The 70,871-nt window shown below is 41.7% G+C and overlaps 2 protein-coding genes across 3 annotated transcripts; both read left to right on the top strand.

Moving 5' to 3' along the window:
- Positions 1-599: 599 nt before the first annotated feature.
- On the top strand, positions 600-32,526 carry LOC307049657 (uncharacterized protein). The gene is made up of 10 exons (XM_079699186.1): positions 600-1,071; positions 3,039-3,241; positions 5,070-5,671; positions 10,044-10,125; positions 10,335-10,391; positions 10,873-11,151; positions 11,233-11,413; positions 29,355-29,909; positions 30,775-30,977; positions 31,754-32,526. The coding sequence occupies exons 1-10, from the start codon at positions 615-617 to the stop codon at positions 32,342-32,344; spliced, it is 3,210 nt and encodes a 1,069-aa protein (XP_079555312.1). The 5' UTR covers positions 600-614; the 3' UTR covers positions 32,345-32,526.
- A 12,394-nt stretch (positions 32,527-44,920) lies between these two features.
- On the top strand, positions 44,921-49,980 carry ACOT6 (acyl-CoA thioesterase 6; the record flags this gene model as incomplete). 2 transcript variants are annotated; one of them, XR_013810815.1, is made up of 3 exons in its annotated part: positions 44,921-45,377; positions 47,462-47,546; positions 49,375-49,412. XR_013810815.1 is itself a non-coding variant. In XM_079701229.1 (3 exons), the coding sequence occupies 3 exons, from the start codon at positions 44,921-44,923 to the stop codon at positions 49,978-49,980; spliced, it is 1,266 nt and encodes a 421-aa protein (XP_079557355.1). The 2 variants fall into 2 exon arrangements, 1 of the variants encoding a protein (XP_079557355.1); XM_079701229.1 differs by having other exon boundaries at positions 47,344-47,546; positions 49,375-49,980.
- Positions 49,981-70,871: the final 20,891 nt, after the last annotated feature.

Raw genomic sequence — 70,871 nt, forward strand, 5'->3', positions numbered from 1 at the left:
GGGGGCGGGGGCAGAGACCGGGGTCGCCACGGTCGGCCCGGGGCCCGCGTCGGAGCCAATCGGGCGGCTGGCTGCTGGAGGCGGCGGCGGCCGCACGCTCCTACATCATGGAGGCCCCGGCGTCCGGCCGGCGCGCCCTGCCCTATTACATTAATTTTGGAGACTGGACACTTTGTTAAGTGCCAGGCTCCTTCAGGGGCAGCCCGGTCCAGCCCACGCTGCACGAGCCAAAGAGCTTCTGAGAGGCAACACTAGGAAAATTCTTCCCAGCATAAAGTTCCTGTGTGTCTGCTTTCGCTCTTGCCTTTAAAGCTCGGACACTGATTGGCAGGACTTCGCGGCCCTCCAAAGAGTTATAGCAGGATGCTCGGCCCCATTAGGCCTTAGGCTGCAGATAGGCAGCCTGTCGCTAGAGGGACTCTAACTAGTTTCTAACTTTCTTCACAGTCCTCTTCAGTTGACCCGAGATCTGAAAAAGGCGAGAAATGGTGGTCTCATTTCCGGCTCTCCTGCGACCCTTCCGACTCTGTCGATGGGACCCGACACCCTGGGCGCGGTTGGCAGGGCCTACAAAGCTGAGGACCGGTGACCCAAACTCTTGGGCCCCTGCCAGGATGGCGGTGACAGTGACGCTGGAGCCCGCGGGCCGCTGCCGCTGGGACGAGCCGGTGCGCATCGCCGTGCGCGGCCTGGCCCCGGAGCAGCCGGTCACGCTGCGCGCGTCCCTACGCGACGAGAAGGACGCGCTCTTCCGAGCCCATGCGCGCTACTGCGCCGACGCCCACGGCCAGCTGGACCTCGAGCGCGCGCCCGCGCTGGGCGGCAGCTTCACGGGCCTCGAGCCCATGGGGCTCCTCTGGGCTCTGGAGCCCGAGAAGCCCTTGCTGCGGCTGGTGAAGCGGGACGTGCAGACGCCCTTCGCCGTGGAGCTGGAGGTGCTCGATGGCCACGACCCGGAGACCCGAGGGCTCCTGGGCCGGGCGGTGCACGAGCGCGACTTCCTGGCGCCGGGGGTGCGACGCGAGCCCGTGCGCGTGGGCCGGGTGCGCGCCACGCTCTTCCTGCCGCCAGGTGAGCAGCCCACTTCCCAGGCTGTTGTGGAAAGCCAGGTAGAGTCCTGAGACCCTGGGCGGCCCCTTGCCTGGCTAGGGAACCCCGTGGTTGTGGAACTTCCCTAAATTCGTCCCCAAGCTCCAAAGTCTATCATGAATTCTGGGTGGAAGTTTCTCCTCTAAATTTCAGGGCACTTCCTGGAGGTACTGCCATTCCCTTAGGTATATGCTAAAAGTTCGTTCAGAGTACTCAGAAAGTGTATTTATGCTGCTATGTGCCAGCCATGCAGCTGTGTGTCAGATACTAATATTAGGCAGTGACTTCTGCTGGTGTGCAGGAGTGATTTTGGCCTTCTTTCACATCAAACTTCAAAGGAAACTAAAACCCAGAGATAGAGGCAGTGTCCCATAATACTAAAAAACAAACAAAAAACTCCCTGAAGGTCCCCTTCCCCCCTAATAAACAGTCTGTCAGTGCTTCTCAACCTGGGATGATTCTCTCCCACTCCAGGGTCATTTGGTAATATCTGGAGACATTTTTGATTGTCACAACTGGAGAGGGTGCTATTGGCATCTAGTGGGTAGGTGCTAAACATCCACAATCCACGGGACAGCCCCACAACAAAGAAATATCTTACTCAAAATGTCTATAGTGCTAAGGTTGAGAAACCATAGTCTAAGTAAAAAGAACGTGCTTGGTAGGTAAAAGTGGCCTGTAAACAAGACAACTGACCCACCCCTTCCAACCAAATTCCTGACTGAAACCCCTGCTATATAGAAATGCTGGAGTTGCCACTGCTCACAGAATTCCTAAACTGAATTCTGTGATTATTCTCCAAAAGAGGAGGCCCTGCTTTATTCTTACAGCTCTTCAGCAATTCACAGCCTTAACTAGCACTGCCCGCTCAACTGTGAACTCCTGGGTCTGGAATTGGGACTTATACACCTCCATATCTCTGTATGCCTAGAGGCTTACACAGGGATATAATAAGAGCTCAATAAATCATACTGACTGATTCAATAAGAATCTCCTAAAGACTAATTTTTTAAAAAATCTTTCAAAAAAAAAAAACATCTTTCACTGCCCAGTTGCGATATTTCAATCAAGTCAGTTGTTAACTATTTTAGTATCTACTCTGTGGCCCATTTAAAATTTATTGTTTTCTGACTCAAAGGCTTTTTGTAAATAATGCAGAAAAGTTCAATTATTTAACAAATATGTGTTAAATCAAGGACTATGCTACAAACAGTAGCTAGCAAATTCAGACATGGGCCTCACTGTACCTACCGCCTAATAGAGGATACCCGCAACTATACTTGGATCTGTAAGTGTGGTAAATACTTTGATAGGGGAGGTACAGGCCCAGGGTGCTGGTGGGAACATATAAAAAGCTATGTAATTCAACTCAGCCTTGGAGGGCATCTGGGAAGTCTTCCAGGAAGGGAGATCTAAACTTAGATTTGAAAACTGATGAGTCAACCAGTTCAGAAGTGGTGGAGAGGGGAGGAGAATAGTGTACACCATTTCCAGGGCCAAAGAGAGCATAGCACATTTAGGAATGGCGTTCTTTAAGGCTGGAGCAGGGGGTGTAAAGGAGGTGGGGAGTATATTCTAATAATCCCCTGTATATGTAGAGCGCTTTACAGCTGTCAAAGCATTCTCAGTTTTTTGGGGGTTTCTTTGAGGAAAATTTGGTGGAAAATGTACATTTCATCTTATGTTATTTCTAATTTGGTTTATATTATCATCGTTTTTTGCAAATATATGAAAAATTATGGAGAAAATAAGGCATTTTGTTCCCCCTCCCTTCTCCCCAAAGTTTATTAAACACAAAAAAAGACAAAGTAAAAAGGGTCCTTTTCCACCAAACTCCCACCCACAACCTTCCTTGCTTTAAAAACTTCTCTTTGCTGACTGCCAAAATCTGAAACCCAAGAATGTCTTTTGAGTGTCTGAAACTCCTTATGATTTGTGGTGCTCTCCAGGCACAGGACCATTCCCTGGAATCCTCGATCTTTTTGGAAGTGGTGGTGGCCTTTGTGAATACAGGGCCAGCCTCCTGGCTGGACATGGTTTTGCTGTGCTTGCTCTGGCTTATTTCAGATTTGAAGACCTCCCTGAATATTTGAATAACGTGTGCCTGGAGTACTTTGAAGAAGCTGTGGACTTCATGCTGCAGCATCCAAAGGTGGGTTCCGGTGCTCACCTGAATGCAGAGGAGAGCGGGTAGAGCAGACACAGGGCTGGATCCAAAAGCTCTACCAGGACACCCAGGGCTGGAAATATGCCATGAGACACAAAGGCTCCTTCAAAAGTTGTTAGGATTATTATTTTCATTTCTGCCCATCTCTCTCCAATCCCTTAAGACTCAACTGTTTAGTTCCCTTTAGTTCTTGACCAGAATTCAAAGAGCCACACTAAAAAGTTACTATCCTTAAGTTCTGGTTCTGTGTCTACCACCAAGTGGCATTATAATCCTGAATCAGGCAGTTTCCCTCTCTGGAATTCAGTTTTTCTCATTTGTAAGAGTAAGGTAGGGACTTCCCCGGTAGTCCAGTGGTTAAGACTCCGTGCTTCCGCTGCAGGGGATGGGGGTTTGGTCGCTGGCTGGGGAACTAAGATCCCATAAGCTGTGCAGCACGACCCCCCCAAAAAACAAAAAGATTAATATAAATGTATAGAGAAAAAAGTTTGACTGTAAAGAGATTTTTGAGACAATTGGTGACATTTGAATAGGGGTTGTGTATTCGATGATATTAAGGAACCATTAATTTTGTTAAGTGTGTTAATGGTATTGTGGTTTTGTAGAGAAAGTGATTATATGAGACTGGAAAAATTAATTAAAACATTTTGGTATGATTATCAATGGAATACATAGTCTTTGCTACTATCTAGACTTAAAGAAACCCAAACATTCTAATGTTAAGGAGTAAGATGTACTGCAAGGTCTAACTCTGTTAGAATTCAGGGACTGGTCTCAATAGAGCTGCTAAAACCTAGATGATCATGAACTGTGATGAGTGGTTTATTGATGGGATATAAGCCCCCAGGAACAAGAAGAGACCAATATATACTATCAGTTCTGCCCTTAGACCTAGGCAAGAGGGGCTTCTGCTCTGGACCTTTTGTTTTAGATGACCACTCTCTGGCCTTCCTTTGGCTGCATCCCTGACCACAGGGTGCGGAGTTTGAGCGACCAAGGGAATGTGTCTAGCTGGAACCCATGTGCCCCTCACACCATGCCCTTTGGATCTGGAACCCCAGAATTATCTGCCAACCAGCTCTGATCCTGCTTCCAGGCCCTATGCCTCTTCTCTGGGTCCATTAATGTGAATACACCTAGGCCTTAAACTTATAGGCTGGAGTGTCCAAACGCATGTGTGAGAGGGCCCTTATGGTACATGATGGTGCCAGGCGGGGATGGGAAGAGAAAGAGAGTTGGCCAAGGACCAGGGACTAGGGCCAGGGGCTGGCGCTCACCCCATGCCATGTTCTAGTACAGAACTCCAGGAAGTTCCAAGATATAAAATTTGAACCTGACCTTATAAGTTGTTATGGAGGTATATTTATCAAGTTAGCAGAAAAGAATATATTTTATTTAATTTTCAAATATTTATAACTTTTAAGTATTTAGGTATAGGGTATATGGGCCTCTGTGTGTACTCTTGACCTAGTCGCCATAAATGTTAATGGAGGGTCTGTGTACCAGGAAATTAATTGATTTGTTTGGGACTTCCATGTCAGTCCAGTGGTTAAGATTCCGTGCTCCCAATGGAGGGGACACGGGTTCAATCCCTGGTCAGGGAACTAAGATCCCGCATTCCGTGCCAGCGCAGCCAAAAAAAAATTGATTTGCTTATTAGAAGATACATTTGAACTTTGTGGATTGTTGCATAAGAAAGGAAAGCAAATGACATTTGAGAAAGCTGCCTAGACAATGTAAAATCACAGTTTAAGTTCTCCATTTATGAATTCTTGACTTGATCTCTCTCTCTTTCTTTCTGTCTTTTCATCAGGTGAAAGGCCCTAGTGTTGGGCTTCTTGGCTTCTCCAAAGGAGGTGACCTGTGTCTCTCAATGGCCTCTTTCTTGAAGGGCATCACAGCTACTGTAGTTATTAATGCCTGTGTGGCCAACACAATAGTTCCTCTGCATTACAAGGATATGATTATTCCTAATCTCAGCAGTGACCCAGGAAAATATAAAATCACTGAGTCAGGCGTTTTGAATTTGGTGGATATTTGGAACGACCCATTGGAGAAACCCAACCACCAAAGTCTTATTCCATTGGAAAAGGCCCAGGGACCCTTCCTATTTATCGTTGGCATGGATGATCATAACTGGAAGAGTGAATTCTATGCTCAGATAGCCTCTGAACGGTTACAAGCCCATGGGAAAGACAGACCCCAGATAATCTACTACCCAGGAACTGGCCATTGTATTGATCCGCCTTATTTTCCTCTTTGTAGCGCCTCTGTGCATGCAGTTTTTGACCAACCAATATTCTATGGAGGTGAGCCAAAGGCTCACGCAAGGGCACAGGCAGATGCCTGGCAACAAATCCAAACTTTCTTCCATAAACACCTCAATGGTAAAAAATCTGTCAAGCCCAGCAAATTGTAACATTGTAATCATAGACCATATACTGTTAATAAAAATCCTAGTCATACAACATGTATTAGGTTTTCCAGAGAACCTAGGAACCTTTTTGTAACAAAGCAACCATCTCAGCTTCCTTGTCAGGTCCTACTGGATTCTGAGCCTTAGCAACACTACTTTCTTCACGGCTGGGTCCATCCCTTTCTCCCCTGAACTTTTCTCAGTGTATAGGCTTAACTCTGATCTTATCTGTAGGACCAATCTTAACCTTAAGCAGGAAAAATGTAAGAAGTGCCTGCCCAAGTCTCAACTGCTGGCCTAGATTTGGCCTTGTGTTCTGGTTCTGAGGACTGAGGTTTTGTACTGCTAAGAGTCTCATATGCTCTTTGGGTCCTAACCGACCATGTCTGAACCTTGGGAACCTGCGCGCTTGAGCTCCTTAAGGACTGGACTCTGCTTCATTCTTGTTTCTGAACCCCACTCTGAAGATTGGGGGCATTGACATACTTAGTATCCTAAGCTTTGCTTTTATTTTATGAATGAGGCCCTAGACTTCGATTTCTTCCTTACTGATAAAGTATCCTTTACAAATTTTGAATTTAAAATTCAAAGGATACTTTACAAAGTAAAATTGAATCCTTTACAAAAAAAATTGCTGTAAGCAAAACAGTTTATTGATATATACTGTTGATAATACTTCCTCTGTATTTAACGTCTGAATTCTCAATCTCGGTACTTGGCTACCTAGAGGAATGCCTTGAGGCCAATAGATTTTCAGGACTTAATCTTTGGATGTCAGGTTATACCTGACAAATTAGACTTCCTCCTGGCACCATCGGTTCCTATTACCTTCCTACTGGGAAGACTGGGATCAGTCTATCTCAATCCATTGCCTTGTACTGGGCACTATCTAGAGTTATGAGACCAGAGCAGAGGGTCTTCCCTGAGTGCAGGAATATTCTTCTGAGACACATCACTTGGCTTGCTGGGCACATACTGTCTTTCACCAATTTGAGTCTATTCAAGCAAATGCCCATTAGATTTTTTTTTTCACTTTTTTTTTTTTTTTGCAGTACGCAGGCCTCGCACTGTCGCGGCCTCCCCCGCTGCGGAGCACAGGCTCCGGACGCGCAGGCTCAGCGGCCATGGCTCACGGGCCCAGCCGCTCCGCAGCATGCGGGACTCTCCCGGACCGGGGCACGAACCCGCGTCACGCGCATCGGCAGGCGGACTCCCAACCACTGCGCCACCAGGGAAGCCCACCCATTAGATTTTAATCTAATGAGGAGAAGGGTTCCTTAGAGGTAACTTAATTTTGACCAGTTGTTAAAAATACGTGTTGAGTGTATTTATTCACTATGAGTATAATTTTCTGTGATTTGAATCCTTAGAGCCTGTGCTTTAACTCACTCGGAGGTGGTCCTGCTACTCTAGAGATGCCTTTGGGATCTGGTATCATAGGAAGAAGTTATAAGGAAAATGGCTGGGAGGGTAACAGAAGTGAGGGGCGGAAAGGTAACACCAGAAGCTTAAACATGAGGGTGATGACTAAACATATCTGTGTACTAAAGCACTAGGTGTAGGGATGGCCCTACATCCTAATTTCTTCCTTACTAATAAAGTAGCCTTGGAATGCCCTATACTGACTAAGATATTTGGTCACTTTCCCCTCAGAGTTGATTATATATGGCCCCCTGTCTCTAAGATTTCAAAAAGAATTTCAGGTTGTTACAAAGCTACCTAAAATATGGTAAATGTGAATTAAAAGGGAGAAAGAGGGCTTCCCTGGTGGCGCAGTGGTTGAGAGTCCGCCTGCCGATGCAGGGGACACGGGTTCGTGCCCCAGTCCGGGCAGATCCCACATAGCGTGGAGCGGCTGGGCCCGTGAGCCATGGACGCTGAGCCTGCGCGTCCGGAGCCTGTGCTCCGCAACGGGAGAGGCCACAACAGTGAGAGGCCCGCGTACCGCAAAAAAAAAAAAAAAAAAAAAAGGAGAAAGGGAAAAGGTATCCATAAAATGGAGCCAGAAATGAGGCCAATACAATAGTGCTTATTATGAGGCCTATATACGTCCCTTGATTGGGCCACTCGTTCAGTCATTTGTTTTCTAGTGGTTTATGCAGAGAAGGAAAACTAATCCGTTACACAAAATTTATAGCCTTCATAAAATAAAATCAAAGCTTAGAAATCAGTTTCTCCCAAAGGCTGTCTTACTAAGAAACATTAAATGATGTAAAGGGTAGTACCCTCAAGGTTGCCTCTACAGTAGATATAAATCCCAGGCTCCATCGCTTACTGTGTGACCTTGGGTAAGTTATTAACCTCTCTAAGCCTCGATTTCCTCATCTATAAAGTGGGGATAATTATAGTGATAATAATAGAAACTACTTCATTGGGCCGTTGTGATTAAATGAGGTCATCCAAGTAAAGCACATAACATATTTAAACTCTCAAATATTAGCTCTTATTATTTCAGATGAGGAAATTGAGACCCAGGAGGGTTAAGAAATTTATCTGGTTGATGAGAGAACTGGGCCAGTCCAACTCCAAAGTCCATGGCCTTCATTGACCATTTGGCTCTACAGCCTTCCAACCTGAGGAGATAAGCTCAAATAGTGCAGAGCTGACTGGTGAGGATTACTTAGCTGGAAAGTCAAGAGTAAGTTAGGGTCCCATAATGGAGGCTCCACAAGCCAAATTGGAGAGTTCAGATTTATGTATTTATTTTAGAAACCACCATTTTATTGAGCTCTCCTCACCTGTAGAGACCTATTCCAGCAGAGTCTTTTTGCCACAGGCATCACAGACATAGGGGTGTGACCAGCGCTCCCCTCACTGCCCACTATTTGACCCACCCATGAGAGGGAGATGGAGAGTTCAGACTTAAAACAATAAGAAATAAGGGGGCTTCCCTGGTGGCACAGTGGTTGGGGGTCCGCCTGCCGATGCGGGGGACGCGGGTTCGTGCCCTGGTCCGGGAGGATCCCACATGCCGTGGAGCAACTAGGCCCGTGCACCACAACTAGTGAGCCTGCATGTCTGGAGCTTGTGCTCCGCAACAAGAGAGGCCGCGACAGTGAGAGGCCCGCGCAGCGCGATGAAGAATGGCCCCCGATCGCCGCAAGTAGAGGAAGCCCACGCACAGAAACGAAGACCCAACACAGCCAAAAATAAATAAATAAATAAATTTAAAAAAAATAGATCATATATTTTTTAAAAAATCAGAAAATATAACCGAAATTCTGCCCATTGTTCTGCTTTTGTTTGTACGCCTAATGCCCTCGAATGTACTTCCATGAGGATGAGAAAGGCCAATGAACCATTTTGAAAGCAAATATTGATACATGGTTTTGTCAACCACTGATCCTTTAAGAAATATTTGTATAAACCTGTAACAAATTTCAGCAAACTGAAAACCACAAACACTTCTTAATTCTTTCAGAGTATCATGGTTAAGCTATTGTGTACATTCATTTTAAATGGTCCTTGCACACTGGGAAGAAGATAAAAGCTTGTAGAAAGCATTCTGTTTTTTCAGGTGGTACATGCAGAGGATGCACAACATCCAATATTCATGGCCCCTATAATGATGGATGTGGGCAGCAGAAGTCAAAATTATTTGAGTTAGGGACTTCCCTGGTGGCGCAGTGGTTAAGAATCCGCCTGCCAGTGCAGGAGACACGGGTTCAAGCCCTGGTCCGGGAAGATCCCACATGCCGCGGAGCAACTAAGCCCGTGAGCCACAACTACTGAGCCCACGTGCTGGAACTACTGAAGCCCGCATGCCTAGAGCCTGTGCTCCGCAACAAGAGAAGCCACCTCGATGAAAAGCCCACACACAGCAGCAAAGAGTAGCCCGGGCTCACCGCAACTAGAGAAAGTGCTCGTGAAGCAACGAAGACCCAAGTCAGCCATAAATAAACAAATAAATAAATAAATTTTAAAAAATTACTTGAGTTGTTTTCTAAAACTAGGAGTCAGCCATGTATTCTCCAAAGACAGAGAGACTTTAAACAAGTACTTTTCTAAAAGACAGGGTTTTTGGTCCAGTAACCATGTGCTTTCAGTAGCAAATATTTTCCATCCATAAATCAGAATACACGATAATTACAATCTTATTTATGGGGTAAGAAGGATAAGATATATATCTGAAAATGAGATTGTTCCAAAGGAAATTCGGGATTACATATCCACACATCTTACTTGACACAGCAGTTTAATAGAATGGTTTTACCTGGGTTAATTAATCTCATTTTACATGTACATTTTAAGATAGAATTCTACACTGGAAAACAAATTTTAAATTACATATATAAGTACATTCTTCACTGTAAAAGATTCAAGTAATACAGATAAAATTTAAAAACCTCTTAACTCATTACTCAATCGCAGTCTTCTCCCAGAGGTATTTCCTGTTACCAACTTGAAGTGTAGCCTTCCAGAACCATTTGGTATACATGGACGGTTTTATTTTGTAAGTTCTACGCCTTTTTCTTTAAACAAACAAACCATAAATGACATATAATGTAAGTTTTTTTCCCTGCATGTAAAAATATACATTTTTAATAATTATGCCAGGCCACAGGACAATATAGATTATTTCCACAGTGTATACATCTGTACTCTGCCTCATCTGAAACGTTTAAACTTTAATCTCGACAGTTCTTTTTTCTTTTTTAACAGTTTACTAATCCAGGCAAAAATAACCTCAAGCAAGAAAAGGAATGTGGCGGGAGCCTAGTACATGTAGCCTCCAACTAAGTTTAGGGAACAGTGTCCCCTGATGGCCAGAGAGGGATTTTAGAGAAGGCGACCGGACGCATTTTGTGTCAGAAATCATTAATTTCTCATTAATTTCTCATTCTCGACACATCGAAGGGTAGGCTAGGGATAAGCTCCTGCCTCTTCCGGACGGTCCCACTTCGGAATCTCCAAAAGCACAACCGACCCCGGGCCCTCCGAAGTCGCCCCATTTTGTAGCTCTTTACTGAGTGACGGCCAGGAACCAGCCCAGGTCCTCTTGAGCCCCGGCCAGCTTTCTCCCCGCCGGGCTCCGCCCCGCCGGGCCCCGCACCTCCCGCTGCACTACGGCCGGCCCCGCCCCTGCTCCTCCCGGCCCCGCCCCGCCTACTAAGCCCGGTTCCCCTTGCGGCCAAGCCACGTCTGTGTGACTGCGCTCAAAGCCGCGAAGATTCCCCGCACCCAGTGACTGGCGGCCCAGGCCGTGCTCCGAACTCCCGGGACTCCCGTCCAGCTTCGGAAGTCTGTGTCCACATCATCCCTTTCCTCCCAAAAGGCCGCGACTCTGGCCGTCAAGCCCAAGACTGGACTAACCAACAAGCTCCTGGGTATTAAAGTGGAAGGCTTAGGCCCCAGGGAGCGGGGCCCTTTGGGGTTCAGTGATCGAGGCCGCCTCTTCCTCTCGCCTGCCGACAATGAGGCGGACGGCAGTGGGGCGGGAGGTGTTGGACCCGGCCAGGGACCGATCTTCGAGCTCTGGGCGGCGACTTCAGGGGCGTGGAGCCCATGCGGCTCCTGTGGAGCCTAACGCCGGCCGGCTCGGAGGATGCCTCCTCCGCAGGATGCCGAGGGGAGTGATGAAACCCCCCTCAAAGTGGAGGTGACCGTCCACCATGCGGCGTGTCGGCTGCCGGTGCAGCTGAGCCCGGCGCCCGCCGCCGCCCAGGTGCAGCACATTTCTCTCCGCGCCGAGCTCTGCAGCGAGCTGGCCGGCTGCGCGGCTTCCTGCTGCCCCCTGCTGCGTGAGGCCTTTTATGCAGAGAGCCTTGCAGTGGATTTAGGGACTGGACTTAAGAAACTGGCTTGCTTTGCTAGTTAATTTGTCGTCTGAGAATAACGCGAGTCTCTCTCTCTTTTTTCTTTTTAACACATGATATCGTTTATTCTGGAAGCATTTCCCCTAAAAAGACACAGTATTTTAAAGAAAGTTAGCTTTTCATAGGCACTTGTATTTCAATAATCTGGTGAAGTTTTGCATGGTTTTCTATCACATGAGAGTTACTTCTCTGAAGTGCCAGTTATGTTATTCAACAAGATACTATTTTTTGAATTTTATTTATTTTTCTATACAGCAAGTTCTTATTAGTTATCCATTTTATACATATTACTATATATATGTCAATCCCAATCTCCCAATTCATCACACCACCCCCCACGCCCACCCCATGCCTCTTTCCCCCTTTGGTGTCCATATGTTTGTTCTCCACATCTGTGTCTCAGTTTCTGCCCTGCAAACCGGTTCATCTGTACCATTTTTCTAGGTTCCACATATATGTGTTAATAAACGATATTTGTTTTTCTCTTTCTGACTTACTTCACTCTGTATGACAGTCTCTAGATTCATCCACGTCTCTACAAATGACCCAATTTCATTCCTTTTTATGGCTGAGTAATATTCCATTGTATATATGTACCACTTCTTCTTTAGCCGTTCATCTGTCGATGGGCATTTAGGTTGCTTCCATAATCTGGCTATTGTAAATAGTGCTGCAATGAACATTGGGGTGCATGTGTCTTTTTGAATTATGGTTTTCTCTAGCTATATGCCCAGTAGTGGGATTGCCAGGTCATAAGGTAATTCTATTTTTAGTTTTTTAAGGAACCTCCATACTGTTCTCCATAGTGGCTGTATCAATTTACATTCCCACCAACAGTGCAAGAGGGTTCCCTTTTCTCCACACCCTCTCCAGCATTTGTTGTTTGTAGATTTTCTGATGATGCCCATTCTAACTGGTGTGAGGTGATGCCTCATTATAGTTTTGATTTGCATTTCTCTAATAGTTATCGTGATGTTGAGCAGCTTTTCATGTGCTTCTTGGCCATCTGTATGTCTTCTTTGGAGAAATGTCTATTTAGGTCTTCTGCCCATTTTTGGATTGGGTTGTTTTTTTTTTAATATTGAGCTGCATGAGCTGTTTATATATTTTGGAGATTAATCCTTTGTCCATTGATTCGTTTGGAAATATTTTCTCCCATTCTGAGTGTTGTCTTTTTGTCTTGTCTGTAGTTTCCTTTGCTTTGCAAAAGCTTTTAAGTTTCATTAGGTCCCATTTGTTTTCCATTACTCTAGGAGGTGGATCAAAAAAGATCTTACTGTGATATATGTCAAAGAGTTCTTCCTATGTTTTCCTATAAGAGTTTTATAGTGTCCGGTCTTACATTTAGGTCTCTAATCCATTTTGAGTTTATTTTTGTGTATGGTGTTAGGGAGTGTTCTAATTTCATTCTTTTACATGTACTGTCCAGTTTTCCCAGCACCACTTATTGAAGAGACTGTCTTTTCTCCCTTGTATGTCCTTGCCTCCTTTGTCATAGATTAGTTGACCATAGGTGCATGGGTGTGTCTCTGGGCTTTCTATCCTGTTCCATTGATCTATATTTCTGTTTTTGTGCCAGTACCATATTGTCTTGATTACTGTAGCTTTGTAGTATATTCTGAAGTCAGGGACTCTGATTCCTCCAGCTCCATTATTTTCCCTCAAGACTGCTTTGGCTATTCAGGATCTTTTGTGTCTCCATGCAAATTTTAAGATTTTTTGATTCTAGTTCTGTAAAAAATGCCATTGGGGGCTTCCCTGGTGGTGCAGTGGTTGAGAGTCCGCCTGCCGATGCAGGGGACACGGGTTCGTGCCCCGGTCCGGGAAGATCTCATGTGCCACCTAGTGGCTAGGCCCGTGAGCCATGGCCGCTGAGCCTGCGCATCCGGAGCCTGTGCTCCGCAACGGAAGAGGCCACAACAGTGAGAGGCCCGTGTACCGCAAAAAACAAAACAAAACAAAACAAAACAAAAAAAACATGAACGAAGATGCAGGAAGCCCCAGTTATTCCACCAGTCATCATGTGACACTGTGATTGTCAGAGCAGACAGAAGGAAATCGTTCTTGGTGTCATCACTGAGCTATCAGATCAATCAAATATGAAGCCAGACCTATTCCTGATTTTCTATCAAATAAATTTCCTTATATTTTTAAAGGCTTTAATTTTTTTAGCATGTTTAGGTTCACACTAAATTGAGGACAGAAATTTCCCATAGACCCCCTTCCCCCACATATGCACAACCTCCATCAACATCCCACACCAGAACGCTACATTTATTACAACTGATGATGCTACATTGACCCATTATTATTACCCAAAGTCCCTAGTTTACATTAGGGTTACCTCTTGGTGGTGTACATTCTATGGCTTTGGACAAATGTATCGTAACATGAATCTACCCTTATCGTACCATACAAAATTGTTTCACTGCCCTAAAAATCCTCTGTGCTTCACCTATTCAACCCTCCCTCCCTCCAACCTCTGGCAACCACTGATCTTTTTACTGTCTCCATGTTTTACCTTTTCCAGAATGTCACACAGTTGGAATCATACAGAATGCAGCCCTTTTAGATTGGTGTCTTTCACTTAGTAATATGCAGTTAAGGCTCCTCCATGTCTTTTCATAGCTTGATAGCTCATTTTCTTTTGATTGCTGAATACTATTCCACTGTCTGGAAGTACCAAAGCTTGTTCATCCATTCACCTACTGAAGGACATCTTGGTTGCACCCAAGTTTTGTCATTCTCCTCACATTTTGAAGCAAGTTAGGCACCAGTCTTCACTAGCTCTTATTTAAGCCTTGACTTATGGATCCAGGCTTTTTTCTATGACGTAGCTTTGCCAACTGGAACATCTGCAGTGGCTTCCAAAATTAGCATGGAAAGGAAAGAATATAGGGAATCATGTTTTATGACCAGCCCAGGGGGTATCATTTTTGCCCTCACCCCGCTGGTAGAACTCAGTCATCTAAACCTACAGAACTACAGAGGAGCCTGGGAAATATTATCCTGTTTTCCAGGAATGAGAAATAAACTGGTAGTGTTAATTAATTTAAAAGTGTATTCAGGATGGTTGTGGCATTGGGAACCAGTCAGACTCTTCCGCAAACACATCCTATCTGAGCTACAGGCCCCTGGGACACTTAGCCCCAGGTAATACTTGAGACCACACTCAATAAAATGTGAAGAATCTGGTTAGGGAAGCTTTCTACTGGTAAGTATATAAGCTTAAAATCTCCACAATAGACAGGGGATGGGGGTGGGGGAGGTGGACAGGAGAAAGGGCAGCTCTGACCAGGGAGGGGACTATACTAAATAAATATCTCCAGTTTAAGGAGAAAGGAATAAAGTCCTCCTTTTTTAATAGGACAGGGAGGTTGTCCCCAGTGAGTCAGCATGTTCAGTGACCTGAAGTTAAGCCTGATAGTGACATTCACACACCCCACACATTTATATAGAACCTACAGTCACTTCCCATTCAGGAGAAGGCTGCTGGGGCAAAAAACTTCTATAACTGCAGAAGAAACACGCAAGCTACATAAATCAGTGAGTCTAACCCTTCATTTGTGAATATAAATGGACCATGAGGAAAAACCAACAGCACGAACCATAAGCGCCACATTGAGCAAATAGAACCACTGACCCAAGAATAAACACAGATTATCCAGGGAACCATATACAACTTAGAAAAAAACTCTTACTGACATCCTCAAATATGATATTTGAGAATATTTTATCAGAAAACAAGAAAAAGTTGCAAGTTTTAAAAATCAGAGAAAAAGAATTTATTGGAAATTACAAATATGATTGCTGAGATACACAATTCAGTAGATGAGCTGAAAAACAAAATGGACACGACTAATAGCCAAATTAGGGATCTGGAAGGAAGACTTAAAATCTCTCACAATTTGCTGAAGCAGGAGGTGGGAAATGTGTGAGAAAAAATTAAGGCATAGAAGATTGTAACACATACTCTGCTCTACTAGCAGCAATGGTCTTGGTTTTGGATTACCAAATTTACCAAACAGAATAGGCTTCACCCAGCACCAAGTTTACTTAGATTTAAGAATTCAGAATGAGGGCTTCCCTGGTGGCGCAGTGGTTGAGAGTCCGCCTGCCGATGCAGGGGACACGGGTTCGTGCCCCGGTCCGGGAAGATCCCGCATGCCGCGGAGCGGCTGGGCCCGTGAGCCATGGCCGCTGAGCCTGCGTGTCCGGAGCCTGTTCTCTGCAAAGGGAGAGGCCACAAGAGTGAGAGGCCCGCGTACCGCAAAAAAACAAAAAAAAAGAAAAGTCCAATTGTGTATTGAAGAATTAACACTACCAAACAAGAGGGCTGGTCATTACCCTTGGCTACTAGAAGGTGATCTCTAGGCGTCTGGAATGCCTGAAAGCAGTATCTTTGCTCGGGGGCCTTGGGTCACACTGGATGATTTAGGGTGGGGGCTGCCCACACCTTATTAGGGTAGGGACTGGCCACACCAGAAAGACCAATAGTGTGATTTAGAGCGGGGGCTTTGGGTGTCAGTCCACCTGCAGACTGAAGACTGAGATCAACCATGTGGACAATCAATCAATCATGCCTACATAATGGAGCCCCAATACAACTGAACAGTGGGGTTCAGGTGAACCTCCTGGTTGTGCAAATTACTGCACATCAAGGCCAGGAGAGTAACACGTCTTGACCTCACAAGAGAAAACAACATAAGCTCCATGTTAGGAATGTGCCTGGACTCTGCCCTGTACACATCTTCCCTTGGCTGATTTTCAAATGTATCTTTTCTTGTAGTAAGTCATAACCAGGGATATGGTAGCTTTCATTGTGTTCTGTGAGTCCTTCTAGGAAAATTATTGAAACTGTGGGTAGTTTTGGGAACTCTTGCCTCACCCAAACTTACTATTGGTGTCAAAAGTGAGGGTGATCTTTTTAAAGAACTGTTCCGGGCCTTCCCTGGTGGTGCAGTGGTTGAGAATCTGCCTGCCAATGCAGGGGACACAGGTTCGAGCCCTGGTCTGGGAAGATCCCACATGCCGCGGAGCAACTGGGCCCGTGAGGCACAACTACTGAGCCTGCGCGTCTGGAGCCTGTGCTCCGCAACAAGAGAGGCCGCGATAGTGAGAGGCCCACGCGCTGCAATGAAGAATGGCCCCAGCTTGCCACAACTAGAGAAAGCCCTCACACAGAAACGAAGACCCAACACAGCTATAAATAAATAAATAAATAAATTTATAAAAATAAAGAACTGTTCCCTCTAACTTTGTAGTTCATCCCAAACTCCTTGCACCAATCATAATGAGGTGGATAATTTATCTTTTCTTTGGCTGCCTAGCATCTGATCCCCCTTTCTAAGTTAGTCCAGTTTCCTTATTCTTATGAGACTTGCTGGGATACAGAGCCCAACTATCACAACAGAATTTAGAAACAGCATTAAGGCTAGAGATGGTTGGTAGTGACAGAAAATCCCCCCAAAACAAGATAGAATTAATTTCTCCTTCACAAAAATTGCAGGTAAGGGGCACAGGGCAAGGATTATTTTCTACAGTGTCAGGCACCCAAGCTCTGCTGTCCTTACTAAGTAGCTTCCACATCATGGTATAAGGAAAGCTAGCTGCTCCAGCTCCAGCTATCGTGTATGATTCCAGCCAGCAGGAAGAAGAAAGGGGCAGGGGAAGGGCACACTATCTCCCTTGAGAATACTTTCCCAAACTTTCACATTCTACTTCTGCCTCTATGCTATTGGTCAGAACTTTGTCACATGACCACATCAAGCTGCAAGGGAGGTAGGGAAATATAGTCTTTATTCCTGGTAGTCACATACTCATAAAATATGCAATCCAGCAAGACGTCAGAATAGTCACAGACATTTATATACCTAACAATATAGTTTTAAATACATAAAGCAAACATTTTAGAAATACAATAAGAAACTTAAAGTTCTACAATAATCATATACGTATTTAAACTCTCAGAAACTGACAGATGTAAGGTAAGCAATAAGTAAATTTCTATATATAATATGAACTACATAAATAATAAATTTGATTAGATAAGATAGAGTAAGAAAGAGAGTAGGAAACTTTGCTCCCAACAGACAGATGATACATATTCTTTTCAAATACTATTGGAATATTTATAGAAGTTGACAATGTACAAAACATTAAAAAATTCAACAAAGTCTCAATAGTAGAAATGATGCAGACTTTATTCTCTAAATACTACACAAGGAAATCAGAAATAAACAAAAAGTTACAACTTTTCCACTTGGAGCATTAACACCTTTCTGGGAGAGATGAAAAGTGGAAGTTTAAACACTTGGGAAAACACAGTCGTTGCTAATACCTCTATCTTCTAAAGTCATAGATTTAATTGAAAGGTGATGAAACAAGAAATAAAGACTTAAATATATTATTTAAAATTATAAATGAAACCAAAAGAAGAGCCAAAAATACTAATATATTTATCAAAAACTGGGAGGAAGAAGAAAGAGTAAGTGGAATGTTCATGAGACAGTGAACAATTCTAAAATGCAAAAATTAAGAAATAGAGAAAGAGGGCTTCCTTGGTGGCACAGTGGTTAAGAACCCGCCTGCCAATGCAAGGAACACAGGTTTGAGCCCTGGTCCGGGAAGATCCCACATGCTGCAGAGCAACTAAGCCCGTGCGCCACAACTACTGGGCCTGCACTCTAGAGCCCACAAGCCACAACTAGTGAGCCCCCATGCCACAATACTGAAACCCGCGCACCTAGAGCCCATGCTCCACAACAAGAGAAGCCACCCAATGAGAAGCTTGCACACCGCAACGAAGAGTAGCCCCCGCTCTCCACAACCAGAGAAAGCCCGGGCACAGCAACAAAGACCCAATGCAACCATAAATAAATGAATGAATGAATGAATGAATGAAATAGAGAAAGAGGCATAATGTCTAATATAATGGAGGTAACCATAAAAAGAAGTGAAAACAGAAAATAGAGATAGTTAAAAGAGGTTGCTCAAAGAACATGAGACTTTGTGACAGAGAAGGGGAGGAAAAGAAGACTTCTGATTTGCATTTTAAGTTCTTTCCTATGCTTATACTTATTACAATGTGGAAATTACTTCAGAAAAAATTAAAAATTTCAATTTATACAACAGCTGTTTCTAAATAACTTGGATTAAAAAGGAGCTAGGGCTTCCCTGGTGGCGCAGTGGTTGAGAGTCCGCCTGCTGATGCAAGGGACACGGGTTCGTGCCCCAGCCCGGGAAGATCCCATATGCCGCGGAGCGGCTAGGCCTGTGAGCCATGGCAGCTGAGCCTGCGTGTCCTGAGCCTGTGCTCCGCAACGGGAGAGGCCACAACACTGAGAGGCCCGTGTACGCCAAAAAAAAAAAAAAAAAAAAAAAAGGAGCTAAAGGAAGCTAAAAACTATCTTTAAATTATGATGAAACAACAAATGAAAATACAGCTAACCCTTGAATATCAAGAGTTTGAACTGCATGGGTCCATTTATACATGGAATTTTTCAATAAACCCACTCTTGGTTGAATCTGTGGATGCAGAATCACAAAGATGGAAAGCCATAACGTTATACTCAGATTTTTGACTGCATGGGGGGGGTTGGTACCTCTAAACCCTGAGGTGTTCAAGGGTCAACAGTACTGCATATAAAACCATCACACATGTAGCCATATTGGTGTTCAGAAGAAAAGTATAGCCCTAAATAAACTTACTAGTATATAACAAAAACAAAACAGAAGAACTAATCATTCAACTCAATAAATTTTTAAAAATGTAACCTCATCAATGAAAGAAAGAAGGCACTGATAAAAAATAAAAGCAGACACTAAAGACATAGAAACAGGAAGCAACAATAATATGAAAAATGAAAAGGGTGATCAGAGTTAAAGTACAATCAGCCCTCCAAATACATGAGTTCTGCATCTGTGGATTCAATCAACTGCAGGTCAAAACTATTCAGGAAAAAAAATTCCAGAAAGTTCCCAAAAGCTAAACTTGAATTTGCCATGTGCAGGAAACTACTTACATAGCTTTCACATTGTATTTACAACTATTTGTATTATATTAAGTATTATAAATAATCTAGAGATGATTTAAACTATATGGGAGAATATTCATAGGTTATATGCAAATACTATTCCATTTTATATAAGGGCTTGAGCATCTGCAGATTTGGGTATCCTTGGGGGTCCTGAAACCAACTGGATACTGAGGGACAAGTGTATTCTATGGTCTTTGTCATATTTGAGAGAAAGATAAAGATAATAACTGTCCACTCTGTTAACATTTCAAGAGTAGTCATTAAAATAACAGTTACCTTTTCAAAAATTCAAAAGTAACTACTAAGAGAAAAGAATGTTTAATTTACAAATGAATAGAAGAGAACCCAATAAAAAAAAGAAAACCTCATCAAATCCAGAAGAGGGCAAGAAAGAAATACAAAAGAAGCATAGAGAAAGTACACAATAAAATGGTAGAAATATCTGAATATATCAGTAATCACAATAATTATCTATGGATCAAACTTCCCTGTTAACATAAGTGGATTGTGAGACAGGATTTTTTTAAAAACTAGCTGTGGCCATTACTTGGAGATACACCAACTACTTAAAAATATATTTTTACAAATTAAAAAGGGAAAACAGAAAAGGCACATCAGGCAAATACTAACAAAAAATAAACCTTGTGTTGCTGTATTAACATCAGTCCAAATGAGCTCAAAGCGAACAAGTATTATTATAGGTAAAGGAGACCATGATGATTTTTTAAAAGTTCAATTCACCAAAAAGATATAGCAACTCTAAACTTGTTGCACTTAATAAGATCACTTCAAAATATAAAGGATAAAAGTATTTGAAGAAAATACAGGAAATTTATCTTCTAAACCTGAGAGCATTTATGTTTGGGTTTTCTCAAAAGCAGATCCTAAAACTACAAAACATTGCTGAATAAAAATAATGAAGACCTAAGAAATGGAAAGACATCCCATTTCATGGATCAAAAGACTTAATATTAAGTCTGAGTTAACTTAGTCTATGTTAAGATGGCAGTACTCCCTATTATGGGCTGAATTGTGGCTCCCCAAAATTCATATGTTGAAGTTCAAATCCCTAGTACCACAGAATGTGACTGTATTTGAAAATAAGGCCTTTAAAGAGGTAATTAAGGTAAATGAGGTCATATGTGTGGGCCATAGTCCAATATGACTGGTGTCCTTATAATAAGAGGAGATGAGGATACAAATATGTATGTGAGAAGACACCATATGCAGATACAAGGAGAAGATGGTCATCCATTAGCCAAGGAGAGAGTCCTGGAACAGACTCTTCCCTCATGGAAAAAAGAAACTGCTGACACCTCGATCTTGATTTCTAGCCTCCAAAATTGTGAGAAAATAAATTTCTGTTGTTACAGCCACCCTATCTGTGGCTGGCAGACCTGGCAAACTAAAATGCTCTGCAAATTGATCTACAGATTCAATGCAATCTCCATCAAAATTCCAGGTGGCTTCTTTGCATAAACTGATAAGTTGCTCTTAAAATTCCTATGGCAACTCAAGAAACCCATAATCTTGACAAAAAGGAATAAAACTGGAAGACTCACAATTCTCAATTTTAAAACTTACTAGAAAGCAAATGTAATTAAAAGAATGTGATACATACATAAGGACAGACAAAAAGATCAATGGAATAGAAATGAGATTCCAGAAATAAATTCTTACATTTACAGTCAGTTGATTTTTGACAAGAAAATTCAAGGGAGAAAGAATGGTCTTTTCAACAAATTGTGTTGACACAACAGGATATCCATATGTAAAGAATGAATTTCAATCCTACCTCACAGCAAACACAAAAATTAACTCAAAATGGATCAAAGACATAAATGTAAGAGCTAAAACTACAGAATTCTTAGAAGAAAATATAGAAGTGAATCTCTGTAACCTTGGATTAGATGATGGTTTGACATCAAGGTATAAGCAACAAAAGAAAAAATAAATGAATTGGACATCAAAATTGAAAACCTTTATGCATCAAAGGATACCATTAAAAAATTGAAAAGACAGCTCACAGAATGGTAAGAAATATTTCCAAATCACATATATGTTAGTGACTTGTATCTAGAATATATAAAGAACTTTTAAAATTCAGTACTAAAAAGCAGCAAGGGAAAAGCAACTAGTAACGTACAAGAGAACTCCCATAAAAATGTCAGCTGACCTTTCAGCAGAAATATGCAGACCAGAAGGGAGCAGCATGATATATTTAAAATGATGAAAGGAAAAAACCTACAATCAAGAACACCCAGCAAGGCCATCACTCAGATTTGAAGGAGAAATAAAGAGTTTTTAAGACAAGAAAAAACTATAAAAGTTCAGGACCACTAAACTACTTTAGAAAATAATGTTAAAAAAAACTTCTCTAAGTAGAAAAGAATAGGCCACAACTAGAAATGTTAAAAGTATGAAAGAAAAAATGTCATTTGTAAAGGCACAGTAAAGGTACAAGTTCAACCACTAATAAAGCAAGGTTAAAAGACAAAGTAGTCAAATCACCTAATATATCCACGGTAAGTAGTTAAGATACACACAAAACAAAAGGATATAAAATATGATGTCACAAACAGTGAACAGTGGGGTGAGGTGGGGAGAGTAAAAATGCAGAGTGGTTAAAATGTGTCTGAAATTAAGAGATCAGAAACTTAAAATAATCACATATATACGTAGATTTCTATAAGTAAACCTCCTGGCCCACACAAACAAAATTCTATAAGAGATACACACACACACAAAAGAAAGGAATCTAAACATAACACTAAATATAGTCATCAAATCACAAGGAAAGAGAGAAAGAAGAAACAAAAAACAACTACAAAAACCAACCAGAATACAATTAACAAAATGGCAGTTAAGTACACACCTATCAATAATTACTTTAAAGGTAAATGGACTAAATGCTCCAATCAGAATACATAGAGTGGCTGAATGGGTAAAAAACAAGGATACAAAGGATTATACAAGATAACTACAATTATATGCCAATAAAATCCTAGGATTTTATTGGCATATAATCCTAGGAAATACAATCTCCCAAGGCTGAATCAGGAAGAAATAGAATATATAAACAGACTGATTACCAATAATGAAATAGAGTCAGTAATAAAAATTTTACCAAATAGTAAACAAAAGTTAACACCTATCATTCTCAAACTATTCCAAAAAATTGAAAAGTTCAAAGTAAAGGTTTCCAAACACATTCTACAGGCCAGTATCACCCTGTTAAAACCAGACAAAGACACCACCAAAAAAAAGAAAATGAAAGCCACTATGGCTGATGAACATAGATGTAAATATCCCAAACAAAATATTAGCAGGCTGAAGTCAATGATACATTAAAAAGATCATACACCACAATCAAGTGGGATTTATCCTAGGGACACAAGGACAGGTCAGTATCAACAAATCAATCAATGGGATATCCCACATTAATAAACTGAAATAAAAATGACATGATCATCTCAGTATATGCAGGAAAACCTTTTCTCTCAACATCCGTTTATGATAAAAACTCTCAACAATGTAGGTATAGAGGGAACATACCTCAGCATAACAAAAACCATATATGACAAGCTGCAGCTAATGCTGCATCATACTCATGTATGATGCAACATCATACTCATGTACAATGCAACATCATACTCATGTATAACGTAACATCATACTCAATGTTCAAAAGCCGAAAGCTTTTCTTCTAAGATCAGGATACAAGACAAGGATGCCCACTCTTTCCACTTTTATTCAACACAGTATTGGAATTCCTAGTTACAGCAATCAGACAAGAAAAAGAAATAAAACGCATCCAAACTGGAAAGAAAGAAGTAAAACTCACTGTTTGCAGATGACATGATACTATATACAGAAAACTGTAAAGACGCCACCAAAAAAACTATTAGAACTTATAATTAAATTCAGTAAAAAAGTTTCAGGATACAAAATAATTTGGGGATTGACATGTACACACTGCCATATTTAAAATAGATAACCAGGACTTCCGTGGTGTCACAGTGGTTAAGAATCCACCTGCCAATGCAGGGGACACGGGTTCAAGCCCTGGTCAGGGAAGATCCCACATGCCACGGAGCAACTAAGCCCTTGCGCCACAACTACCGAGCCTGCGCTCTACAGCCCACGAGCCACAACTACTGAGCCCGCGTGCCACAACTACTGAAGCCCGTGGCCTACTGTCTGTGCTCCAAAACAAGAGAAGCCACCGCAAGGAGAAGCCCATGCACCGCAACAAAGAGCAGCCCCTGCTAACCGCAACTAGAGAAAGCCCACGTGCAGCAATGAAGACCCAACGCAGCTAAAAATAAATAAATAAATAGATAGACAGATAGATAGATAACCAACAAGGACCTACTGTATAGCACAGGGAACTCTGCTCAATATTCTTTAACAACCTAAATGGGAAAACAATTTGAAAAAGAATAGATATATGTATATGTATAACTGAATCACTTTGCTGTACACCTGAAACTAACACAACATTGTTGATCAACTATACTCCAATATGAAATAAAAATTAAAAAATTAATATACAGAAATCTGTTGCTGGGCTTCCCTGGTGGCGCAGTGGTTGAGAATCCACCTGCCAATGCAGAGAACACGCGTTCGATCCCTGGTCTGGGAAGACCCCACATGCTGCGGAGCAACTAAGCCCGTGCACCACAACTACTGAGCCTGTGAGCCACAACTACTGAGCCCGCGTGCTGCACACTGCAACAAAGAGTAGCTCCCGCTCACCGCAACTAGAGAAAGCCCGTGTGCAGCAATGAAGACCCAACACAGCCAAAAATAAATAAATTAATTTTTAAAAAAAGGAATCTGTTGCTTTTCTATACACTAACAACAAACTATCAGAAAGAGAAATGTAAAAACAATCCCAGTTACAACTGCATCAAAAAAGAATAAAATACATGGTAATAAATTTAATCAAGGACATGAAAGACCTATACTCTGAAAACCATAAGACATTGAGGAAATAAATTGAAAATGATAAAAGTAAATACAAATACATACAGTGCTCATGGATGGGAAGAATTAATATCTTTATTTTTTAAAATTTTTATTGGAGTACAGTTGATTTACCAATGTTGTGTTAGTTTCAGGTACATTTTAAAAATAATTAATATCCTTAAAATGTCCATACTACCCAAAACAATCTACAGATTCACTGCAATCTATCAAAATATCAATGGCATTTTTCACAAAACTAAAACAAATAATCCTAAACTTTTTATGGAAATACAAAAGACCCTAAATAGCCAAAGCAATGTTGAACAAGTAGAACAAAGGTGGAGGTATCATGCTACCTGATTTTAAACTAAACTACAAAGCTACAATCATAAAAACAGCATGGTACTGGCATAAAAATGCACACATAGATCAATGAAACAGAAGAGAAAGCCCAGGAATAAACTCATGCTTATGTGGTCAATTTACCTATGACAGAGGATGCAAGAATATACAGTGGGAAAAGGCAATCTATTCAATAAATGGTACTGGAAAAACTGGTCAGCTACCTGCAGAAGAATCAAACTGGACTACTTTCTCACACCATATACAATAATAAACTCAAAATGGACTAAAGACTTAAACATAAGACCTGAAACCATAAAACTCCTGGAAGAAAACATAGACAGTATGCTCTTTGTCATTGCCTTTGTCATCAACAAAATGAAAAGGCACCCTATTGAATGGGAGAAGATATTTGCACACAATATATCTGATAAGGGGTTAACAGCCAAAATAGACAAAGAACTCATACAATGCAACATGACAAAAACAAACAGCCTGATTAAAAAAAAATGGGCAGAGGACTTGCATAGACATTTTTCCAAAGAAGACATACAGATACCCACCGGGCACATAAAAAAGATGCTCAACATCACTAGCCATCAGGGAAATGAAAATCAAACTCACAATGAGATATCACCTCACACTTGCAGAATGGCTGTTATCAAAAAGACAACAAATAACAAGTGCTGGCTTGAATGTAGAGAAAGTGAATACTCATGTACCATTGGTGGGAATATAAGTTAGTGCAGCTGCTCTGGAAAACAGTATGGAGGTTCCTCACAAATAAAAGCAGAACACCCATATGATCCAGCAATTCCACTTCTGGGTGTTTTCCAAAGAAAACAAAAACACTAATTCAAAAAGATATATGCACCCCAATATTCATTGTAGCAGGATTTATAATAAACAAGATATGGAAGCAACCTAAGTGCCCATGAATAGATGAATGGATAAAGAAGATGTGATATATGCAGTATATATGTATATGTATACACACACACACATACACACATATTACTGAGCCATAAAAAAGATTGAAATCTTGCTACTTACAATACATGGATGGACCTAGAGGGTATTTTACTAAGTGAAATATATCAGACAGAGAAAGACAAATACCATATGATTTCACTTATATGTGGAATCTAAAAAACAAAACAAAACAAGACAGAAACAGACTCACAGATACAGAGAAGAAACAGGTGGTTGCCAAGGGAGAGGAGGTAGGTGGTTCAGTGAAAGAGGCAAGGGACATTAAGGTACACACTTCCATTACAAAATACTTGAGTCACAGGGATGAAATGTACAGCATGGGGAATACAGTCAATAATATTGTAATAACTTTGTATGGTGAGAGATGATAACTAGACCTATGTACATTTTGTAATGTACAGAAATACTGAGTGCCTACGTTGTGCACCTGGCACTGACATAATGTTGTAGGTCAATTATTCTTCAATGTTTAAAAAATGGGCAAAAGATATGGATACCTCACCAAAGAAGATATATGGATGACAAGCATATGAAAAGATGCTCAACATCATATGTCATTACAGAACTGCAAAGTAAAATTAACAATGAGATACGACTACATACCTATTAAAATGACTGAACTCTAAAATACTGATAAAATTAAATGTTGGAGAGAATATGGAGCAAGAGTAACTCTCATTTGTTGCTGGTGAAAATGCAAAATGGTACAGACACTTTGGAAGACAGTTACCTATTTCTAACAAAGCTAAACATAGCCTCAGCATATGATCCAACAATCACTCTATTGTATAATACATCCATACAATAGAATGTTACTCAGCAAAAAAAGAAATGACATATCAGGCTTCAGAAAAACATGCAAGAGGCTTAGGTGCATATTGCTAAGTGAAAGAAGCTAATATGAAAATGCTACATACTGTATGACTCCAACTATATGATGTTCTGGCAAAACTACACCTAAAAATATCAATGGTCACCTGCGGATGGGAGGAGGGGACGAACAGGTGAAGCACACAGAATTTTTAGGTCAATAAAATTATTCTGTATGATACTGTAGTGATGAATACATGACATTATGCACTTGTCAATTTTTACAGGCATACCTCCGAGATATTGCAGGTTTGGTTTCAGACCACTACAATAAAGCAAATCACACAAATTTTTAGGCTTCCCAGTGCATATAAAAGCTATGTCTACACTGTACTGTAGTCTATTAAATGTGCAATAACATTATGTCTTAAAAAAACAATGTATATATCTTAATTAAAAAATAATGCTTAGGGGTAAGACAGGAATAAAGACACAGACCTACTAGAGCGTGGACCTGAGGATATGGGGAGGAGGAAGGGTAAGCTGTGACAAAGTGAGAGAGTGGCATGGACATATATACACTACCAAACATAAAATAGATAGCTAGTGGGAAGCAGCCACATAGCACAGGGAGATCAGCTTGGTGCTTTGTGACCACCTAGAGGGGTGGGATAGGGAGGTGGGAGGGAGATGCAAAGAGGAAAGAGATATGGGAACATATGTATATGTATAACTGATTCACTTTGTTATGAAGCAGAAACTAACACACCATTGTAAAGCAATTATACTCCAATAAAGATGTTAAAATAATAATAATAATAATGCTGTTGAGAAAATAACGTTGATAGACTTGCTGGATGTAGGGTTGCCACAATCCTTCAATTTGTAAAATACTCAATATCTGCAAAGAGCAATAAAAGGAGGTATGCCTATATAACCTAACTTAGACTTCGGTTAATAATAATGTATCAATATTGGTCCATCCACTGTAACAAATATGCCACGCTAACACAAAATATTAATAATAGGGAAAATTGTGTGGGAAGGGAAAGTGGGGATATGGGAATTCTCTATGCTTTCTGTTGAATTTTACTGTAAAGTTGAAACTTTTTCAAAAATAATGCCTATTAGTATTTTAAAAATCAAAATTTATCTTAAACAAGTGGTTGAAGTAGGAAAATAATACAAAGTATATAACTTTTTTATTTAAAAAAGCAAACAAACAACAACAAAAAGAATAGTACCGTAGCATGTTCACACTCCCATATATGTACGTACTTTAAACATTCAGAATCAAAATCTAGTTGGATGCACTCATCTTTGGGGGAAAGCAGCAAATGAACAGAGAAGACTCTATCATTCACACTGTAAACGTTTCAGTATTGCTTACATCTGCTTTAGAAAATATGTTTTTTCCTTTAAAAAGAATTTAAAAAGCAGGATCCAAACCTATGGCAAATATCTCATGAGAAACAAAACACTGCATGGGCTCAATCTCTGCCTCTACGAAATCAAACATGACATTTTGCTTCCCAATATTCTTCTAAGACTTTCACATACACTATCACCTTTTATCTCCATATAGGACACTTCCATCACGTTACGCACAAGAACTCTTAAACCCCAAAAGATATAAACTTACTTAAGACTTCAGAACTAGTCAGTGCTGAACTCAGAGGTAGAATTCTAATATATTTCACTGCAATGCTGCTGCTCACTGTTGAGTTCCACATTTGGAGTTAAGTCATGGTTCTGACAGTTATTAGAGGCTAATCCTCAGCATCTTAACATTTTCCAAGCCTCAGTTTCCTCCTTTCCAATATTTGAAAAACACTCCCAGTGTTTTATAAACTTGTTAAATTTTGTATGTACAACAGGTGGGACATTGCTAAAGAGTAGCCATTACTATACTACATATAAAATGCTGGGCATCCCTGAACATTATACCTATATTGCTTCTAACGTGACATTCAAAAGCTGGACATTTAGTACCTACTAAGGCCGAACATTCTTATTCTCTATAATACAGCAATTCCACTCCTAGGTATTCACTCCACTGAAACGCACATACATGTCCATCAAAATGGACACATGTTCACTGAATGCTCAGAGCACTATTCCTAAGAGTCCTAAACTCAGAACTACCAACTGTCCACAGGCAATAAAATCGTCAAATACATTTACGATCACAAAATGAAATACTATTTCGCAGTGATAATGAACAAACTACACCCAACAAAACGATGAATCTCACAAACGTAATGAACGTTGAGCGAAAGCAGACACTAAAAAAGGCACACTGAAGGATTCATCACCATAAAAGGCAGAGTTGGGAAAAACTAGCCCGTTTTGTTGGACTCGGATAGAGCACCTTGGGGAAGGGAAAGTGACTGGAGCAGAAATGAGGGTGACTTCTGGAGAAGTGATGATGTTTCTGGATCCTTGTGCTTGGTTACCCCAAGTATGTTCGGGTTGTGAAATTCATTAAAATACACACATAGAATTTACGCACTTTTTGTGTGTGTATAACTCATTAAAAGTTAGAAAAAAAAAAAAAGGTTGTCCTTTTCCATGGAGAGGCTGGAATTCTTGGTATTCTGCCTAAAGTCATTCAGCTCTGGTTTCACCACGAATCCATACCCAACAAGTTTCACTCCCACGAGGGAGAGGTTTGAGAAGAGGCGTATACGCGGGCGGGTTGGGCGCTACAGCCGGACAGCAGGACATCCCGGTACGCCCCGCCCTGGGCCTAGAGAACGACCGGGCACTTTTACCTCAGACTAGTCGCGACCGCAGCCGTGCGCCTGGGATGGCGGTGACAGTGACGCTGGAGCCGGCGGGCCGCTGCCGCTGGGACGAGCCGGTGCGCATCGCCGTGCGCGGCCTGGCCCCGGGGCAGCCGGTCACGCTGCGCGCGTCCCTGCGCGACGAGAAGGACGCGCTCTTCCGAGCCCACGCGCGCTACTGCGCCGACGCCAACGGCCAGCTGGACCTCGAGCGCGCGCCCGCGCTGGGCGGCAGCTTCGCGGGGCTCGAGCCCATGGGGCTTCTCTGGGCTCTGGAGCCCGAGAAGCCTTTTTGGCGGTTTCTGAAGCGGGACGTGCAGACGCCCTTCGCCGTGGAGCTGGAGGTGCTCGATGGCCACGACCCTGACGCCCAGCGGCTACTGGGCAGCGCGGTGCACGAGCGCGACTTCCTGGCGCCCGGGGTGCGGCGCGAGCCCGTGCGCGCGGGCCGGGTGCGCGCCACGCTCTTCCTGCCGCCGGGTAAGGCTGGGGTGCTGGGACCTCGACAGCATGTTCCCTGGGCTGCCTTGGTTTCTGACACCAACTCCCAGGGAGTTTGGCTTGGGAGCAGGGTCAGAGAAGCGGATGTTGACTAAATCAGAAACCTGACAGCCACATTGGAGGCTTTTGATATGTTCCGCACTGTGCTACGCGTTTTGCTTGCATTAATTCATTTAATCTCTATACTATCCCAATGAGGTGGATACTGTTATTATGCAGATAAAAAAAAAGACTGGATGGGATCGGTAGGTTCACTTTGCTATTAATAACTACGCTACAGATCTCTACAGGCATCAGCTGATCGCTTTTACACTAAATGATGACGGTCAAGGAATCTATTGCCACGTCTCCCTTCTGTAGTGTCCTGGGTACACTGGGCCCCTTACCCACTTTTTCATGTTCCTCTCTACCACAGATCACTTTTCAGACTTCACTGCCTTCCTCACCTGAAGCCTTGCCTGGTATTTCTTTTTCTTTCCTCTAAGTAGACATCTGAACCAAAAATAACGAATGGCAAGGGTTGGTGCAACACAATATAAAGCTTTGTTTTGATTATTAACTCTGTGTCCAGTCCTGTAACAGAACACTGCAATTCAACACTGTCTAAAAGGTGAAATTCCTCCTTCAATGATGCAGTCATTAGACTTTGTTACCCTCCCTTACAACTAAAGATTCTTAGAACCTTGGAGATAACTTGGAACTTGTATCCCTTGTCCATAATGACTCAGGAAGCCGTTTTCTTTGATTCACGGGAACCCACTAAATACTTCAGAAAGCTCTCTAAAAGGAAAGCAATTTCTTTAAATTATATAATACCTTCTCTTTATAATATTACCTTCTCTAGGACCAGGACCTTTCCCAGGGATCATTGACATCTTTGGTGTTGGAGGAGCCCTGTTGGAATATCGGGCCAGCCTTCTGGCTGGCCATGGCTTTGCCACATTGGCTCTAGCTTATTGTGACTTTGAAGATCTTCCCAAGAAATTCGACACCATACACCTGGACTACTTTGAAGAAGCCCTGTGCTACATGCTTCAACACACCCAGGTTCTCCTAATGTCCTTTATCATTCTCTCTAGAACTACCTCCAGAGAGGGTGTCACTTTGCACTCACCTGTGCCAGGTGCATTGATGCTGCTCTATTCTTCTTTCACAGAGATTTCTTCTACTCCCCTTTCTCTGTCAGATGGATTAATGTTGCAGAATTCACTGGAAAATTCATGTGATGTTTTATTTTAGGGAATTATGTAGTAATATTAAAATTTCTTTTGCAAGTGGAGTTTCTAAATTTTTAGCTTTGCATGCTTTTTAATCTTTATTTTTCTGATAGCAGAGTATGTTCTCAGATTTTGATCAAAACTTGTCCACCCATTTCATAAGCTTAGAACCACTCAGTTGGACTCTGAAGTTTTACTTTGTTTCTATAAAGTTAATCATTTGTCAGTATATATTTAGATGGGGTCTGACGAAAGAGTCGCTTCTTGGAACAGAATTTGGTTCCACACAGATGCCCAGGAACATTGATGCTTTAATTCAACATGAATGGAGCTCTGAAATTGACAGGCTCCAATGACTCAGCATTCTCTAGTGGATGACTCTCTGGAAGTTTGCAGCCAATTCCCAAATTTGCCAGTGAGTTTAAGATTTGTTTGCCGTGTGTCCAGCAAGATCTCTACATGGGAAGAAACTCTGTCAGCTGAGGTTGAGTCTCTTGTGGCCAATTCACAAATTAAAGCTAGCAGCATCTCTAGTTGCATTTAGAAAAACATTTTTCTGTTGGGTAGGTTCTTGACTTTTGACTCTTGTCCCTTCTTTTCTTACAGGTAAAGGGCCCTGGCATTGGACTTCTGGGCATTTCTTTAGGGGCTGATATTTGTCTCTCCATGGCCTCATTTTTGAAGAACATCTCAGCCACAGTTTCCATCAATGGATCTGGCTTCAATGGAAACAAAGCCATATACTACAAGGAGAATAGCATTCCACCACTGGGCCATGACCTAAGGAGAATGAAGGTAGCTTTTTCAGGCCTCCTGGACATTGTGGATATAAGGAATGATATTGTAGGGGGATGTGAGAACCCCTGCATGATTCCAATAGAGAAGGCCCAGGGGCCCATCCTCTTCATTGTTGGTCAGGATGACCATAACTGGAGGAGTGAGTTATACGCCCAGATAGCCTCTGAACGGTTACAGGCCCATGGAAAGGAAAAACCCCAGATCGTCTCTTACCCTGGGACTGGGCATTACATTGAGCCTCCTTACTTTCCCATGTGCCCAGCTTCCCTACACAAATTACTGGACAAACCTGTGATCTGGGGTGGGGAGCCCAGGGCTCATTCTAAGGCCCAGGTAGATGCTTGGAAGCAAATTCTAACCTTCTTCACCAAACACCTTGGAGCTTGCCCCAAATTGTAATGCCCCAAATTGTAATTGGTCTGTTATTGACAGGAGAGATTCAAGGTCAGATTTTAGTGTTTAATAATCTTATGTGAATCACTTGTCCCCTGGATAACATTAAATTCATGTCATTGGTATTAATGCTATATTTTAGGTAACTTTTTTGAGATTAATTTTGTCATTAATTTTTCTAATGTAACACATGCCTATTGTAGAAGATTCAACTAGAAGTATACAATACTAAATAGTAAAAAGTATCAACACTATTAAAATTTGTGTTTTCATCTAGATTTTTTAACTTAACACTTTGAGGCACAGATGAAATTTAAAGCTGAACAAATACTGGGCTACTTTTTCCATCACTGGGAGAGAATGGCCATTCAGTGTTTGCTACTGGTTCAGCTACTGGTAGCAGGATAGAATTTTCATTGGCTAAAATATACAGAGAGGTGTTGACAGAAGGAAAGCCAGACTGACCCTTTCTCATGGAGATTAGAGAAGAATCCTCTGAGAGGAGTTACAGTAAGACGGGGAGCATCTGGCTCTGGATGGTTAAGTCAAAACTCTGTTCCAAAGGTGACTGACTATGAGCTATTTTCCTTTTTGCTTACTGGCTCTAAGAACAGACTTTGGAAAATCATACTGTGACATTCTTAGAGGTATCATCATCCCTTTCTCTGACATCAAGGCTACAAAGTATTGTGTAAGTGTATTTGAAGAGATAATGGCTGAGAATTTTCTAAAGCTGACAAAGACATCAGCCACATATTCCAACAGCACTATGTCTTAGTCAGCTCAGGCTTCTATAACAAAATACCGTAGATGGGGTGGCTTAAACAACAGACATTTATTTCTCACAGTTCTGGAGGCTGGGAAGTCCAAGATCAACGTTCTGGCAGATTCAGTTCCTGGTGGCGCCTCTTCCTGGCTTATAGACGGCTGTCTTCTTCCTGAGTCCTTACCTGGCAGGGAGAGAGAGGGAGCTCCAGTTTCTCTTCCTCATTTCATAAGGACACTAATCCCATCATGGGGGCTTCACTCTCATGACCTCATTTAAACCTAACAACCTCCCAAAGGTTCTACCTTCAAATACCATCACATTGGGGTTTCGGATTTCAACATATGAGTTTTGAGGGGACACATTCAGTTCATAACAACCATAAACCTCAAGCAAGTTAACCATATTTAACACATCACAGAAAAATTGTTTGTGGCAGTTTTATAACATAGAATTTATAACATAAATTCTTTGACATTTCTGCCACCAAGAGGTGGGAGATCTATGTCCCCTCCCCTCAAATCTGGATGGGTTTCTGACTGCCTCAGTTAGTAGAGTACAGCAGAATCGATGCTTTATGATTTCAGAAGGTAGGTCGTAAAGGCCATGAAGGTGATCCCACCTTGTTTGCTGGGAACACCTACTCTTGGAGCCCTGAGCCACCCTAAGAAGTTTTACAACTTTGAGGCTGTGATGCTGTGAGGAAGCCCCAAATACACGGAGAGGCCAACTGTAAGCTCTTCCTGTAATAGTCCCAAATGAGCTCAACCTTTGAGTCATCTCAGCCCAATTACAGGGATGTGACTGAAAAAACCTCAAGATGATTCTAGCCCCCAGCCATTTGAATCTTCCCACTGTGCCACCAGGGAAGCCCCAAAATATTGTTTTATGTGACTGTGTTTTGGGGGGCATTTCAGTTATCTATTGCTTTGTAACAAACCACCCCAAAACACAGTGGCTTAAAACATTAACCATTCTCGGACTTCCCTGGTGGCACAGTGGTTAAGAATCCGCCTGCCAATGCGGGGGACACGGGTTCAAGCCCTGGTCCGGGAAGATCCCACATGCCGCAGAGCAACTAAGCCCGTGCGCCACAACTACTAAGCCTGTGCGACACAACTACTAAGCCTGTGCACCACAACTACTGAAACCCGCGCCTAGAGCCCGTGCTCCACAACAAGAGAAGCCACCACATTGAGAAGCCTGCGCACCACAACAAAGAGTAGCCCCCGCTCTCTGCAACTAGAGAAAAGCCCATGCACAGCAAAGAAGACCCAATGCAGCCAAAAATAAATAAATAAATTTATTTTAAAAAAACATTAACCATTAATTTTTCTCACTCACATGGCAGGCAAGTTAGTATTGGCTGTCAGCTAAGATCTCAGGCAGGGCTATGGTTCACAGGGTCTCAGTTCTCTCCTTGTGGGCCTTTACAATGGCTAATTGGGCTGGGTTCCAAGAGTGAGCATCCCAACGTAGCAAAGCTGAATAGTATGGCATGTTTTTGACCTAGTCTTGGAAGCTACACAGCATCACGCTTGCTGTACAGTAATGGTCAAGGCAATTACAAAGACCCACCAAGTTCAAGGAAAACACAGAGTCCACCTCTCAAAAGGAGAGTGGCAGGATTCTAGAAGAGCAGGTGGAATGGGAAACATTGTAACCACCTTTGGAAAATCTGCCTTCTAGCCACAAAGGTTCACATTCCTCCCACCTGTAAAATATGGTCATCCCTCCTTTAAAGCCCGCCCCCGCCCAAAGTCTCATTCCATTATAGCATCATGCTCAGGCTCAAGGTCTAAGATTGTATCATTTATATCAGGTCCAGATACAGATGAAGTTCCTCAGGTATAATTCCTTCAGTATAGCTTCTTGAGTATCTTTCTTCTCAATCTGAAGATCTGTGAACTAAAGAGACAAGTTAGCTGTCCACACACACAGACATCCAGAATACGATGGTAGGCAGGTATAAGATAATTCTTACAGATATTCCTGTTCAATAATGGGGAATATGGGAGGCACACGACACTCACTGGCCCCTAGCCATTCTGAAATCCAGCTGAGAACATGTTGCCAATTCTTCCATTGGTGCTCAGTTTACTCTCTGTGAGTTGTTCTGTGTAGCTCTTGGTTCCACCCTCTGAGTTGAAACCTATATTTCCCATAAGAAAATTAAATTAGCAAAAAAGCCTCCTGGATCTGCTTCCTGGATGAAAAAGATGAGGCATCCAAAGATCTCTTTTCATTTTGCACTGTTTCTGTCTCTTTTAGTTCAAACTCATTGTGCTTCCACCAGAACCATTCTCTTAAGAATTATGTAGGTTTTGTAAAAAATATCAGTGGGATTCACTTCCTTAGACAATACACCACTACAAATCTGTTTGAGATAGGAACTTTTCTATCTGGGGTTCCTTGGGAGAATGCTGCAGGCAAACATACTTAAGACTCCCATAAATTCTGTTATATAATAGACAGGATCTGTTAGGTACACCTTAAAATCTTTAGAAGACCTTTGTCATTCTGAAATGTTCTATGAAGCACTACCTTGAATCTTTGAGGTCTTTACAAAGTCTCTCCCACAGACCCACCTTAGGTTTGACTTTGCTCTGAGGTCCTGTCTTAATTACAGAATAATTTACCATCTGGAGAAGCTGGAAAGGAGAAACAGTATTATTGTCAAGCTTGGCAAGTCCTGGTTGCTTCCTATTTAGCAGTTCATTCTTAGCTCACCTCTTCCTCTTGTATATTTTGTCATAGGTAGCAAGGAGAAGCCAGGTGTCACTGTCAGTACTCTGCTGGGAAATCACTTTAGCTAGATCATTGAATTCGTTAGGTATATTTACCCTTTTTCACATTACTGCAGGTGTCAGTGTTGCCTCTAGCTTCCAGTAAATTTATTTTACTTTCCTTTAGGTCATCAATAATGGCCTTCATGAGTCCTTTTAAGCTTTCACTAATAGTCTCCCTGGAACCCTTCCAATTTCTACCTGCCACCTAGTCCTAAAGCCAGTGTGATTCCTGTGCATATGAATTTCTCCACAGGCTGCTTGAGCTTCCTCACAGCATGATATCTGGGTTTCAAAAGTGAATGGTCCAAGAGAGGAAGGCAGAAATACATGGCCTTCTTATGACTTAGCTTTGGAAGTCACATATCATTGCTTCAGCTGTACTCTACTGGTTGAGGCAGACACAGAGACATTAGGTGCAAGGAAAATGTGTATAGACTATCTCCTGATAGGGGAATGGCAAGTTTCTAGAAGGGCATGTGAGATGGGAGTTATTTGTCATAATCATCTTTGGAAAATGCAATCTGTCCACAGAATTGTTTGTTATGTAGCAAAAGGCAATGGAACACTTCAGAAAAGAAAGACAAAGATTAAAAAATCTTACCAGCAACCACAGAAAAAAGTCAACCTTCAAAGAAGCAGCAGTAAGTCTAACAACTGACTTCTCCACAGCTATGATGGAAATCAGGAACCATTGAAAAATGTTTAAAGTGTCGAAAGAAAACCTCTGACAACCTCGAAGCCTATTCTAGCAAAATTGATTCTTAAATATGAAAGTATATATTGTTCATAAAATTGATTGAAAAAAAATTAACAGAATCAAAATAGTCATTTTCAGAAAAATAGAAATTGAGAGAATTAATATAGCATACCTGCAATAAAGGAAAAACTAGGGTGTTCTTCAAGCAGAATGAAGATGACTCAAGGTGGAAATATGGAAATGAAGGAAGAAATGGAATATAATGAAAAAGGTTAAATATGCATATAAATATAAAAATTACAAATAACATATTGCAGGCTTTAAAATACACATAGAAAAAATGCTTGATATAATTTCTGTCCTCTTAAATTTGTTGAGATTGTTTTCTGGCCTAGCATGTGACCTATCCTGGAAAATGTTCCATGTGCACTTTGAAAAGAATGTGTACTGTGCTGTTTTGAGGTGTAATATCCTATCTATTAGGTCCAACAGGTCCATTCTCTCTTGGACCCTAAGGCTTGTGAAATCCCAGTTCCCCGACCAGGGATTAAACCTGGGCACCCAGCAGTGAAAACGCTGAGTCCTGGACCATCAGGGAATTCCCCCATTGTCTCATTTAAGATCACTGTTGCCTTATTGATTTTCTATCTGGATGATCTGTCCACTGATGTAAGTGGGTTGGTAAAGTCCCCAACTATTATAGTATTATTGAAATTTCTCTCTTTATATCTGTTAATATAGCTTTGTATATTTAAGTACCCCTGTATTGGTTGCATATACATTAACAAGTGTAATATCCTCTTCTTGTATTGATCCCTTTATCTTTGCCTTTGCTACAGCCTTTATGTTCAGGTCTAGTTGGTGTGGTATGTGTATCACTACCCCAACTTTCTGGTCATTTCCATTTGCATTTGCATGAAATATCTTTTTCCATCCTCTTACCCTCAGTCTGTGTGTGTCTTTAGTTCTGAAGTGAGTCTCTTGTAGACAGCATATAGATCGGTCTTGTTTTTTTTTAATCCAATCAGCTATGTCTTAGGAGCATTTAGTCAATTTGACATTTAAAGTAACTATTGATAGGTATGTACTTATTGTCATTTTGTTTCTTGTTTTCCAGTTGTTTTTGTATTTCTTCTCTGTTTATTTCTTCTTCTTTTTCTTTCTTTCCTTGTGGTTTGATGATTGTCTTTAGTAGTGTGCTTGTGTTCCTTTCTCTTTAGTTTTCACATACTTATTGTAGGTTTTATCTTAATATATATTTTAAAATTTATTTATTTTATTCTTTTTTTTTGTGGCTGTGTTGGGTCTTCATTGCTGTGTGCAGGCTTTCTCTAGTTGGGGTGAGCAGGGTCTACTCTTCATTGCAGTGCGCAGTCTTCTCGTTGCAGTGTCTTCTCTTGTTGCAGTTGCTAAGCATGGGCTACAGGCACGTGGGCTTCAGTAGTTGTGGTGTGTGGGCTCAGTAGTTGTGGCTCGCGGGTTCTAGAGTGCAGGGTCAGTAGTTGTGGTGCATGGGCTTAGTTGCTCTGTGGCATGTGGGATCTTCCCAGACCAGGGCTCAAACCCATGTCCCTTTATTGGCAGGCTGATTCCCAACCACTGTGCTACCAGGGAAGCCCCTCTATTGTAGGTTTTTGATTTGTGTTTACCACAGCTTTCATATATGATGAACTATACCTAAATCTACTTGTTTTGAACTGGCAGTCATTTAAGTTCAAACACATTCTAAAAGATCTACATTTTTTATTCCCCTCACCCATATTTTGTGTTTTTGATGTCATCTTTTACATTTTCATGTTTATCCCTTAGCTGTTTGTTGTAGTTATAGTTGATTTTACAGTTTATTGTCTTTGAATCTTCATACTAGCTTCTTTAAGTAAGTGGTTAATCTTCAGCTCTTACTTCATATTTTCCTCTCCTATTGGGATTTTCCCTTTCCTATGAAATCTTACTTCTTTCCACTTAGAGAGGACCCTTTAACATTTCTTTTAGGGTAGGTTTATTATTGATGAACTCTTTTTCTTGTTGCTTTTCTGAAAGGTTATTTCTCTAATTCTAAACGATAATCTTGCTGGGTAGAGTATCCTAGGATGAAGATTTTTCCCTTCTGGCATTTTAAATATATCATGTCAGTCTCTTCTGGCCTGCAGAAAAAATCGGCTAATAGCCTTATGCAGTTTCCTTTATATATGACTCTTTGTTTTTTTTCTTGCTGACTTTAGAATTCTCTCTTTAAGTTTTTCCATCTTAATTATGATATGTCTTGGTGTGGGTCTGTTTAGGTTCATCCCTCTGTGCTTCCTGTACCTGAATATCTGTTTCCTTCTTCAGGTGTGGGGATTTTTCAGCAATAATTTCATCAAATACATTCTAGATCCCCTTCTCTTTCTCCCTCTCTTCTCCATCTAGAACCCTTATAATGCAAATTTTGGTATGCTTGATGTTATCCCAAAGATCTCTTAAACTATTTTCATTTTTTTAATGGTTTTTTTTAAAATGATAGAGCTGGGATTTTATTTTATTTTGGCCACACCGCATGGCTTGCAGGATCTCACTTCCCTGACCAGGGGTTGAACCTGGGCCATGGCAGTGAAAGCCCAGAATCCTAACCACTAGGCCACCAGGGAACACCCATTAAATTTGTTTTTCTATTTGCTCTTCTTCTTTGGTGATTTCCATTATTCTGTCTTCCCAATCACTTATGTGTTTTCTGTATCACTTAATCTGTTATTCATTCCTTCTTGTGTGTTTTTTATTCCAGTTAATGAACTCTTCATTTCTGATTGGGTCTTTTTTATATATTCTAGTTCCTTGTTAAAATTCTCACTGTGTTCATCTATCCTTTTCTCTAATTCAGTTAGAATTTTTATTTGACTGTGACTTTTTTATCTGGTAAACACAACTTTCCAAAATCTATGGGATTCAGCAAAAGCAGTTCTAGGAGGGAAGTTTATAAGTGATACAGGCCTTCCTGGAGAAACATGAAAAATCTAAAATAAACAACCTAATGTAAAGGAATTAGAAAAAGAAAAAACACAGCTACAGTCAGCAGAAGGAATAAAATGATGAAGATCACAGAGAAAATAAATAAAATAGAGAACAAAAAAATAGAAAAGACCAATGAAATGAACCAAGAGCTATTTTTTTGAAAAAATAAACAAAATTAATAATCCTTTAGCCAGGCTTATCAAGAAGAAAAGAGAGAGGATCCAATAAACAAAATAAGAAATGAAAGAGGAGAAATAACAACCAATAACCATAAGACAATACCATAAACGGTTATAAGCCAACAAACAGAACAACCTAGAAGGAATGGACAAATGTCTAGAAATGTCCACTATGCCAAGACTGAACCAGGAAGAAAAAGACAACTTGAAAAGACCAGTCACTAGCAGTGAAATTGAATTTGTAATTTTAAAAACTCCCAGCAAACAAAAGTCCAGTACCAGATGGCTTCACAGGGGACTTCTATCAAACATATAAAGAACAGTTTATACCTATCCTTCTCAAACTATTCCAAATAATTGAAGAGGACAAAACACTCCCAAAATCATTCTACAGGGCCACCATTACCCTGATTCCAAAACCAGACAATGACAGTACAAAAAAAAGAGAATTACAGGCCAATATCTTAGATGAATATAGATGCAAAAATCCTCAATGAAATGTTAGCAAATTGAATCCAACAATATATAAAAGGATCATATATTCCCATAAGTGGGATTTATTTTAGGGATGCCAGGATTGTCAAATATTTGCAAATCATCAGTGTGATATACTACATTAACAATAAGAAGGATAAAAATCATATCATCACAATAGATGCAGAAAAATCATTTGACAGAATTCAATATCCATTCATGACAAAAACTCTCATCAGTGTTGGTATAGAAGGAACATTTCAGAAAATAATAAAGACCATTTATGACAAACCCACAGCTATCATCATACACAACAGTGAAAATCTGAAAGCCTTTCTTCTAAATTCAGGAACAAGACAAGGATGCCCACTCTTGCCACTTCTTATTTAACATTATGTTGGAAGTCCTAGCCACAGCATCAAAAAAGAAAGAGAAATAAAAGCATCCAAATTGGAAGGGAAGAAGTAAAACTGTCACTATTTGCAGATTACATGATACTATATATAGAAAACTCCTAAAACTACTGAAAATTATTAGAATTAATAAATGAATTCAGTAAAGTTGTAGGATACAAGAGTAATATACAGAAATATGTTGCTTTTCTATACTCTAATAATGAACAATCAGAAAGAGAAACAAAAAAACCCTGCTTAAAATTACATTGAAAAGAATAAATTGCCTAGGAATAAACTTAACCAAGAAGGTGAAGGACCTATACACTAAAAACTATGAAACACTGATGAAGAAAATTGAAGATGATACAAAGAAATGGAAAGATATCTTGTGCTCTTGAATTGAAAGAATTAATAGTTAAAATGGCCATACTCCCCAAAGCAATCTACAGGTTTAATGCAATTCCTATCAAAATATCCAAGACATTTTTCACAGAAGTAGAATAATCCTAAAATTTATATGGAAAAGCAAAAGGTCCTGAATTGCCAAAACAATCTTGAGAAAACAGAACAAACTTGGAGGTATCATGCTCCCTGTCTTCATACTATCCTATCAAGGTACAGTCATCAAAACAGCATGGTACTGGCACAAAAACAGATATATAGATCAATGGAACTGAATAGGGAGCCCAGAAATAAACCTACACACCTATGGCCAATTAACCTATGACAAAGGAAGCAAAAATATACAATGACAAAAAGACAGTCTCTTCAGTAAGTGGTGCTGGGAAAATTGGACAGCTACATGTAAAACAATGGAATTAGAACATTTCCTCACACAATATTAAAAAAAAAACCCTGAAAATAGATTAAAGACTGAAATATAAGACCTGAAACCATAAAACTACTAGAAGAAAACACAGGCAGAACACTCTTTGACATAAATCATAGCAATATTTTTTTGGATCTGTTCCCTAAGGGAAAAGAAATAAGAGCAAAAAGAAGCAAATGGGATCTACCTAAACTTAAAAGGGTTTGCACAGCAAAGAAAACCATCAACAAAACGAAAAGGCAACCTACTGAATGGGAGAATATATTTGCAAATGATATGACCAACAAGGGGGTTATATCCAAAATACATAAACAACTCATACAACGAAATATCAAAAAGAACAAAACAACCCAATTAAAAAATGGTCAGGGGCCTCCCTGGTGGCGCAGTGGTTGAGAGTCCGCCTGCCGATGCAGGGGATACGGGTTTGTGCCCCGGTCTGGGAGGATCCCATGTGCCGCGGAGCGGCTGGGGCCCGTGAGCCATGGCTTCTGAGCCTGCGCGTCCGGAGCCTGTGCTCCGCAGCGGGAGAGGCCACAACAGTGAGAGGCCCGCATACCACAAAAAAAAAAAAAAAAAAAAAAAAAAAAAAAAAAAATGGTCAGAAGACCTGAATAGACATCTTCCCAAAGATGATGTATAGATGGCTAACAGGCATATGAAAAGATGCTCAACACTGCTAATCACCAGAGAGATGCAAATCAAAACCACAATGAGATATCACCTCACACTAGTCAGAATGGCCATCATAAAAAGACTACAAATAGGAAATATTTGTGAGGATGTGGAGGAAAGGGGACCCCTGTACACTGTTGGGAATGTAAATTGGTGCAACCACTATGGAAAACAGTATGGAGATTCCTCAAAAAAGTAAAAATAGTTCTATCAGATGATCCAGCAAGTCCACTCCAGGGTATATATCCAGAAAATATGAAAAAACTATGGTCCAGGGTCTATGTTGCATGTCAGTCCAATCTAAAGTCAGATGAGTTGGACTTGCATTTGAAATTGTGACCACTCACAACACCCAGACTGCCTGAGGTTGGGGGGTTTTACACTACTCTCATTTAAAGGTGAAAATTAGATACTATGGCATTAATATTAATGAGATACATTACTAAGAATCTGTGGAGCATGCTGAGAGTTATAACTGGTTTTCTGGTTTGATTTTCTTTTTCCTCAGAGTATCATCAAAGCCAAGAAAGATAGTTTTACCTGTATGATACAATGTAAATATGTATCTAGACTGATTTTAAATGTGTTTCTTCATGAATGCTTCATTTGGACCCAGAAAGTCTGTGTCACCTGTATAAGTTGGGATTATTTGGGCACTTTATATTTTTCTAAAAACATGTTTTGGATCCTGTACACTAATCATAAGTTTCTGTTTAAAAAAATTATTTAAAAAAATGAAAACACTAATTTGAAAAGATACATGCACCCCAATGTTCATAGCAGCATTTTTTAAAATAAATTGATTTGTTTTATTAATTTATTTTTGGTTGCATTGGGTTTTCGTTGCTGCGTGTGGGCTTTCTCTACTTGCGGCGAGCGGGGGCTACTCTTCATTGCGGTGGCTTCCCTTGTTGCGAAGCAGGGCTCTAGGCGTGTGGGCTTCAGTAGTTGTGGCAGAGGAGGTAAGCCCACGTGCCACAACTACTGAGCCTGCGCTCTAGAACCCGCGTGCCACAACTACTGAGCCTGCGCTCCCACAACTACTGAGCCTGCACTCTAGAACCCGTGTGCCACAACTACTGACCCCGCGTGCCTAGAGCCTGTGGTCCTCAACAAGAGAAGGCGCCGCAATGAGAAGCCCGCACACCGCGACGAAGAGTAGCCCCTGATCGCCGCAACCAGAGAAATCCCACACGCCGCAACGAAGACCCAACTCAGCGAAAAGTAAATTAATTTAAAAAAGAAGAAAACAAAACAAACAAAAAAACACTGACACTGCCAGTGACCAGATTTGTGAGTTGAAGAACAAAACTCTTACTGAGCACCTACTACAGTATCAGTGCAGTGTCAGGCCATATGTTTGCCCATTTAACCATCACAATAAATCCTTTACAGATAAGGAAAGTGGATTCAGAGGCTTAATTATGTAGCTTGCTAAGGATCACCACGCTGTTAAGGAGCAGGATCAGACTGGAACCCAGGAAGTTCTCTCTCCAGAAACATCTCCCTGCTCTGGAAGCCATTGTAGGTATCCTTAGCTCTAGGAAAAAGGCTCAGTAAAGGACTGAGGGTTAAGGGTAGGATTAGGACTATGTTTCCAGTGATTCCCTGAATTACAATCGCCTGGGATGCTTTTTAATACTGATAAATCAAATATTTATAAATCGAATGGAATTTTTTTTTTTTTTTTTTTTTTTTTTTTTGGTGGTACGCGGGCCTCTCACTGTTGTGGCCTCTCCCGTTGCGGAGCACAGGCTCCGGACGCGCAGGCTCAGCGGCCATAGCTCACGGGCCTAGCCGCTCCGAGGCATGTGGGATCTTCCCGGACCGGGGCACGAACCCGTGTCCCCTGCATCGGCAGGCGGACTCTCAACCACTGCGCCACCAGGGAAGCCCTGGAATATTTATAAATGGAATATTTCCTGCCATATCAATAAACAAAGGATGTCACAGTCATCAACAATTGCACCCCTCCAACGTGAGCCGGTGAGCCCTGAGGAAACTCAGGGCTGAAAGGAATACCTGCCACCTAGCAGCCATCAGACTGCAGCCACTTCCTGCAATGAGCCCTGAGGAAACTCAGGATGTGAAAATACAGGGTACTGGCCCCAGACAGCTGAGGTGCATATCAAAGGAATGATTTCAGTGAGCCCAGACTCTTGCATCTTCCCATACATAGAAAAAGCACTAAATTCCTTAACTTGAGATATCTGGTTTTCTTTAATTAACAATAATCTTTTGACTTCCCGACTACCTTCCCTTGGTTGCAAAACTCATATATCCTGGCTCCTGCCCCACCCCCCACCCCCACCCCCACCCCACCCCACCCCTGTCTCCTTGGAGCAGTTTCTCAGAGTTATCTGAAATGCTGTCTCCCGGGCTGCAGTCTTCATTTTGCCCCAAATAAACCCCAAATAAAACTTAACTCACAACTCTTCACGCTGTGCATTTTTTAAAGTCAACAATACTCAAGCTTCTTGGAACTGCCCGGTATCTTTCCCAATCCTTTAGCTGTCAGCAATCTTTGTACTTCTATTTCGACACTCGCCATATTGGACCGCAGGATTAATAATTACCATAAAACTCTTATTTTAGCAGATACTCTTCCAGGCAGGCAGTAGTGGATTGCACAAACTCCAGGAGACCTCACAAAGGTTCAGCAAGTGTACCTTCGGCCGCCCAACGGGAGCAGCGCAAACATTGCAATTGCGACTGCCTCCCAGGGAGGTGGAGAGACGCCAGGCCCTGCCCTTGACTCAGCCGGGGCGCCCCTTCTCCGCTGGGATCCGGATGGCGGCGACGGTGACGCTGGAGCCTGCGGGCCGCTGCCGCTGGGACGAGCCGGTGCGCATCGCCGTGCGCGGCCTGGCCCCGGGGCAGCCGGTCACGCTGCGCGCGTCCCTGCGCGACGAGAAGGACGCGCTCTTCCGAGCCCACGCGCGCTACTGCGCCGACGCCCACGGCCAGCTGGACCTCGAGCGCGCGCCCGCGCTGGGCGGCAGCTTCACAGGCCTCGAGCCCATGGGGCTTCTCTGGGCTTTAGAGCCCGAGAAGCCCTTGCTGCGGCTGGTGAAGCGGGACGTGCAGACGCCCTTCGCCGTGGAGCTGGAGGTGCTCGATGGCCACGACCCGGAGACCGGAGGGCTCCTGGGCCGGGCGGTGCACGAGCGCGACTTCCTGGCGCCGGGGGTGCGACGCGAGCCCGTGCGCGTGGGCCGGGTGCGCGCCACGCTCTTCCTGCCGCCAGGTGAGCAGCCCACTTCCCAGGCTGTTGTGGAAAGCCAGGTAGAGTCCTGAGACCCTGGGCGGCCCCTTGCCTGGCTAGGGAACCCCGTGGTTGTGGAACTTCCCTAAATTCGTCCCCAAGCTCCAAAGTCTATCATGAATTCTGGGTGGAAGTTTCTCCTCTAAATTTCAGGGCACTTCCTGGAGGTACTGCCATTCCCTTAGGTATATGCTAAAAGTTCGTTCAGAGTACTCAGAAAGTGTATTTATGCTGCTATGTGCCAGCCATGCAGCTGTGTGTCAGATACTAATATTAGGCAGTGACTTCTGCTGGTGTGCAGGAGTGATTTTGGCCTTCTTTCACATCAAACTTCAAAGGAAACTAAAACCCAGAGATAGAGGCAGTGTCCCATAATACTAAAAAACAAACAAAAAACTCCCTGAAGGTCCCCTTCCCCCCTAATAAACAGTCTGTCAGTGCTTCTCAACCTGGGATGATTCTCTCCCACTCCAGGGTCATTTGGTAATATCTGGAGACATTTTTGATTGTCACAACTGGAGAGGGTGCTATTGGCATCTAGTGGGTAGGTGCTAAACATCCACAATCCACGGGACAGCCCCACAACAAAGAAATATCTTACTCAAAATGTCTATAGTGCTAAGGTTGAGAAACCATAGTCTAAGTAAAAAGAACGTGCTTGGTAGGTAAAAGTGGCCTGTAAACAAGACAACTGACCCACCCCTTCCAACCAAATTCCTGACTGAAACCCCTGCTATATAGAAATGCTGGAGTTGCCACTGCTCACAGAATTCCTAAACTGAATTCTGTGATTATTCTCCAAAAGAGGAGGCCCTGCTTTATTCTTACAGCTCTTCAGCAATTCACAGCCTTAACTAGCACTGCCCGCTCAACTGTGAACTCCTGGGTCTGGAATTGGGACTTATACACCTCCATATCTCTGTATGCCTAGAGGCTTACACAGGGATATAATAAGAGCTCAATAAATCATACTGACTGATTCAATAAGAATCTCCTAAAGACTAATTTTTAAAAAAATCTTTCAAAAAAAAAAACATCTTTCACTGCCCAGTTGCGATATTTCAATCAAGTCAGTTGTTAACTATTTTAGTATCTACTCTGTGGCCCATTTAAAATTTATTGTTTTCTGACTCAAAGGCTTTTTGTAAATAATGCAGAAAAGTTCAATTATTTAACAAATATGTGTTAAATCAAGGACTATGCTACAAACAGTAGCTAGCAAATTCAGACATGGGCCTCACTGTACCTACCGCCTAATAGAGGATACCCGCAACTATACTTGGATCTGTAAGTGTGGTAAATACTTTGATAGGGGAGGTACAGGCCCAGGGTGCTGGTGGGAACATATAAAAAGCTATGTAATTCAACTCAGCCTTGGAGGGCATCTGGGAAGTCTTCCAGGAAGGGAGATCTAAACTTAGATTTGAAAACTGATGAGTCAACCAGTTCAGAAGTGGTGGAGAGGGGAGGAGAATAGTGTACACCATTTCCAGGGCCAAAGAGAGCATAGCACATTTAGGAATGGCGTTCTTTAAGGCTGGAGCAGGGGGTGTAAAGGAGGTGGGGAGTATATTCTAATAATCCCCTGTATATGTAGAGCGCTTTACAGCTGTCAAAGCATTCTCAGTTTTTTGGGGGTTTCTTTGAGGAAAATTTGGTGGAAAATGTACATTTCATCTTATGTTATTTCTAATTTGGTTTATATTATCATCGTTTTTTGCAAATATATGAAAAATTATGGAGAAAATAAGGCATTTTGTTCCCCCTCCCTTCTCCCCAAAGTTTATTAAACACAAAAAAAGACAAAGTAAAAAGGGTCCTTTTCCACCAAACTCCCACCCACAACCTTCCTTGCTTTAAAAACTTCTCTTTGCTGACTGCCAAAATCTGAAACCCAAGAATGTCTTTTGAGTGTCTGAAACTCCTTATGATTTGTGGTGCTCTCCAGGCACAGGACCATTCCCTGGAATCCTCGATCTTTTTGGAAGTGGTGGTGGCCTTTGTGAATACAGGGCCAGCCTCCTGGCTGGACATGGTTTTGCTGTGCTTGCTCTGGCTTATTTCAGATTTGAAGACCTCCCTGAATATTTGAATAACGTGTGCCTGGAGTACTTTGAAGAAGCTGTGGACTTCATGCTGCAGCATCCAAAGGTGGGTTCCGGTGCTCACCTGAATGCAGAGGAGAGCGGGTAGAGCAGACACAGGGCTGGATCCAAAAGCTCTACCAGGACACCCAGGGCTGGAAATATGCCATGAGACACAAAGGCTCCTTCAAAAGTTGTTAGGATTATTATTTTCATTTCTGCCCATCTCTCTCCAATCCCTTAAGACTCAACTGTTTAGTTCCCTTTAGTTCTTGACCAGAATTCAAAGAGCCACACTAAAAAGTTACTATCCTTAAGTTCTGGTTCTGTGTCTACCACCAAGTGGCATTATAATCCTGAATCAGGCAGTTTCCCTCTCTGGAATTCAGTTTTTCTCATTTGTAAGAGTAAGGTAGGGACTTCCCCGGTAGTCCAGTGGTTAAGACTCCGTGCTTCCGCTGCAGGGGATGGGGGTTTGGTCGCTGGCTGGGGAACTAAGATCCCATAAGCTGTGCAGCACGACCCCCCCAAAAAACAAAAAGATTAATATAAATGTATAGAGAAAAAAGTTTGACTGTAAAGAGATTTTTGAGACAATTGGTGACATTTGAATAGGGGTTGTGTATTCGATGATATTAAGGAACCATTAATTTTGTTAAGTGTGTTAATGGTATTGTGGTTTTGTAGAGAAAGTGATTATATGAGACTGGAAAAATTAATTAAAACATTTTGGTATGATTATCAATGGAATACATAGTCTTTGCTACTATCTAGACTTAAAGAAACCCAAACATTCTAATGTTAAGGAGTAAGATGTACTGCAAGGTCTAACTCTGTTAGAATTCAGGGACTGGTCTCAATAGAGCTGCTAAAACCTAGATGATCATGAACTGTGATGAGTGGTTTATTGATGGGATATAAGCCCCCAGGAACAAGAAGAGACCAATATATACTATCAGTTCTGCCCTTAGACCTAGGCAAGAGGGGCTTCTGCTCTGGACCTTTTGTTTTAGATGACCACTCTCTGGCCTTCCTTTGGCTGCATCCCTGACCACAGGGTGCGGAGTTTGAGCGACCAAGGGAATGTGTCTAGCTGGAACCCATGTGCCCCTCACACCATGCCCTTTGGATCTGGAACCCCAGAATTATCTGCCAACCAGTTCTGATCCTGCTTCCAGGCCCTATGCCTCTTCTCTGGGTCCATTAATGTGAATACACCTAGGCCTTAAACTTATAGGCTGGGGTGTCCAAACGCATGTGTGAGAGGGCCCTTATGGTACATGATGGTGCCAGGCGGGGATGGGAAGAGAAAGAGAGTTGGCCAAGGACCAGGGACTAGGGCCAGGGGCTGGCGCTCACCCCATGCCATGTTCTAGTACAGAACTCCAGGAAGTTCCAAGATATAAAATTTGAACCTGACCTTATAAGTTGTTATGGAGGTATATTTATCAAGTTAGCAGAAAAGAATATATTTTATTTAATTTTCAAATATTTATAACTTTTAAGTATTTAGGTATAGGGTATATGGGCCTCTGTGTGTACTCTTGACCTAGTCGCCATAAATGTTAATGGAGGGTCTGTGTACCAGGAAATTAATTGATTTGTTTGGGACTTCCATGTCAGTCCAGTGGTTAAGATTCCGTGCTCCCAATGGAGGGGACACGGGTTCAATCCCTGGTCAGGGAACTAAGATCCCGCATTCCGTGCCAGCGCAGCCAAAAAAAAATTGATTTGCTTATTAGAAGATACATTTGAACTTTGTGGATTGTTGCATAAGAAAGGAAAGCAAATGACATTTGAGAAAGCTGCCTAGACAATGTAAAATCACAGTTTAAGTTCTCCATTTATGAATTCTTGACTTGTTCTCTCTCTCTTTCTTTCTGTCTTTTCATCAGGTGAAAGGCCCTAGTGTTGGGCTTCTTGGCTTCTCCAAAGGAGGTGACCTGTGTCTCTCAATGGCCTCTTTCTTGAAGGGCATCACAGCTACTGTAGTTATTAATGCCTGTGTGGCCAACACAATAGTTCCTCTGCATTACAAGGATATGATTATTCCTAATCTCAGCAGTGACCCAGGAAAATATAAAATCACTGAGTCAGGCCTTTTGAATTTGGTGGATATTTGGAATGACCCATTGGAGAAACCCAACCACCGAAGTCTTATTCCATTGGAAAAGGCCCAGGGACCCTTCCTATTTATCGTTGGCATGGATGATCATAACTGGAAGAGTGAATTCTATGCTCAGATAGCCTCTGAACGGTTACAAGCCCATGGGAAAGACAGACCCCAGATAATCTACTACCCAGGAACTGGCCATTGTATTGATCCGCCTTATTTTCCTCTTTGTAGCGCCTCTGTGCATGCAGTTTTGGACCAACCAGTATTCTATGGAGGTGAGCCAAAGGCTTACTCAAGGGCACAGGTAGATGCCTGGCAACAAATCCAAACTTTCTTCCATAAACACCTCAATGGTAAAAAATCTGTCAAGCCCAGCAAATTGTAACATTGTAATCATAGACCATATACTGTTAATAAAAATCCTAGTCATACAACATGTATTAGGTTTTCCAGAGAACCTAGGAACCTTTTTGTAACAAAGCAACCATCTCAGCTTCCTTGTCAGGTCCTACTGGATTCTGAGCCTTAGCAACACTACTCTCTTCACTGCTGGGTCCATCCCTTTCTCCCCTGAACTTTTCCCAGTGTATAGGCTTAACTCTGATCTTATCTGTAGGACCAATCTTAACCTTAAGCAGGAAAAATGTAAGAAGTGCCTGCCCAAGTCTCAACTGCTGGCCTAGATTTGGCCTTGTGTTCTGGTTCTGAGGACTGAGGTTTTGTACTGCTAAGAGTCTCATATACTCTTTGGGTCCTGACTGACCATGTTTGAACCTTGGAAACCTGCACGCTTGAGCCCCTTAAGGACTGGACTCTGCTTCATTCTTGTTTCTGAACCCCACTCTGAAGATTGGGGGCATTGACATACTTAGTATCCTAAGCTTTGCTTTTATTTTATGAATGAGGCCCTAGACTTCGATTTCTTCCTTACTGATAAAGTATCCTTTACAAATTTTGAATTTAAAATTCAAAGGATACTTTACAAAGTAAAATTGAATCCTTTACAAAAAAAATTGCTGTAAGCAAAACAGTTTATTGATATATACTGTTGATATACTTCCTCTGTATTTACCGTCTGAATTCTCAATCTTGGTACTTGGCTACCTAGAGGAATACCTTGATGCCAATAGATTTTCAGGACTTAATCTTTGGATGTCAGGTTATACCTGACAAATTAGACTTCCTCCTGGCACCATCAGTTCCTATTACCTTCCTACTGGGAAGGACTGGGATCAGTCTATCTCAATCCATTGCCTTATACTGGGCACTATCTAGAGTCATGAGACCAGAGCAGAGGGTCTTCCCTGAGTGTAGGAATATTTTTCTGAGACACATCACTTGGCTTGCTGGGCACATACTATCTTTCACCAATTTGAGTCTATTCAAGCAAATGCCCATTAGATCTTAATCTAATGAGGAGAAGGGTTCCTTAGAGGTAACTTAATTTTGACCAGTTGTTACAAATACGTGTTGAGTGTATTTATTCACTATGAGTATAATTTTCTGTGATTTGAATCCTTAGAGCCTGTGCTTTAACTCACTCCGAGGTGGTCCTGCTACTCTAGAGATGCCTTTGGGATGGGGTATCATAGGAAGAAGTTATAAGGAAATTGGCTGGCGGGGTGAGAGAAGTGAGGGGCGGAAAGGTAACACCAGAAACTTAAACATGAGGGTGATGACTAAACATATCTGTGTACTAAAGCACTAGGTGTAGGGATGGCCCTACATCCTAATTTCTTCCTTACTAATAAAGTAGCCTTGGAATGCCCTATACTGACTAAGATATTTGGTCACTTTCCCCTCAGAGTTGATTATATATGGCCCCCTGTCTCTAAGATTTCAAAAAGAATTTCAGGTTGTTACAAAGCTACCCAAAATATGGTAAATGTGAATTAAAAGGGAAAAAGAGAAAAGGTATCCATAAAATGGAGCCAGAAATGAGGCCAATACAATAGTGCTTATTATGAGGCCTATATATTTGCCTTCATTGGGCCACTCATTCAGTCATTTGTTTTCTAGTGGTTTATGCAGAGAAGGAAACCTAATCAGTTACACAAAATTTACAGCCTTCATAAAATAAAATCAAAGCTTAGAAATCAGTTTCTCCCAAAGGCTGTCTTACTAAGAAACATTAAATGATGTAAAGGGTAGTACCCTCAAGGTTGCCTCTACAGTAGATATAAATCCCAGGCTCCATCGCTTACTGTGTGACCTTGGGTAAGTTATTAACCTCTCTAAGCCTCGATTTCCTCATCTATAAAGTGGGGATAATTATAGTGATAATAATAGAAACTACTTCATTGGGCCATTGTGATTAAATGAGGTCATCCAAGTAAGGCACGTAACATATTTAAACTCTCAAATATTAGCTCTTATTATTTCAGATGAGGAAATTGAGACCCACGAGGGTTAAGAAATATATCTGGTTGATGAGAGAACTGGGCCAGTCCAACTCCAAAGTCCTTCATTGACCATTTGGCTCTACAGCCTTCCAACCTGAGGAGATAAGCTCAAATAGTGCAGAGGTGACTGGTGAGGATTACTGAGCTGGAAAGTCAAGGGTAAGTTAGGGTCCCATAATGGAGGCTCCATAAGCCAAATTGGAGCGTTCAGATTTATGTATTTATTTTGGAAACCACCATTTTATTGAGCTCTCCTCACCCGCAGAGACCTATTCCAGCAGAGTCTTTTTGCCACAGGCATCACAGACACAGGGGTGTGACCAGCGCTCCCCTCACTGCCCACTATTTGACCCACCCATGAGAGGGAGATGGAGAGTTCAGACTTAAAATAATAAGAAATAAGGAACCATTTTTTAACATATTGATTTTTGTTTTTCAATGACAGTAATTTTTCCTTGATGCTTAATGGCTCAAGGAAGTTGAAGCCTAAAGGAAACTTAGTTGTAGACACTTAAAAACAACAACAGCAACAAAAAACAAATCAGGGGCTTCCCTGGTGGCGCAGTGGTTGAGAATCTGCCTGCCAATGCAGGGGACACGGGCTCGAGCCCTGGTCTGGGAAGATACCACATGCCGCGGAGCAACTAGGCCCATGCCCCACAACTACTGAGCCTGCGTGTCTGGAGCTTGTGCTCCGCAACAAGAGAGGCTACGACAGTGAGAGGCCCGCGCACCGCGATGAAGAGTGGCCCCCGCTTGCCACAACTAGAGAAAGCCCAAGCACAGAAACGAAGACCCAACACAGCCAAAAATAAATAAATAAAATTTAAAAAAATTGGATCATATATTAAAAAAAAAATCAGAAAATATAACCGAAATTCTGCCCATTGTTCTGCTTTTGTTTGTACGCCTAATGCCCTTGAATGTACTTCCATCAGGATGAGAAAGGCCAATGAACCATTTTGAAAGCAAATATTGATACATGGTTTTGTCAACCACTGATCCTTTAAGAAATATTTGTATAAACCTGTTACAAATTTCAGCAAACTGAAAACCACAAACACTTCTTAATTCTTTCAGAGTATCATGGTTAAGCTATTGTGTACATTCATTTTAAATGTTCTTTGCACACTGGGAAGAAGATAAAAGCTTGTGGAAAGCATTCTGTTTTTTCAGGTGGTACATGCAGAGGATGCACAACATCCAATATTCATGGTCACTATAATGATGGATGTGGGCAGCAGAAGTCAAAATTATTTGAGTTAGGGATTTCCCTGGTGGCACAGTGGCTAAGAATCCGCCTGCCAGTGCAGGAGACACGGGTTCAAGCCCTGGTCCGGCAAGATCCCACATGCCGCGGAGCATCTAAGCCTGTGAGCCACAATTACTGAGCCCACGTGCTGCAACTACTGAAGCCCGCGTGCCTAGAGCCTGTGCTCCGCAATAAGAGAAGCCACTGCGATGAGAAGCCCACACACCGCAACGAAGAGTAGCCCCGGCTCGCCGCAACTAGAGAAAGTGTTCGTGAAGCAAGGAAGACCCAACGTAGCCATAAATAAATAAATAAATTTATTAAAAAAAATAAATTTCAGGAGCCTGTGCTCCGCAACGGGAGAGGCCACAACAGTGAGAGATCCGCGTACAGCAAAAAAAAAAATAAAATAAATAAAGTTGTTTTCTAAAACTGGGAGTCAGCCATGTATTCTCCAAAGACAGAGAGACTTTAAACAAGTACTTTTCAAAAAGACAGGGTTGTTGGTCCAGTATCCATGTGCTTTCAGTGGCAAATATTTTCCATCCATAAATCAGAATACATGATAATTACAATCTTATTTATGGGGTAAGAGGGATAAGATATATATCTGAAAATGAGATTGTTCCAAAGTGAATTCAGGATTACATATCCACACATCTTGACACAGCAGTTTAATAAAATGGTTTTACCTGGGTTAATTAACCTCACTTTACATGTACATTTTAAGATAGAATTCTATACTGGAAAACAAATTTTAAATTACATATATAAGTACATTCTTCATTGTAAAAGATTCAAGTAATACAGATAAAATTTTAAAACCTCTTAACTCATTACTCAATCGCAGTCTTCTCCCAGAGGTATTTACTGTTACCAACTTGAAGTGTAGCCTTCCAGAACCATTTTGTATACATGGACGGTTTTATTTTGTGAGTTCTACGCCTTTTTCTTTAAACAAACAAACCATAAATGTCATATAATGTAAGTTTTTTTCCCTGCATGTAAAAATATACATTTTTAATAATTATGCCAGGCCACAGGACAATATAGATTATTTCCACAGTGTATATACATCTGTACTCTGCCTCATCTGAAACGTTTAAACTTTAATCTCGACAGTCGTTTTTTCTTTTTTTCTTTTTTAACAGTCTTTATTAATCCAGGCAAAAATAACCTCAAGCAAGAAAAGGAATTTGGCGGGAGCCTAGTACATGTAGCCTCCAACTAAGTTTACGGAACAGTGTCCCCTAATGGCCAGAGAGGGATTTTAGAGAAGGCGACCGGATGCATTTTCTGTCGGAAATCATTAATTTCTCATTCTCGACACGTCGAAGGGTAGGCTAGGGATAAGCTCCTGCCTCTTCCGGACGGTCCCACTTGGGGACCTCCAAAAGCACAACCGACCCCGGGCCCTCCTAAGTCGCCCCATTTTGTAGCTCTTTACTGAGTGACGCCCCAGGAACCAGCCCAGGTCCTCTTGAGCCCCGGCCTGCTTTCTCCCCGCCGGGCCCCGCCCCTCCCGCTGCAAGACGGCCGGCCCCGCCCCGCCTACTGAGCCCGGTTCCCCTTGCGCCCAAGCCACGTCTGTGTGGCTGCGCTCAAAGCCGCGAAGATCCCAGCACCCACTGACTGGCGGCCCAGGCCGTGCTCCGAACTCCCGGGACTCCCGTCCAGCTTCAGAAGTCTGTGTCCACATCATCCCTTTCCTCCCAAAAGGCCGCGACCCTGGCCGTCAAGCCCAAGACTGGACTAACCAAAAACCTACTGGGTATTAAAGTGGAAGGCTTAGGCCCCAGGGAGCGGGGCCCTTTGGGGTTCAGTGATCGAGGCCGCCTCTTCCTCTCGCCTGCCAACAATGAGGCGGACGGCAGTGGGGCGGGAGGTGTTGGACCCGGCTAGGGACCGATCTCCGAGCTCAGGGCGGCGACTTCAGGGGCGTGGAGCCCATGCGGCTCTTGTGGAGCCTAACGCCGGCCGGCTCGGAGGATGCCTCCTCCGCAGGATGCCGAGGGGAGTGATGAAACCCCCCTCAAAGTGGAGGTGACCGTCCACCATGCGCCGTGTCGGCTGCCGGTGCAGCTGAGCCCGGCGCCCGCCGCCGCCCAGGTGCAGCACATTTCTCTCCGCGCCGAGCTCTGCAGTGAGTTGGCCGCCTCCGCGGCTTCCTGCTGCCCCCTGCTGCGTGAGGCCTTTTATGCAGAGAGCCTTGCAGTGGATTTAGGGACTGGACTTAAGAAAGTGGCTTGCTTTGCTAATTTGTCGTCTGAGAATAACGCGAGTGTCTCTCTCTCTTTTTTTTTTTTTTTTTTTAGCACATGATACCGTTTATTCTGGAAGCATTTCCCCCTAAAAAGACACAGTTTTTTTAAAAAAGAAAATTAGCGGGATTCCCTGGTGGCGCAGTGGTTGAGAGTCCGCCTGCCGATGCAGGGGACGCGGGTTCGTGCCCCGATCCTGGAAGATCCCACATGCCGCGGAGCGGCTGGGCCCGCGAGCCATGGCCATGGAGCCTGTGTGTCCGGAGCCTGTGCTCCGTAACGGGAGAGGCCACGGCAGTGAGAGGCCCGCGTACAGCAAAAAAAAAAAAAAAAAAATTAGCTTTTCACAGACACTTGTATTTCAATAATCTGGTGAAGTTTTTCATGGTTTTCTATCACATGAGAGTTATTTCTCTGAAGTGCCAGTTATGTTATTCAACAAGATACTATTTTTTGAATTTAATTTAATTTATTTTTTTATACAGCAAGTTCTTATTAGTTATCCATTTTATACATATTACTATATATATGTCAATCCCAATCTCCCAATTCATCACACCACCCCCCACACCAACCCCATGCCTCTTTCCCCCTTTGGTGTCCATATGTTTGTTCTCCACATCTGTGTCTCAGTTTCTGCCCTGCAAACCGGTTCATCTGTACCATTTTTCTAGGTTCCACATATATGTGTTAATAAACGATATTTGTTTTTCTCTTTCTGACTTACTTCACTCTGTATGACAGTCTCTAGATTCATCCACGTCTCTACAAAGGACCCAATTTCATTCCTTTTTATGGCTGAGTAATATTCCATCGTATATATGTACCACGTCTTCTTTAGCCATTCATCTGTCAATGGGCATCTAGGTTGCTTCCATAATCTGGCTATTGTAAATAGTGCTGCAATGAACATTGGGGTGCATGTGTCTTTTTGAATTATGGTTTTCTCTAGCTATATGCCCAGTAGTGGGATTGCCAGGTCATAAGGTAATTCTATTTTTAGTTTTTTAAGGAACCTCCATACTGTTCTCCATAGTGGCTGTATCAATTTACCTTCCCACCAACAGTGCAAGAGGGTTCCCTTTTCTCCACACCCTCTCCAGCATTTGTTGTTTGTAGATTTTCTGATGATGCCCATTCTAACTGGTGTGAGGTGATGCCTCATTATAGTTTTGATTTGCATTTCTCTAATAGTAATCGTGATGTTGAGCAGCTTTTCATGTGCTTCTTGGCCATCTGTATGTCTTCTTTGGAGAAATGTCTATTTAGGTCTTCTGCCCATTTTTGGATTGGGTTGTTTGTTTTTTTTTTAATATTGAGCTGCATGAGCTGTTTATATATTTTGGAGATTAATCCTTTGTTCGTTTGGAAATATTTTCTCCCATTCTGAGTGTTGTCTTTTTGTCTTGTTTGTAGTTTCCTTTGCTTTGCAAAAGCTTTTAAGTTTCATTAGGTCCCATTTGTTTTCCATTACTCTAGGAGATGGATCAAAAAAGATCTTGCTGTGATATATGTCAAAGAGTTCTTCCTATGTTTTCCTATAAGAGTTTTATAGTGTCCGGTCTTACATTTAGGTCTCTAATCCATTTTGAGTTTATTTTTGTGTATGGTGTTAGGGAGTGTTCTAATTTCATTCTTTTACATGTACTGTCCAGTTTTCCCAGCACCACTTATTGAAGAGACTGTCTTTTCTCCCTTGTATATCCTTGCCTCCTTTGTCATAGATTAGTTGACCATAGGTGCATGGGTGTGTCTCTGGGCTTTCTATCCTGTTCCATTGATCTATATTTCTGTTTTTGTGCCAGTACCATATTGTCTTGATTACTGTAGCTTTGTAGTATATTCTGAAGTCAGGGACTCTGATTCCTCCAACTCCATTTTTTTCCCTCAAGACTGCTTTGGCTATTTGGGGTCTTTTGTGTCTCCATGCAAATTTTAAGATTTTTTGATTCTAGTTCTGTAAAAAATGCCATTGGGGGCTTCCCTGGTGGTGCAGTGGTTGAGAGTCCACCTGCCGATGCAGGGGACACGGGTTTGTGCCCTGGTCTGGGAAGATACCACATGCCGTGGAGTGGCTGGGCCCGTGAGCCATGGCTGCTTAGCCTGCACATCCAGAGCCTGTGCTCCGCAACGGGAGAGTCCACAACAGTGAGAGGCCCACGTACCACACACACACAAAATAAGCCATTGGTAATTTGATAGGGATTGCATTGAATCTGTAGATTGCTTCGGGTACTAGAGTCATTTTCACAATATTGATTCTTCCAATCCAAGAACATGGTATATCTCTCCATCTATTTGTGTTCATCTTTAATTTCTTTCATCAGTGTCTTATACTTTTCTACATACAGGTCTTTTGTCTCCCTAGGTAGGTTTGTTCCTAGGTATTTTATTCTTTTTGTTGCAATGGTAAATAGGAGTGTTTCCTTAATTTTTCTTTCAGATTTTTCATCATTAGTGTATAGGAATGCAAGAGATTTCTGTGCATTAATTTTGTAACCTGCAACTTTATCAAATTCATTGATTAGCTCTAGTAGTTTTCTGGTGGCATCTTTAGGATTCTCTATGTAGAGTATCATGTCATCTGCAAACAGTGATACTTTTGCTTCTTCTTTTCCAATTTGTATTCCTTTTATCTCTCTTTCTTCTCTGATTGCTGTGGCTAGGACTTCCAAAACTATGTTGAATAATAGTGGTGAGAGTGGACAGCCTTGTCTTGTTCCTGATCTTAGAGAAAATGCTTTCAGTTTTTCACCATTGAGGATGATGTTTCCTGTGGGTTTGTCATATATGGCCTTTATTATGTTGAGGTAGGTTCCCTCTATGCCCACTTTCTGGAGAGTTTTTATCATAAATGGGTGTTGAATTTTGTCAAAAGCTTTTTCTGCATCTATTGAGATGATCATATGGTTTCTATTCTTCAATTTGTTAATATGGTGTATCACATTGGTTGATTTGCATATATTGAAGAATCCTTGCATCCCTGGGATAAATCCCACTTGATCATGGCATATGATCCTTTTAATGTGTTGTTGGATTCTGTTTGCTAGTATATTGTTGAGGATTTTTGCATCTATATTCATCAGTGATATTGGTCTGTAATTTTCTTTTTTGGCAGTATCTTTGTCTGGTTTTGGTATCAGGGTGATGGTGGCCTCATAGAATGAGATTGGGAGTGTTCCTTCCTCTGCAATTTTTTGGAAGAGTTTGAGAAGGATGGGCATTATCTCTTCTCTAAATGTTTGATAGAATTCACCTGTGAAGCCCTCTGGTCCTGCACTTTTGTTTGTTGGAAGATATTTAATCACAGTTTCAATTTCATTACTTGTGATTGGCCTGTTCATATTTTCTATTTCTTCCTGGTTCAGTCTTGGAAGGTTTTACCTTTCTAAGAATTTGTCCATTTCTTCCAGGTTGTCCATTTTATTGGCATAGAGTTGCTTGTAGTAGTCTCTTAGGATGCTTTGTATTTCTGCTGTGTCTGTTGTAACTTCTTCTTTTTCATTTCTAATTTTATTGATTTGAGTCCTCTCTCTCTTTTTCTTGATGAGTCTTGCTAATGGTTTATCAATTTTGTTTATCTTCTCAAAGAACCAGCTTTAGTTTTATTGATCTTTGCTATTGTTTTCTTTGTTTCTATTTCATTTATTTCTGCTCTGATCTTTATGATTTCTTTCCTTCTGCTAACTTTCGGTTTTGTTTGTTCTTCTTTCTCTAGTTCCTTTAGGTGTGAGGTTAGATTGTTTGAGATGTTTCTTGTTTCTTGAGGTTGCTATAAACTGCCTTCTTAGAACTGCTTTTGCTGCATCCCATAGGTTTTTGATCATCGTGTTTTCATTGTCATTTGTCTCTAGGTATTTTTTGATTTCCTCTTTGAATTCTTCAGTGATCTCTTGGTTATTTAGTAACATATTGTTTAGCCTCCATGTGTTTGTGTTTTTTTATGTTTTTTTCCCTGTAATTGATTTCTAATCTCATAGAGTTGTGGTCAGAAAAGATGCTTTATATGATTTCAATTTTCTTACTTAAATTTACTGAGGCTTGATTTGTGACCCAAGATGTGATCTATCCTGGAGAATGTTCCATGTGCACTTGAGAAGAAAGTGTAATCTGCTGTTTTTGGATGGAATGTCCTATAAATATCTATTAAATCTATCTGGTCTATTGTGTCATTTAAAGCTTGTGTTTCCTTATTGATTTTCTGTTTGGATGATCTGTCCATTGGTGTAAGTGAGGTGTTAAAGTCCCCCACTATGATTGTGTTACTGTCGATTTCCTCTTTTATAGCTGTTAGCGGTTGCCTTATGTATTGAGGTGCTCCTGTGTTGCGTGCATATATATTTATAATTGTTATATCTTCTTCTTGGATTGATCCCTTGATCATTATGTAGCATCCTTCTTTGTCTCTTGTAACATTCTTTATTTTAAAGTCTATTTTACCTGATATGAGTATTGCTACTCCAGCTTTCTTTTGATTTCTATTTGCATGGAATATCTTTTTCCATCCCCTCACTTTCAGTCCGTATGTGTTCCTAGGTCTGAAGTGGGTCTCTTGTAGACAGCATATATATGGGTCTTGTTTTTGTATCCATTCAGCAAGCCTGTGTCTTTTGGTTGGAGCATTTAATCCATTCACGTTTAAGTTAATTATCGATATGTATGTTCCTATGACCATTTTCTTAATTGTTTTTGGTTTGTTTTTGTAGGTCCTTTTCTTCTGTTGTGTTTCCCACTTAGAGAAGTTCCTTTAGCATTTGTTGTAGAGCTGGTTTGGTGGTGCTGAATTCTCTTAGCTTTTGCTTGTCTGTAAAGCTTTTGATTTCTCCATCGAATCTGAATGAGATCCTTGTGGGGTAGAGTAATCTTGGTTGTAGGTTCTTCCCTTTCATCACGTTAAATATGTCATGCCACTCCCTTCTGGCTTATAGAGTTTCTGCTGAGAAATCAGCTGTTAACCTTATGGGTGTTCCCTTGTATGTTATTTGTCGTTTTTCCCTTGCTGCTTTCAATAATTTTTCTTTGTCTTTAATGTTTGCCAATTTGATTACTATGTGTCTTGGTGTGTTCCTCCTTGGGTTTATCCTGTATGAGACGCTCTGTACTTCCTGGACTTGGGTGGCTATTTCCTTTCCCATGTTAGGGAAGTGTTCGACTATAATCTCTTTAAATATTTTCATGGGTCCTTTCTCTTTCTCTTCTCCTTCTGGGACCCCTATAATGTGAATGTTGTTGCATTGAATGTTGTCCCAGGGGTCTCTTAGGCTGTCTTCATTTCTTTTTGTTCATTTTCCTTTATTCTGTTCCACAGCAGTGAATTCCATCATTCTGTCTTCCAGATCACTTATCCGTTCTTCTGCCTCAGTTATTCTGCTATTGATTCCTTCTAGTGTATTTTTCATTTCAGTTATTGTATTGTTCATCTCTGTTTGTTCTTTAATTCTTCTAGATCTTTGTGAAACATTTCTTGCATCTTCTCAATCTTTGCCTCCATTCTTTTTCCGAGGTCCTGGATCATCATCACTGTCATTATTCTGAATTCTTTTTCTGTAAGGTTGCCTATCTCCACTTCATTTAGTTCTTTTTCTGGGGTTTTATCTTGTTCCTTCATCTGGTACATAGCCCTCTGCCTTTTCATCATGTCTATCTTTCTGTGAATGTGGTTTTTGTTCCACAGGCTGCAGCATTGTAGTTCTTCTTGCTTCTGCTGTCTGCCCTCTGGTGGATTAGGCTATCTAAGAGGCTTGTGCAAGCTTCCTGATGGGAGGGACTGGTGGTGGGTAGAGCTGGCTGTTGCTCTGGTGGGCAGAGCTCAGTAAAACTTTAATCCACTTGACTGTTGATGGGTGGGGCTGGGTTCCCTCCCTGTTGGTTGTTTGGCCTGAGGTGACCCAACACTGGAGCCTACCCAGACTCTTTGGTGGGGCTAATGGCAGACTCTGGGAGGGCTCATACCAAGGAGTACTTCTCAGAACTTCTGCTGCCAGTGTGCTTGTCCACACGGTGAGACAAAGCCACACCCCGCCTCTGCAGGATACCCTCCAACACTTGCAGGTAGATCTGGTTCAGTCTCCTATGGAGTCACTGCTCCTTCCCCTGGGTTCTGATGCACACACTACTTTGTGTGTGCCCTCCAAGAGTGGAGTCTCTGTTTCCCCCAGTCCTGTGGAAGTCCTGTAATCAAATCCCGCTAGGCTTCAAAGGCTGATTCTCTAGGAATTCCCCCTCCCGTTGCCAGACTACTGGTTGGGAAGCCTGAGGTGGGGCTCAGAACCTTTACTCCAGTGGGTGGACTTCTGTGGTATAAGTGTTCTTCAGTTTGTGAGTCACCCACCCAGCAGTTATGGGATTTGATATTATTGTGATTGTGCCCCTCCTACCATCTCATTGTGGCTTCTCCTTTGGATGTGGGGTATCTTTTTTGGTAAGTTCCAGTGTCCTCCTGTCGATGATTGTTCAGCAGTTAGTTGTGATTCCAGTGCTCTCACAAGAGGGAGTGAGAGCACGTTCTTCTACTCTGCCATCTTGAACCAATCGCACATGAGTGTCTTAATTCCTTTATTTTGTCTCCTAGACATCAGGTGGGACACTCATTCCCCTAAGTGGTGGCCGGGATTTAAATTTAATCTGCTTGCATACCTCTCTTCTGCCAGCTGCCCATCCTAACTCCCAGTGCTGGAGAATCTATTCCTTGAGAGCATACACTTTGCAAGTTTGCTCTTACTAAGCCTAAAATTGCTGTACAGTTTCTAGCATTACATGCTTGTTTGCCTACCTCTGCTAGGCAGAGCTTTGTGTTAACTTTTCTCGTTATCATTTCTTGTTAAAAAATGGCGAGAGTGGTGGATACAAACCTTATCTGTCATTGGTATCTGTCCAGCCCCAAAGTGACTGAAGGCACACTATATATTGCTCACTCTTTTACACTGCCTTCATGTTAAGATAAAGATGACTTTTTGTTGTTATCTGACATATTCTTATACCTTGGAGACCTCCACCATGATGAGAAAACTGTTGTGTTGCTCATTTCATAGATCAAAGAACAGCTTTTTAATAATATGAATGAGGAAACCAAGGACCAAAGTGTTTTAACCAAATCACACAGCTAGGTGATGCTGAAATCAGGGTGCAGTCAACTCTTTGAGCTCTAACTCTGACCTTTATAAACACAGGCTGAATGAGTGAATCAATGAGTAAAATAGTTGGGTTTTTAAAAGCCCAGTCTGGCTTATCCCCTACTCTCACCCTCAGGATCCTCAGGAACAACTAACTAATCTTTTATTTATTTTTTTTCTTTTCTTTTTTAGTATTTTGGCTGCGCCTTGCAGCTTGCGGGATCTCAGTTCCCCAACCAGGGATCAAACCCAGGCCACGACAGTGACAGCACTGAATCCTAACCACTTAGGCCACTGGGGAAACTCCCTAAGAATCTTTTAAATGAGAGATTTAACATTTTCGTGGCTGGAGTTTGGGGGCAAGTAGGTAAGAGTTTTTTGAAATAGCCTATAAGGTCCTAGCAAATTTTCATACTGGGGATTAAATTAATGAATTGAAACAAAATAAACAAAATTCTGAGTTATTTTAATGTGATAAGCAGGTTAGTATTTTGAAGCCTATGGTTGGAAAACTCTATTGCCAGAATGATTTGAGGGTCTGTACATTGTGTCTTTTTCATGGTTTGCTTTAGGCTTTCTGGAGCTAATCTTGAATCTAGAAATGCTTGAGATTTATCTAATTTTTAAAAAAGCAGTTCAAGATATGCTGAGATATCTAAATGTTAAGAAAACCACCTTGTATATATCACTACCGTAATATGTACACCCTAGATTACATTTTGGTAGCTAGATGTGCCTAACTTGTTTCTAGATTTGAGAACTTAGAAATGGCCTCCGGCACAGGAATTTTAGGCCTCTTAGTTTGGTTTCTATCCTCATGTTCTTGCCTTTTCTTCTGTACTTATATAGATTTATCTAGCACTTTTAATTGGAATAACACAGAGGTATATATCAGAAAAATACTAGGAGGCAATTGGCTGGGAAATTCCTCTTGGAGTGGTGAATGAATAACATAATCTCCAGTAGGGTTTTGTTTTTTTGTTTTGTTTTTTTTTTTTTTTGGCTGTGTTGGGTCTTCGTTGCTGCGTGCAGGCTCTTCTCTAGTTGTGGCGAGCGGGGGCTACTCTTTGTTGCGGTGCTCAGGCTTCTCATTGCGGTGGCTTCTCTTGTTGAGGAGCACGGGCTCTAGGCACGCGGGCTTCAGTAGTTGTGGCTCGTGGGCTCTAGAGTGCAGGCTCAGTAGTTGTGGTGCACGGGCTTAGCTGCTCTGCGGCATGTGGGATCTTCCCAGACCAGGGCTCGAACCTGTGTCCCCTGCATTGGCAGGCGGATTCTCAACCACTGCGCCACCAGGGAAGCCCCAGTAGGGGTGTTGAGAGAGAAATAACAGACCTATGTTAGGGGGACTATTAGTTTGACATTTTACTACCTTTCCACACATACTGTTCACTTTATATTACACCTTTGTTAGACCTTTAAAATAGTTTAAACCTTGTTTAATTACAGATTTTGGTCACTCTGTTTCTTGTTTGTTGAGAAGTCAAAGTGCCTTTTAAAGCTGGATTTTTTTAAATGAGGTATTATATTTTCATAACTCAAAGTCTGCAGAACTATTTACTTAGATTTACCAGGACTTACACTTCAAACCACAACACTTTCCATTTCTTTGGTGCTAATTTTCATATTTTTTCCATTTCCCAGTGATTTTCTCATGGGGGGAAACTATAAAACCATTTGTACATTTACAGCTTCAAAATAGTCTATTTGTCTATTTCAACCACAACAATAATCCTATTTCAACCAAATCGGATGTTTTCTTTTCCAAGCAGATAGGCAAATATTTAAAAAAGACAAAGAAAAGAATACATCATACAACTAGACTCTGATTTAGAAAATGTTAGCTGGATATCATAGTTCATTAAATGTTCTGTCATCTAATCCAAGATTAATCCCCTTTCCTGGTTTATAGGAGATGGTCCTTTTCCTGGTTTGATTGACATGGTTGGTGATGGAGGGCTACATGAATCTTAAGCGAGTCTCCTGGCTTGTCAAGGATTTGCTGTGTTTTGGTTATGAAGATCTACCTCCAATCACGAAATATTTAAATTTAGATTACTTTGAGGAGGCAGCTACATTTGTGCAAAGTCACCCAAAGGTGAGTGGAATGGTGGAGTGAAATGTGTTTAAAATGAACTCATTAGGCAAATCAAAACCATCTCACACCTGTCGGAATGGCTGCCATCAAAAAGAAACAATAAGTGTTGTCGAGAATGTGGAGAAAAGGGAACCCTCATGTTCTTTTGGTGGGAATGTAAATTGGTACAGCCACTATGGAAAACAGTATAGAGGTTCCTTAAAAAACTGAAATAGAACTACCATACGATCCAGCAACTTCACTTCTATATATTTTTCTGAAGAAAATAAAAGCACTAATTTGAAAAAATATATGGACAACTATGTTCATTGCAATACTGTTTACAATAGACAAGATGCGGAAGTGATGTAACTGCCCATCAATAGATGAATGGATAAAGAAGATGTGGTATAAATATACAGTGGAATATTAGCTATAAAAAAGAATGAAATTGCAGGACTTCCTTGGTGGTCCAGTGGTTAAGACTCCATGCTCCCAATGCAGGAAGCCCAGGTTTGATCCCTGGTCAGGGACCTAGATCCTGCATACTGTAACTAAGGGTCCACGTGCCACAGCTAAAGATCCCACAGGCCACAACAAAGATCCCGCACGCGGCAAAGATCCCACGTGATGCAACTAAGACCTGGCGCAGTCAAATAAATAAATAAATATATTTTTTAAAAGAATGAAATTACCATTTTTAACGACATGGATGGACCTAGAGGGTATTATGCTAAATGAAATAAATCAGAGAAAGACAAATACTGTGTGATTTCACTTATACATGGAATCTAAAAAAACAAAACAAATGAACAAACATAACAAAACAGAAACACAGTCATAGATACAGAGAACAAATAGGTGGTTGCCAAAAGGAAGAGGTGTTGGGGTAGGAGAGAAATAGGTGAGGAAGATTAAAAGGTAAAAACTTGCAGTTGCAAAATAAATGAGTTACAGTTGTGAAATGTACAGTGTGGGGAATATAGTCAATAATTACACCTTTGTATGATGACAGATCGTAACTAGACTTATTGTGATGATCATTTTGAAATGTATGGAAATATTGAATCAGTATGATGTGTAACAGGAACTAACATAGTGTTGTAGGTAAAATATACCTCAAAAACAAACAAACTCATAGAAAAAGAGATCAGATTTTTGGTTACCAGAGGCAGGGAGTGGGGTGGAAGAGAATTGGATGAAAGTGGTCAATAGGTACAAACTTGCAGTTGTAAGATAACTAAGTACTAGGGACATAATGTACAACATGATAAATATAATGAACACTGCTGAATGTTATATATGAAAGTTGTTAAGAGAGTAAATCCTAAGAGTTTTCATTACAGGAAAAAAAATTTTTTGTTTAATTTTGTATCTATATGAGATGACAGATGTTCACTAAACTTAATGTGATAATCATTTCATGATGTATGTACGTCAAACCATTATGCTGTAAACCTGAAACTTATACAGTGCTGTATGTCAATTATATCTCACTAAAACTGGAAGAAAAAAAAAAAGACAGAAACAGGCTCATAGATACAGAGAACAAACTGGTAGTTGCCAGAGGGGAGAGGGGACAGGTGAAATGAGGGAAGCAGATTAAGAGGTACAAACTTTCAGTTCTAAAATAAACAAGTCGTGGGGATGTAATGTACAGCATAGGGAAAGTAGTCAATAATATTGTAATAACTCTGTATGGTGATCATTTCATAATATATAGAAATATCAAATCACTGTGTTATACACCTGAAGCTAATATTATATTTCACTTATAATTCAATTTAAACATTCTTAATAAAATGAAATGAACTCATTAGGGTTCTGTTTTATATACAGTCGTGTGTATATGTTAATCCCAGACTCCTAATTTATCCCTCTCCCCCTTTCCCCTTTGGTGAACATAAGTCTGTTTTCTACATCTGTGAGTCTATTTGTTTTGTAAAAAAGTTCATATGTATCTTTTTTTTAGAATCCACATATGTGATATTATATGATATTTGTCTTTGACTTACTTCATTTAGTATGATAAATAATCTCTACGTCCATCCATGTTGCTGAAAATGGCACTATTTCATTCTTTTTATGGCTAAGTAATATTCCATTGTATGTATGTATCACATCTTTATCCATTCATCTGGCAATGGACATTTACGTTGCTTCCATGTCTTGGCTATTGTAAATAGTGCTGCTATGAACATTGGGGTGCATGTATCTTTTTGATTTAGAGCTTTTGTCTTTTCCAGATATATGCCCAGGAGTGGGATTGCAAGACCATATAGTAACTCTATTTTTGGTTTCTTTAGGAACCTCCATACTGTTCTCCATAGTGGCTGCACCAATTTACATTCCCACCAACAGTAGAGGAGGAGTCCCTTTTCTCCAGAGGTTTTCTGAATTTGGGGAAATGGTTTCAATAAGATTTTGTTTTGTTTTGTTTTGTTTGCTGTACCCGGGCCTCTCACTGCTGTGACCTCTCCCGTTGAGGAGCACAGGCTCCGGACGCGCAGGCTCAGCGGCCATGGCTCACGGGCCCAGCCGCTCCACGGCATGTGGGATCTTCCCGGACCGGGGCACGAACCCGTGTCCCCTGCATCGGCAGGCGGACTCTCGACCACTGTGCCACCAGGGAAGCCCTCAATAAGATTTTTAACCTTTCTCTCAACTTTCTTTTACCCAGGCCTGCAATAAGAGCAAGTGGACCCAAAGCTTTATTCTCTGGTGAATAGCTTTTTGAATCTATTTTGTCATTTTGCAGGATTTAAAAAAACAAAGGAAGGATCCCAGTTACATAATTCTTTTTTACTGTGTGACTGTTTTTAACCTTTGAGTATCTGAAACTCAAAATGTACTTGATGGGAAATGTATCAAGATATTGTGAGTTCATTTGCAGAGACAAGCAGATTTCTGTTTATGTAGTGGTAAATAGTTTATATGGTTTTAAATAAAACATATTTATGGTCAAAGTTTACTGCTGCAATGACAAAAAGGAAGTAGAAGTAATGTTCTGAGCAAGCATGAAGATAAAATTGATTTATTAATGATATTTCATTATTAATACCAACTCCTTATGGTATAATCCATAGTTTTGAGTAAAAGGACTACTCTGCTGGATTATGAGATATGTTTAAGGATTAGATGCCAATTACAGTCACATCAACAAAACTGGTAGAGACTGTGGCAGATGAAGAAGAATCCTAGTTTGCAGAGCTGTGGAGATGTGGAAATCTGAAAAGAAATGAAAAAAACCTACAAGAACAAAAGTTGGATATGTTATGAATATACACTTTTTTCTTCAGTAAAAATTTTACTTTTTCCTATTTTTAGGAATTGATTAAATTACCTTTTTCTAAGTGAAATTTATTTCTTATTTCAAAATTTAAAACAGGCACATTATAGAACAATCAGAAAACAGACAAGCAAAATGAACCTTGTATCAGTCGGCTCAGGTTGCAAGTAATAAAATACCATAGACTGGGTGCTTAACAGAAGTTTGTTTTCTCACAGTTCTGGAGGCTGGAAATCCAAGATCAGGGAGCAGACAGGGTTGGTTTTTGGTGAGGCCTCTGTTCTTGTCTTGCAGATGACCACTTTCTCATTGTGTCCTCACGTGGCCTTTCCTTTCTGCACACCAGTCCTGGTGTCTGTTCCTATAGGACACCAGTCCCATTGGGTTAGGGCCCCACTCTTATGGCCTCATTTAACCTTAATTACCTCCTTGAAGACCCCGTCTCCAAATACAGTCACACTGGGGCTTGGGGCTTCAACATATGAATTTTGAGGGGACACAATTCAGTCCATAAAAAACATTTAAAACCTCCTAATATCCTTTTTTTTAAATTGCATGTAACGTTTATATATTTATTTTTTATAAATTTATTTATTTATGGCTGCGTTGGGTCTTGGTTGCTGCATGCGGGCTTTCTCAAGTTGCAGCGAGCAGGGGCTACTCTTTGTTGCGGTGCGCGGGATTCTCATTGTGGTGGCTTCTCGTTGCGGAGCACGGGCTCTAGGCGCATGGGCTCAGTAGTTGTGGCTTGCGGGGTCTAGAGCTCAGGCTCAGTAGTTGTGGCGCATGGGTTTAGTTGTTCTGCGGCATGTGGGATCTTCCCAGACCAGGGATCGAACCTGTGTCCCCTGCATTGGCAGGAGGATTCTTAACCACTGCACCACCAGGGAACCCCCTCATAATATCCTTAATAATACCAATTCTCTGTTGTTGACATTTGGGTTTTCTTTTCGCTGTTAAAACTTTGAACAAATATCTCTGTGCATATGCCTGATTATTTCTTCAGGATGAAGTCCTAGAAGTGGAACTGCTGGGTCACAGAGGTGCAAAAGTTTTTAAAGCTTTAAAATTGCTAACAGCCTGCGGAAAGGCTGTATCAATTACAAACAGCAGTGTATGTATGCGTCCCCACTTCTCCATACCCCTAGCAACTCTGGACATTTTTACAGTTTTTGGCTAATTTGATAGTTGGGGGTAAAAAGACACCTCGGTTATGTAAAATCAGCATTTCATGCTTCAGCCGCCTCAGGCTGCCTGAAGGGGCTGGGAGAAGCTAACTGAAGAAATGCAGCCGTGTCTGGGTATCCTCAGTCGGACAACTAGGTAAATTACAGCAGGGAGTCAAGAGAACGGGAAGGGCAATCTGCAAAGGAAGGGAATTTTTAAAGTTCCTTTCTGGGGTGTGGCAGTTGTTACAGGGAGGTTTCAAAGTTTTAAACTTTAAGCCGGTACGTCACTTCAGATTAGCTGAAATTACTTTCACAAGGGAAAAAGACATCTCCCAACCACTCCGCGAGGTTATGCTCTCGACCACTCTGCGCCACCCATTGCTGCGCTTGCAGTCCCTGGGAAGCTTGCGACCGCGGAGCGGGAAGACCCCGGCGTACGCCGCGCGGTCCCACAATGCCCTGCTTGCGCCACACTGAGGGCGGAGAGAAAAGACCGCTGCCGGGGTAGGGCTCCAAGGAGAGCTCCAAGAGGTGCGCATGCGCACTGACCCCGGCGGGCCCTAGCAACCAGAGCAGTGACAGTAGCAACCGCCGGAATGGTGAGTACCCTCCAGGCCTCGGAGCCAAAGCTGAGAGAAGATTGGAAGTGGAAAAGGGTAACTGGAGGGTTGAGGATGGCGGAGGTCCTCAAACAGCGGAAGGGAGCCGGTAGCGGATGCTGGCTCGGTATAGATTCTGAGGCCTGAGGCGAAAGAGAAGCCCTGGCACCGGGTGGTGTGGGGCTGATTGGAGGTTGGGTTAATCTCTGCCGGAGACTCTGGCAGAGAAAAGGGAGGGCAAAGAGCAGAGGGCAAAAAGCAAAGAGCGGAGTAGAGTGGGAAAGGTGATGGAAGGGGGAGTGTGAATAAGGATATCTTTTTACATGGAAGTAATCCGCCCCCCCACCCCGGCGAGATAGAAGGTGAGGTTGGTTACGAGAGGACTGTGTGTAACACTGATTGCCGCAGTATTTGTAACCTGTGATACGTCCAGGTTGCCCTCTGAATGACTGTCAGTTCAGTTATTAGTAACATTGTAACATTTTAAAACCCTCTCTAACACAGCATATTAGGGTAGTGTTTCTCAAATGTCAGCATGCATGAGTATGATTTTGGCCTAAGTTGGAGTGCAGATTATGAATGTTTAATTAATTGGGGGGGATTCAGGAATGTGCATTTCAAATGATTCTAAAATTGGAGGGCTCCCACAACACTTTGAGAAATACCGCTATCTTAGACTTGAAATCTGCCGGCGGGCTATCTAATCAAAGCTCTTTATGAAGTAATGGTTTTACCTAGTGATGCTCCTCAACTCCTACATAAAGTGAGCACTCTCTTGCTTACATACTTGGTAGATCCAACTAGTAGTTGAAAAAGGGATGTTGTTGGTTAGTTACAGACCCAGCCAAAGCTATTTAGCAAAGTATGTGATTGTCCTGCCTGATGGAAATTTTTTTTTTGATGTTGGGGATAGGAGTTTATTAATTTATTTATTATTATTTTTGCTGTGTTGAGTCTTCGTTTCTGTGAGAGGGCTTTCTCTAGTTGTGGCAAGCGGGGGCCACTCTTCATTGCGGTGCGCGGGCCTCTCACTATCGCGGCCTCTCTTGTTGCGGAGCACAGGCTCCAGACGCACAGGCTCAGTAGTTGTGGCTCACGGGCCTAGTTGCTCCGTGGCA

The sequence above is a fragment of the Hyperoodon ampullatus genome (genome assembly GCF_949752795.1).
Source record: "Hyperoodon ampullatus genome assembly, chromosome: 3".
In the NCBI taxonomy this organism is placed as follows: Eukaryota; Metazoa; Chordata; class Mammalia; order Artiodactyla; family Ziphiidae; genus Hyperoodon; species Hyperoodon ampullatus.

What these genes read in the sequence shown, in the direction of transcription:
- LOC307049657 (XM_079699186.1), top strand. Translation starts at nt 615, where the DNA reads ATGGCGGTGACAGTGACGCTGGAGCCCGCGGGCCGCTGCCGCTGGGAC. An exon ending in TCTGTCAAGCCCAGCAAATT is followed by an intron (nt 5,672 to 10,043) that starts GTAACATTGTAA and finishes ACTCAATCGCAG; the next exon opens with TCTTCTCCCAGAGGTATTTC. An exon ending in CACGCTCTTCCTGCCGCCGG is followed by an intron (nt 29,910 to 30,774) that starts GTAAGGCTGGGG and finishes TACCTTCTCTAG; the next exon opens with GACCAGGACCTTTCCCAGGG.